Source organism: Artemia sp. Qi Xiang Cuo, chromosome 9 (genome assembly GCF_049724085.1).
Source record: "Artemia sp. Qi Xiang Cuo chromosome 9, ASM4972408v1, whole genome shotgun sequence".
In the NCBI taxonomy this organism is placed as follows: Eukaryota; Metazoa; Arthropoda; class Branchiopoda; order Anostraca; family Artemiidae; genus Artemia; species Artemia sp. Qi Xiang Cuo.
Genome location: NC_142802.1, coordinates 34,666,819 through 34,738,907, shown reverse-complemented (window position 1 = coordinate 34,738,907; position 72,089 = coordinate 34,666,819). Strand labels below are relative to the sequence as shown.

General features: G+C 35.1%; 1 protein-coding gene across 1 annotated transcript; it reads right to left on the bottom strand.

The window, feature by feature from the left end:
* Window positions 1-55,985: 55,985 nt before the first annotated feature.
* LOC148948593 (ejaculatory bulb-specific protein 3-like) lies at window positions 55,986-68,841 on the bottom strand. The gene is made up of 3 exons (XM_089094488.1): window positions 68,712-68,841; window positions 58,116-58,323; window positions 55,986-56,221 (listed from the first exon to the last, which is right to left on the bottom strand). Exons 2-3 carry the CDS (start codon window positions 58,315-58,317, stop codon window positions 56,079-56,081), a joined length of 345 nt encoding a protein of 114 aa, XP_088950614.1. The 5' UTR covers window positions 58,318-58,323; window positions 68,712-68,841; the 3' UTR covers window positions 55,986-56,078.
* Between the last annotated feature and the right edge of the window lie 3,248 nt (window positions 68,842-72,089).

Genomic DNA, 72,089 nt, shown 5'->3' with positions numbered 1-72,089 from the left:
ACTTTGAAAAATTAAGAGAATGTAACTCTGACAATGTAAACCATGACAAAACACTACTGAAATATTCCAACTCTTGCATTTCAACGAAGGAAATCGAAAATGAACTTTGAAAAATCAAGCGAATGTAACTGTGACATGGTATTCAAAATGAACTTTGAAAAATTAAGAGAATGTAACTGTGACAAGGTAAACCATGACAAAACACTACTCAAATATTCCAACTCTTGCATTTCAACGAGAAAAATTCAAAATGAACTTTGAAAAATCAAGAGAATATAGCTGTGACATGGTTAACCATGACAAAACACTAATGGTGGGAGGGGGAGCCAAAAGTTGGGGGATGGAGCCCTTTTGTGTCTCAAAATGCGCAAATTAAAAAGTATTAAAAAATGGGGGGTCAAAAAAGTTGGGGGGGACCTTGGGGGCTCTTTGAGGGCCCCGGGGGCCCGGGAGGCATTTGGGGGTGTGGGGCCTTTGGGGGCCCATTGGGGTTGGGGAGGGGGCAGAACCTTTGGGGTTGCGGTAGGAGGGCTCTTTGGGGCTGGGGTAGAGGACCTCACAACACTGTTCAAATAGAACTTGTGTATTATAACGACCACAGAGTTTCACCCCAAATCATCTTCTGAAGTGCCTCTAACTGTTTCGCCCAAATAATTCCCTAAAATGTCTAAAACAGTTTCGCCCAAATAATCCCTAAACGTAATTTCTGCGTGTTCCTTTTGTTTTGGCATCCCTGCGCTGTCACATTTGAAATTCCTAGGAAACACTTTCCCACGTTAATCTCTTCATCCCATAGATGTTCCTAGCTACACTATTATGGTTTCAATAGAATATTAATTTATCCCTCAGACTTAAAGATCAAAGAAGCCATATTTAAAAAATAGAATATCAATTTGTCTCTTTAGAGTCCCGTATAATTCCTAAGAAAAAAGTGATGTCATTTCTAATTCCCCTTTTGTGAATCAATAATTCCCCTTAGAAACAACAAATAAATTCCTCTTTCTTGAATCAATAATTCCCCTTAGAAACAACAAATAAATTCCCCTTTCATGGATCAATAATTCCCCTTAGAAACAACAAACTAATTTCCCTTTCTTGGATCAATAATTCCCTTAGAAACAAAAAATTAATTCCTCTTTGTGAATCAATAACTCCCCTCGATTATGTAAATCAATTTCTCGGAAATTCACTTCCCTCGATTATGTAAATCAAGTTCTCGGAAATTCACTTCCCCCCTCTTGTCCTAGATCAATACATTCCCCACCTACTATGCAAATCAAGTTCTCGGAAATTCACTTCCCCCCTCGAGTCCTAGATCAATACATTCCCCGTCGATTATGTAAATCACCCCCAGTGTCATTACACCTGGACGAACAACAAAAACAAATCAATTGACTTTGACACCATCCATTAAACTCGATCGATAATCCTTGAATAAATTATGTACTCGTCGGAGTTAGACTAAATTGTAGATGGCAGCAGTGGTGCCCCGTCCGGGCTGGTACTCCTTTTCTACTCATATGTCAAGCTATGAGGTTGTTGCTGCCTTGTGTCTGTTTTTTCTGCTTTTGCCCTAGAGCTTTTTCTCAGTTTTCAGCGAAATCGATTAAAGATAACTACCGGAGAGCGTCGCAAAGCAACGCGAGCTTCGAATTTTTAACCTACTCTTCAGATTGTACAAATTTATCTCTTGTGGTACAATTTTGGTTGTAAAAATGGTGCAATTTTTCTCAAAGTGTTGGCAACGCTGGACGCTACAGTTCTACAGTGGACTAGTACTACGGGTACTTTGAACTAAGTCAAACTAGTATATGTACATCTAGGTTGTCGAAATAACATAGGCAGGATCAGGGTTGGCAACTGTCGCACTTTTCTGTTTTTGTCACACTTTTTCAGTCATTGTCGTAATGTAGTACGTACGACACAGAAAACCGCACTTTTCCATGAAAAGCCAGAAAGTAGAAAGAAAAAAATTGCCAAGAGCGACGTTTCTGTGTTCGTGCTTTTGTAGTGTGACTAAAATATAGCGTCAGTAAGAGAGGTACTATTCAAGATGTGAGTGACGTCAGACCTATAGTTTCTAACTTAGACCTGCGTAATAGCCTTATGACGATAACATAACGGGATTTAGAATATGATAAGACAGAAATTCTTACATAACGGGCTTAGAATATATTATGATGGAAATTTTATTTTTGATAAGGTTTCCTTTAGAGTCAAGTGTATAAGTGATTTGTACATCTGTGATGGTGTAACAGTTCATTTTTAGCTACTGAACAATAACCACTATGGAGAATCTCGACAATGCTGTTAGCCAAATCTACAATTTAAGTTTTTTTATAAATAATTAATTAGGATATTCTTTATATCTACATACCTCTTGTTTCTACAGCTTATAAGATTTTTGAAGGTTGTATGATGGGTCTGTAGGCTACCTAGCTATCTAAATTTGACAATTTATCCCCCTTAATTCTGGGTTTTAGTCTAATCTTTTTTTCATTGGCCCTGGTTTTTTAGAAACATAATTTCAACGATATCAACAGGATTTAATGCTATATTATGACTTTGTTTTTTTTTGTCTCAGAAAACATGGTACTTATGCATTATATAACACACTAAAGAAGTCAAGTTTGCTTAACGATAATGAAATAAAATAAGATGAAAATATAATAGTTTAGAAACAAATTTAGGCTGTATTTTTGCACATTAGAGGTTGGAGTTATAGCATAGCATATTTAAAATACATAACCTGACTTAGGTACCTTCCCCTCCTTCCCCCAAAAAAGGGGTGAGTAATAGGGGGACGATTTTGGTTTTTCACTACACTTTGTATGTTTTTTATCTACATGAAAAGAAACAAAACTATAATATAATTCTTTTTAAGGAAAATGTTGAGCAATGCCCTCCTTCTCAAAAGAGGGTTAAGATTGAGAATGCTAACCGCTCAAGACCTTCAGTCATTGTTTATGCCACACCTTCTACGCCCTTTACACAAGGCGAGAATGTCATCACCCGCAATACAAGGCCCTCTGTCACCTCTTTGCAAGAACGTTAACTGACAATGAACTTAATGGCCCCGCAAAGTGTTGCTTCTTATCTTAATGTAAGTTTAAATCTATTAATATTTCTCAAAAAAGGTTAGTAACCGTTACCGATTAATTCTTTCAAAGGAAATATATCGTACTCTATGACACTAAGTCGCTAATGGCTGATTTGTTCAGCGCGGTAAAGAGGTTAAAATCTTAATTATTGAATCCTCTCATATGCGCATCCGGCCTGCTAAATCTTATAAACTTGCACTTAAGCATAGCAATGGTTTCACAAAGAAAATATACTTTTTCCGGTCAAATTAACGACACATTTTCTACAGGTAATCTTATGAATTGCAAGAGGGGTGAAGGTGTTGCTTTCACCCCCTTAAGTATGCTGCATGGTCAAGATGAAACTATGGTATGTTTTTCATTATTTTACGTATGGACAGCGCATTAGTAAAAGCGCTGCTATATTTGTCATTTTTTTTTTTAGTAGATAATTTACTAAGAAAACTAAGAAGGTATAATGAATACTGCAAAGTTATGAATATTATGGTTTAGTATGGACAACGCATTAGTAAAAGCGATGTTATATTTGTCATTTTTCTTTCTACTAGATAATTTGCTAAGAAAACTAAGAAGGTATAATGAATATTGCAAATTTATGAGTATTATCATTCAATTTCCGTTTGGGAGGGGGGGGGGGTAGGATTGAAAGTGAACTACTGGTATACAAATGTTTTAAACTGAATTGAAATCATCTAGGAATCATTATTTTGCTTATAGGATCTTGATGATATTTGGTAAGCCTTCTTCGCTTAATGGAAATTACTTAGCAAAACTACTTATAAAATGTTCTGATAAAATTGAAAAATGGAATATTTATGTGAATAATTGGGATCATGAGGCTCAAAGCATATACATTGATTTTAAAATGTGGATTTAATTCTAGATACTTTTTTATATAGGTTTAGTCTTTGTCAGAGTAAAACGGACTTATATATTTTTCGACTCTTGTAAAAACAGGATCAATTAGACATACTGGAAATAAGAATTATATTTTCCTTTTAGGTTAGAACGAATAACATATCGTCACTAACTCCTCCTCCTCTACTAGTACCAAATCAAGTATTGTATGAGCGCATTGAGGAGACAACTTTAATTACACCTCCGAGAGATTTTCGTAATAATCAATTTATTGAATCACCAGATGTCGATAATAAGCTTGAATGCTATAGTCAATTCTTAAGGAGTGTTTTGGTGGTAATGAGAATTTTGACGATAAACCTTCTGACAAAATCGAAGATAATGACCCCGAATGGAGTGGTAACCTTTTAAAACAATATTTTAGTGATAGTAATGCTAACTATTCATTTGATTTAGCACCTAGTGCAGTTGAACAAGGCATAGAAATTAGTTTTTTCCAACCAGATCAAGGTGTCTCAGAGGGCGATTTTGATTGGCTAGATCAGATAAATCCTAACAGTTTTAGAATTTTGGAAAATTTTTCCAGAGAGGTTAAATAGGAACCCCTCTCCCCACCGATTTAATGGACATAACCCATTTCGGCCGAATATATTGATGAACAAGAAACTAAATTTGCTTGGTCCGATTCTCGTGGTCCAACATACTCAAAGCTATGTTAAGCGAACTGGGAATTTCACTCCACGCACCAACCCTAATGTTGAGGTTGAACATACTGGGGGGGGGGGGGTGACAGGGATATGCAAATCTCACGAATTTTATTTAACAAATTCTATCTTGAATACAATAGATGTTTATACAGCCATATTTGGAGATCCATTTAATACACTAATGAAGGGGGATATTATAACTAACCCAATAAATATTATCCATATATATACAGAGAAGATTCGAGCACTTTTTCAACAACAAATTCGAGGTTGAGGAAGTCGAGACAGCATAAAGGTCTCAATAGCACTAAAAATATATTATTTAAATGGAAATCAAGGCGAAGTTTATTATCATTTTCTGCACACTGAAATGCTACCCATTCACCCTCATTTGGAAAATTATGAGTGTTCTTATGGAATGGATATAAAGCGTTGTCACTAAACTTGATAATTATACTTAGAAGGGTATTGGATCTGTGGTTCTATTTTTTTAAGTTTAAGTGTAAATATATGTACATTTAAAAAAGATTTTATTTTTAGAGGGGGCACAGGGGTGAGGGTATAGTTTAAAATATAATCCAGATTTAGAAGGGTTTCGGACCAGGGCAACAGTGTTTCATGTACGCGTTTCTTATAGTGGCATTAAAACCTCTACAAGTTAATACTTCTAAGAGAAAGTTGGACGATTAGGCAGTTAATGGGAGGGAGGAGTCAGATTTCCCCAGAGTAGATTTCAGTTGTTTAACAAGTAAATTTCCTGTAACACTCAGAGGAATAGAAATTTTTGAACGGGTTAACGAGCATTTAAAGATTAATGTTACAGTGCTACAATATGAAACGGAATTTGAGGAGGGATCGCATAGTAATAAAAGGAGGATAGTATTTCCAGTAAGAGCTCCGTCGACTGAATCAGTGAAGCACTGGGTTTGGCTTTTGTAAACACCACCTACAGAACCTTATTCAATTCCACATTTTAATCCAATTTCAGATCTTATTAGGGTTCTGGGAGAGGGAAAGAATCTTGGGGTACGCTACTATTGTCCAATTTGTTTGTCCAAATTTCATAGCGATTTGAACCTACATAATCACATGAAAAACTGTAAACGTCATGGTTATCAATCTGTGGAGCCGGTCACCGGTGATAGAGCAATTTTAAGATTTAGAAATCTTCTAAAATACACTTTTGCAATGTGATAAGATCAGTTTGAACTGTGAAGCTAAACTCACATATGTGAACGACCCACAGAATTCAAGTCGTATTAAAGAACATTAAGCTATTACAGCGTCTTTTGCCCACGCTCAAAGGGATTCTAGTAACCTTATGCGCCTGTTAGATGTATTTGAGACATTGTATGAGGGGGAAAATTTTATGGTCACAGAATTGACTAAACTAATCGTCACAGGGAATAAGGCAATCTCCCGCTTGCGGCACACATTATCCTGTGGTTTGTCGCCAGGGGGATCATTTATGGCAGTAAATATTATCAGGGGAGTAACTTTAGTGGAGTAGCACATCAATCGTGCAATGTAAACGTGAAAAATTACCTTATACCGGTTTTTATTCACAATTCTAATTATGATTTTAAATTTATTTTACCTGCATTTGCACGTATGCACAAAGGTGGAGATGTAGATGGCGCATGGATAGATAACTCTTAACCTATTATATTATACCCAAGTCATCTGATAAGTTGTTGCTTTTAGAATTCAAATAGAAAACATTGGATAATGGACATCCCTGCTGGAATAAAATTCGTTTTTAGACTCCTATAGTGTCTTTCCCAAATCCCTTAGCCAACTGATTCAAGTACCAAAAAGTGACAATTTTGATAGTTTCCCCCTGCTTAAACAATGCTTTCCAGATGATGAAATGCATGACTTATTAGCTTGTAAAGGCATATATGCGTATAATTACTACAACTCTTGCTCGAGGCTAAGTGAGGAGAAACTTCCACCCATTGAAGCATTTTATAATCTACTTACTGACAGTCAATGCACCACTGCTGACTATGAACTTGTCAAGAGGGTTTCGGCCAAGGGATGGTGTAAAAATGGTTGAAATTATTGCAAATTGTACTTGGCAAGTGATGTGTTAACTCTTTTGGACATTGTCTGCAAGAACACTGATAAAATCTATTTAGAATCTGGGTTGGATATAGGCTATTATTTATCAACTCCACACCCGGTGATGGATTTAATTCTAAAAGTCAGTAGAGAAGAAAAAGGTCTGATCACCAATATGGCTCAACACTTATTTATAGGAAAATCTATGAGGGGATATGTTTTTCACGGGAACCGTGTCATGAAAACTGATCCAACTGGGCAGAACTCTGTCGAAAGTGTAAAGTTCAATGCTGTCTTTCTATATATGAATTCACTATACCGCTCGGCAATGTCTCACTACAGTTTACCGACTGGCAATTAAAAATGGATTGAAAATCCTTGTGTCATAGATTTCCCCGACATTCACACTGTCGAGGAGAATGGCCCACAAGGACGGTTTTTTGAAATTGACCGACAAATACCAATGGAGTTCCACGACTCGGTAAAATATTTTGTTTTCTCTCGCGTAAATAGACCTGTGACCAAAGACTCTTTGAGTCCATGCAATTTGTCTTTGGTCGAGAATGTTGGCATGCATTGCACCCCTTCCAAACAAAAACTAATTGCCGATCTGAATCTGAAACAGAATATAGTTGTACATCATGTGCTATTGCGATGGATAGTAGCCAATGTTTTCATGGTCATAAAGATACACAGAGCCCTGCAATTCGATCAAAAACCCTATTTGAAAACGTTTATTGACACGTTTGTCAGTAGTCGTTTACTGGCAAAATGCAAAGTTGAAAAAGAAATTTATAAGCTTATTTTCAATTCAGCCTTCAGGATAATGTTTATAGCATAAGAAACAGGACTCGTTGTGACGTTGTAACCAGCCCCCGGGAAGGTGCTCGAATTGTTGCCGATCCAAGCTTCACAACATTCTGTCATAGACTCCAATATGGTTCTTCTACACAAAAAGAAAAGACATGTTGTTCTAAATAAAATTATTGCAGGCGGCGGTTCGATACTAGAAATCTCCATGAAACTGATGTTGCCATTCTTTTACATTGTGTGTAAGGTACAATGGCCAAGGGGGGGAGCTCAAGTGTTTTATGGAGACACTGATTCACTCCTATTAAAAGTTAAAACTGAAAATTTATTGGAAGATTTGGAAAATGGTAAACACATTAGCTCTCGGATGAACTTTACGAATTGGGATGAGTCCCTCTATTCCGAGTTGATGAAACGCAACGCCCCAAATCAGTTGATGATGTTAAAGTCGGAGGCAGGGAAATATTTAATATCCAATGGGGTGTTCCCCGGTCAGAAGGTATACTGTGTGGAAACACACAATAAAGATCTAAAGCAAGCGTGCAAAGTGGTGCCTGCAAACTGTGTAAGAAATAATTTCGACATGAGTGTCTATAGGAACTGTCTGGAAAGTAGTTTAGTACCAAGAGCAAAAGTAATGGCAATTCGTTCTCTACAGTTTAAGAACTATACAGTCAGAGTAGAGAAGAATGCCATGTCGGCCTTATCTGACAAGGTCTGTGTACGTAAAGATGGTTTGAAGAGACTCCCCATGGACACTACCGTATTTCAGATCGGTTGAATATATAGATTATAAAAAACAACTCGGTCTGGATAAATTAAGATAAATTCAAAAATACTGTTACTACTACTAGGTGGGTGGTTGTGGTGGGTGGGTGTGTGGGAGGACGATTTCCCTTAATAAATTCCATTAATGTTTAAGTGTATAAACGACAGAGTTATCTTCATTTTTTGTACCTTCCGGCCCGGCCCGCCATAGCGGGCTCCCAACTCTTTCTGAGCCAGCTTTCGGCCACCGCAGCAAACCTCCCCGGGGTGGGGGGATAAAACCTCTACACTAAACGATTGGGGCTCTGGCAAGGGTTTAAAAAAAAGTGTTTCGGAAAATCTTAGGTCCAGTACACAAAAAGTTTGTGAGACATTGAAACCTCAACAAAATGGAAAGGTTTTAAAGGTTGAGAAAAAGTGCATCACTCATCAGTCTGTACTCAGGTAAGAAACGAGAGACATCACTCCTGTCAAAGAAAGAAGAAAAACTACAATAAGAAGAAGAAGCTAAAGGAAGAAAATTGTTAGATCGAAACAGGATTTCTTTCCTAGACTGAACAATGGCATATCTACCGCATAAGGATTCCCATCCTTCAATCACTTCATCTTTAAATCTATTGAATGGAGAAAATGTTGATGTTAGTGTAAAAACATGGTTACTATGAACAATTCCATCCACGGCAACCTGCTGTCCTGATAATATCCACTTGTATAGAACATTTTTTCCGATGTTAACTCTCTCACAGCTAAAATGAAACTGACCTACGTTTGATAAATTCAGAGAGAGAGAGAGAGAGAGACAAAGAAGAGTAACTATAGGATGTTACAAAACCTGTTTTGAACAGGATCTTCTCTCTCTCATTTAGATGGAATCTAACGTAGTGTATTCAAAGGTAAATCTACGATATTATTTTGTTTTTTTTCAATTAATACATCAACAAATTGAGTGAGTGCATTTGAGTCGCATCGTAAAAGTTGCATACAATAGCCCAATGATAGAGAATCATTTCTCATTATATTGTCAAGTGTTCTTTGAGAAAATGTTTCCTTTGAAGAGATGACTCCAGAAAATCATCATCTAGAATCAAACGTTTTTCCATCATCACAAGATTCAACATAATTCTCTCCTTTCTGAAATTCATTCATTTTTCAATCCTAACACTCTCACTGCTGACTTTATACTAACTAAAATTCGTTATACTTCAAGAATATTCGCTAACCTACTTTAAAAAAATCTAACAAGAAGAAAGAGAACATTTTCGATTTCTAAACTATGTTATTGTGTGTGTATTATTACAACAATAATATATATTACACATACAATTACTGATATAACTTATTTTCCCCTCAATATGTTTCACTACTGCATTTAAAGCAGTTTGAAGTATATGTATATGCACTATATCAACTTTTGCAGCGAAGCATAATTGTTGTTCCAATTTAAGTTTACTCAAGGATTTCACGTATCTTGCATAAACATCATCATTCAAGACATAGTCGAGATCCTCTTGTAATTTCTACTGCAATGTTTGGTACTCCTGTCTTTGTATCATTGCTGCTGCTGCTACCAGCCTCCACTATCAACTTTTAATAATGTAAACATATCACTCATTATTGTAAATATATATATCATGGCAAATAAAAACAGTATAAACAAAATATTCTCTCTCTCTGAATTCTATTCTCTCACTAATATGAACTATACAGAAAATCCTTCCTTATATTAATTGTGGTTGCTATGAGCGGTCGTTAAGGCATCTTGGTTATTTTTAGTTCTCCATATTCGGACTCCCGTTATCATCATAAGGCTATTGCGCAGGTCTAGGTTAGAAACTACAGGTCTGACGTCACTCCCATCTGGAATAGTACCTCTCTTACTACTAGCGTCACCTCTAGTTTGTTAACGCTATGCCAGTTCAAGCAATTTGGTCAACTGATGAAGAATAAAGTACCCTTGCCACGAAGAAAAAATGCTGATCGTTTGAAATTCAGATTAGTTAGTGTGCAGTGAATTTGATCCAATTTAATCTTGTGTTTAATCACAGAACGAAGTAAGAACCAACAAAAAAAGGAGAAACAAGAAAGATTGGCGAAGTTTTTTAAGTCTCAAAATCAAAATTCTAGTAGGATGCAAGTGCAAGTTAGCTAGGTCAGCCATAGTAGTTAGGTGGCTGTAAACCTTAAGTATTACGCATTAATCACGATTGCGGGATTGATTTTCTTTTTATTAGACTAACATACCAACAGAGGGTGACCCTTTTGGTAAGTATGCCGTTTTCAACATAAATTATCTAGAATAAAATTGAATACATAACTTCATGCTGCTTTTTATGCTCTTTTTTACGTCAATAATGGTTTTTTGAGGGAAATTATAGTTTGAGCCCTTAAAGAGACTAAGAGAGTTCAAATAGCGCATGGTACCTACAATCTAAGAATGGGCAACTACTATTGCTTGTATCCCTTTGCCCTGAGGGCCTTGAGGGGTGTCATCACCAAAGACATAATTACCTTTACTTACTTACTTAAAGCTCTTGCTCGGCAGCGTCGCCAGCGTAGAGGGAACCAGTCGTCAGCGCCGTCAGTCTTCTCCAGAGTGGTCGGTTCAGGGCGAGGGTTGTCACTTCAAGCGCTTCACTTCACTTCAGAATTTCAAATACCTGGTCTTTTCAAATATTCTTAACAAAATGGCTATCTCAAAAGTTTGATTGGTTGTGTCTGAGGAAATAATGGGCGTCGAGGGGGAAGGGGCTGGGTTCCTCAATCTTTTTGACTATTAAAAGGGGCACTAGAGCTTCTGATTTCCTATCCTATGAGCCCCCTCTGAAGTTTATACGACCACCCTTTCCATAAAAACCTTCTATGCTCCTGGGGCATAACTTATAGCCCTTATCCTGAGGGCTGTGGGGGAAGGGTTGTCATATTTATAGGCATAATTACTGGACATTTCAAATAAGCTGAATAAAATGGCTATGCCTAAATTTTTGTTGGATGTATTTGGGGAAATGATTAGGATGGGAGGGGGGATAGATGCCCTCCAACCACTTTCGACTATCAAAAGACACAGAAACTTGCAATTTCAAATCGACCGAGTCCTATTCGAAGTACTCTACGACAGAATTTTTCTACGCAGTGCCCTGGTCTGAAGAAGAAAAAGTTCATTGTGCTCACATCGCTCTTTAGCTTAGGCAGCGCTATTACGCTGTCTATGGTCAAAATCAAAGAAGCTATTTTGAAGCCAGGAATGAAGTTGGAGAAGAAGAAAAAAGTAAATTTCCTCCGTTTTGTTTAGACTAGTGATTTTTTTTTTTATCTTCTTAACATATGATCTGCTTAGTGTATGGTGTAATAAATGATGTTTAAAATTTAATTGATTGATTTTAATCACTAGGTTCAAAAAACTCTGATCGCAGAGAGTCAGAACACAAAAATCAGGACTTGCACTTTATCGTACTTTTGCGCGACAAAAGTCCGGCTTGTCGCTCGTTTTAGGTAGAAAATTACATTTTTCGAAAGAAAATCATATATATTTTATGTGGTGATACGACAGGTCTATGAGGGAACAATAGAATAATGTCTTTTGAAAATTATTGCATAGTATTGGGATATGCAAAAACTCGAAATTAATAAAATCATATATATTTTAAGTTATAATATGACTGGCCTGTGAGGGAAATGATAGAATAATGTCTTTTAAAAAATATTGCTTAGTATTGGGGATATGCAAAAACTTGAAATTAATAAAATCATCATATTTTAAGTGATGATAAAGGGACATAAGAGGAAAATGGTAGAATAATGTCTTTTGAAAAGTATGGCTATAGTATATAGTATACATATACTAGATATATATATATATATATATATATATATATATATATATATATATATATATATATATATATATATATATATATATATATATATATATATATATATATATATATATATATATATATATATATATATATATATATATATATATTTTTTTTTTTTTTTTTTTTTTTTTTTTTTTTTCTAGTTTATATGTATACCCCATATACTATAGCCATACTTTTCAAAAGACATTATTCTACCATTTCCCTCATATGTCCCTTTATCATCACTTAAAATATGATGATTTTATTAATTTCAAGTTTTTGCATATCCCCAATACTAAGCAATATTTTTTAAAAGACATTATTCTATCATTTCCCTCACAGGCCAGTCATATTATAACTTAAAATATATATGATTTTATTAATTTCGAGTTTTTGCATATCCCAATACTAAGCAATACTTTCAGAAGACATTACTCTATCATTTCCCTCATAGACCTGTCGTATCATCACTTAAAATATATATGATTTTCTTTCGAAAATGTATTTTTCTACCTAAAACGAGCGACAAGCCGGACTTTTGTCGCACAAAAGTACGATAAAAAGTGCAAGTCTGATTTTTGTGTTCTGATTTCTGCGATCAGAGTTTTTTGAACCTAGTGATTAAAATCAATCAATTAAATTTTAAACATCATTTATTACACCATACATTAAACAGATCATATGTTAAGAAGATAAAAAAAAAATCACTAGTCTAAACAAAACGGAGGAAATTTACTTTTTCTTCTTCTCTAACTTCATTCCTGGCTTCAAAATAGCTTCTTGTTTTGATCATATACAGCGTAATAGCGCTGCCTAAGTAAAGAGCGATGTGAGCACAATGAACTTTTTTTCTTCTTCAGACCAGGGCACTTCGTATAGAAAAATTTGTCGTAGATACTTCGAATAGGACTCGTTCGATTTGAAATTGCAAGTTTCTGTGTCTTTTGATAGTCGAAAGTGGTTGGAGGGCATCTATCCCCCCTCCCATCCTAATCATTTCCCCAAATACATCCAACAAAAATTTAGGCATAGCCATTTTATTCAGCTTATTTGAAATGTCCAGTAATTATGCCTATAAATATGACAACCCTTCCCCCACAGCCCTCAGGATAAGGGCTATAAGTTATGCCCCAGGAGCATAGAAGGTTTTTATGGAAAGGGTGGTCGTATAAACTTCAGAGGGGGCTCATAGGATAGGAAATCAGAAGCTCTAGTGCCCTTTTTAATAGTCAAAAAGATTGGAGGGAACCCAGCCCCCTTCCCCCCTCGACGCCCATTATTTCCTCAGACACAACCAATCAAACTTTTGAGATAGCCATTTTGTTAAGAATATTTGAAAGACCAGGTATTTGAAATTCTGAAGTGAAGTGAAGGCTGAAGTGACAACCCTCGCCCTGAACCGACCACTCTGGAGAAGACTGACGGCGCTGACGACTGGTTCCCTCTACGCTGGCGACGCTGCCGAGCAAGAGCTTTAAGTAAGTAAGTAAAGGTAATTATGTCTTTGGTGATGACACCCCCCTCAAGGCCCTCAGGGCAAGGGATACAAGCAATAGTAGTTGCCCATTCTTAGATTGTAGGTACCATGCGCTATTTGAACTCTCTTAGTCTCTTTAAGGGCTCAAACTATAATTTCCTCAAAAAACCATTATTGACGTAAAAAAGAGCATAAAAAGCAGCATGAAGTTATGTATTCAATTTTATTCTAGATAATTTATGTTGAAAACGGCATACTTACCAAAAGGGTCACCCCTCTGTTGGTATGTTAGTCTAATAAAAAGAAAATCAATCCCCGCAATCTTGATTAATGCGTAATACTTAAGGTTTACAGCCACCTAACTACTATGGCTGACCTAGCTAACTTGCACTTGCATCCTACTAGAATTTTGATTTTGAGACTTAAAAAAAACTTCGCCAATCTTTCTTGTTTCTCTTTTTTTGTTGGTTCTTACTTCGTTCTGTGATTAAACACAAGATTAAATTGGATCAAATTCACTGCACACTAACTAATCTGAATTTCAAACGATCAGCATTTTTTCTTCGTGGCAAGGGTACTTTATTCTTCATCAGTTGACCAAATTGCTTGAACTGGCATAGCGTTAACAAACTAGAGGTGACGCTAGTAGTAAGAGAGGTACTATTCCAGATGGGAGTGACGTCAGACCTGTAGTTTCTAACCTAGACCTGCGCAATAGCCTTATGATGATAACGGGAGTCCGAATATGGAGAACTAAAAATAACCAAGATGCCTTAACGACCGCTCATAGCAACCACAATTAATATAAGGAAGGATTTTCTGTATAGTTCATATTAGTGAGAGAATAGAATTCAGAGAGAGAGAATATTTTGTTTATACTCGTTTTTATTTGCCATGATATATATATTTACAATAATGAGTGATATGTTTACATTATTAAAAGTTGATAGTGGAGCTGGTAGCAGCAGCAGCAATGATACAAAGACAGGAGTACCAAACATTGCAGTAGAAATTACAAGAGGATCTCGACTATGTCTTGAATGGGATGATGTTTATGCAAGATACGTGACATCCTTGAGTAAACTTAAATTGGAACAACAATTATGCTTCGCTGCAAAAGTTGATATAGTGCATATACATATACTTCAAACTGCTTTAAATGCAGTAGTGAAACATATTGAGGAAAATAAGTTATATCAGTAATTGTATGTGTAATATATATTATTGTTGTAATAATACACACACAATAATATAGTTTAGAAATCGAAAATGTTCTCTTTCTTCTTGTTAGATTTTTTTAAAGTAGGTTAGCGAATATTCTTGAAGTATAACGAATTTTAGTTAGTATAAAGTCAGCAGTGAGAGTGTTAGGATTGAAAAAATGAATGAATTTCAGAAAGAGAGAATTATGTTGAATCTTGTGATGATGGAAAAACGTTTGATTCTAGATGATGATTTTCTGGAGTCATCTCTTCAAAGGAAACATTTTCTCAAAGAACACTTGACAATATAAAGAGAAATGACTCTCCATCATTGGACTATTGTATGCAACTTTTACGACTTGACTCAAATGCATTTACTCAGTTTATTGATATATTAATGAAACAAAGCAAAATAACATCGTAGATTTACTTTTGAATACATTGCCTTAGATTCTATCTAGATGAGAGAGAGAGAGAAGATCCTGTTCAAACTGGTTTTGTAACGCCACATAATTACTCCTCTCTCTCTATCTATCTCTATCTCTCTGAATTTATCAAACGTAGGTCAGTTTCATTTTAGCTGTGAGAGAGTTAACATCGGAAAAAATGTTCTATACAAGTGGATATTATCAGAGAGCGGTTGTTGTAGATAGAATTGTTCATAGGAACCATTTTTTACACTGACATCAGCATTTTCTGCATTGAATAGATTTAAAGATGAAGTGATTGAAGGATGGGAATCCTTGTGAGGTCGATATGCCTTTGTTCAGTCTAGGAAAAGAAATCCTGTTTGGATCTAACAATTCTCTTCCTTTAGCTTCTTCTTATTGTAGTTTTTTTCTTTTCTTTGACAAGAGTGATGTCTTTCGTTTCTGACATGAGTAGAGACTGATGAGTGATGCACTTTTTCTCAACCTTTAAAAACCTTTCCATTTTGTTGAGATTTCAATGTCTCACAAACTTTTTGTGTACTGGACCTAAGATTTTCCGAAACACTTTTTTTTAAACCCTTGCCAGAGCCCCAATCGTTTAGTGTAGAGGTTTTATCCCCCCACCCCGGGGAGGTTTGCTGCGGTGGCCGAAAGCTGGCTCAGAAAGAGTTGGGAGCCCGCTATGGCGGGCCGGGCCGGAAGGTACAAAAAATGAAGATAACTCTGTCGTTTATACACTTAAACATTAATGGAATTTATTAAGGGAAATCGTCCTCCCACACACCCACCCACCACAACCACCCACCAAGTAGTAGTAACAGTATTTTTGAATTTATCTTAATTTATCCAGACCGAGTTGTTTTTTATAATCTATATATTCAACCGATCCGAAATACGGTAGTGTCCATGGGGAGTCTCTTCAAACCATCTTTACGTACACAGACCTTGTCAGATAAGGCTGACATGGCATTTTTCTCTACTCTAACTGTATAGTTCTTAAATTGTAGAGAACGAATCGCCATTACTTTTGCTCTTGGCACTAAACTACTTTCCACACAGTTTCTATAGACACTCATGTCGAAATTATCTTTTACATAGTGTGCAGGCACCACCTTGCACGCTTGTTTTATATCTTAATTGTGTGTTTCCAAACAGTATACCTTCTGATCGGGGAACACCCCATTGGATATTAAATATTTCCCCGCCTCCGACTTTAACATCATCAACTGATTTGGGGCGTTGCGTTTCATCAACTCGGAATAGAGGGACTCATCCCAGTTAGTAAAATCCATCCGAGAGCTAATGTGTTTACCATTTTCCAAATCTTCCAATAAATTTTAAGTTTTAACTTTTAATAGGAGTGAATCAGTGTCTCCATAAAACACTTGAGCTCCCCCCCCTTGGCCATTGTACCTTACACACAATGTAAAAGAATGGCAACATCAGTTTCATGGAGATTTCTAGTATCGAACCTCCCCCTGCAATATTTTTATTTGGAACAACATCTCTTTCTTTTTGTGTAGAAGAACCATATTGGAGTATATGACAGTAATTGTTGTGAAGCTTGGATCGGCAACAATTCGAGCACCTTCCCGGGGGCTGGTTACAACGTCACAACGAGTCCTGTTTCTTATGCTATAAACATTATCCTGAAGGCTGAATTTAAAATAAGCTTATAAATTTCTTTTTCAACATTGCTTTTTGCCTGTGAAAGATTACTGACAAACGTGTCAATAAACGTTTTCAAATAGGGTTTCTGACCGAATTGCAGGGCTCTGTGTATCTTTGTGACCCTGAAACCATTGGCTACCATCCATCACAATAGCAAATGATGAACAACAATATTCTGTTTCGGTTCCAGATCGGCAATTAGTTTTTGTTTGGAAGGGGTGCAATGCATGCCAACATTCTCGACCAAAGACAAATTGCATGGACTCAAAGAGTCTTTGGTCACAGGTCTATTTACGCGAGAGAAAACAAAATATTTTACCGAGTCGTGGAACTCCATTGGTATTTGTCGGTCAATTTCAAAAAACCGTCCTTGTGGGCCATTCTCCTCGACAGTGTGAATGTCGGGGAAATCTATGACACAAGGATTTTCAATCCATTTTTAATTGCCAGTCGGTAAACTGTAGTGAGACATTGCCGAGCGGTATAGAGAATCCATATCTAGAAAGACAGCATTGGACTTTACACCGTCGACAGAGTTCTGCCCATTTGGATCAGTTTTCATGACGCGGTCCCCGTGGAAAACATACCTCCCTCACAGATCTTACTACAAATAAGTGTTGATCCACATCGGTGATCAGACCTATTTCTTCTCTACTGATTTTTAGAATTAAATCCAACACCAGGTGTGGAGTTGAAAAATAACAACCTATATCCAACCCAAATTCCAAATAGATTTTATCAGTGTTCTTACAGACAATGTCCAAAAGAGTTAACACATCACTTGCCAAATACATTTTGCAATAATTTCAACCATTTTTACACCATCCCTTGGCCGAAACCCTCTTGACAAGTTCATAGTCAGCGGTGGTGCATTGACTTTCAGTAAGTAGATTACAAAATGCTTCAATGGGGGGAAGTTTCTCCTGACTTAGCCTTGAGCTAGAGTTTTAGTAATCATACGCATATATGCCTTTAAAAGTTAATAAATCATGCATTTCATCATCTGGAAAGCATTGTTTAAGCAGGGGGAAACTATCAAAAATGTCACTTTTTGGTACTTGAATCAGTTGGCTAAGGGATTTGGGAAAGACACTATAGGAGTCTAAAAAACGAATTTTATTCCAGCAGGGATGTCCATTATCCAATGTTTTCTATTTGAATTCTAAAAGCAACAACTTATCAGATGACTTGGGTATAATATAATAGGTTAAGAGTTATCTATCCATGCGCCATCTACATCTCCACCTTTGTGCATACGTGCAAATGCAGGTAAAATAAATTTAAAATCATAATTAGAATTGTGAATAAAAACCGGTATAAGGTAATTTTTCACGTTTACATTGCACGATTGATGTGCTACTCCACTAAAGTTACTCCCCTGATAATATTTACTGCCATAAATGATCCCCCTGGCGACAAACCACAGGATAATGTGTGTGCCGCAAGCGGGAGATTGCCTTATTCCCTGTGACGATTAGTTTAGTCAATTCTGTGACCATAAAATTTTCCCCCTCATACAATGTCTCAAATACATCTAACAGGCGCATAAGGTTACTAGAATCCCTTTGAGCGTGGGCAAAAGACGCTGTAATAGCTTAATGTTCTTTAATACGACTTGAATTCTGTGGGTCGTTCACATATGTGAGTTTAGCTTCACAGTTCAAACTGATCTTATCACATTGCAAAAGTGTATTTTGAAGATTTCTAAATCTTAAAATTGCTCTATCACCGGTGACCGGCTCCACAGATTGATAACCATGACGTTTACAGTTTTTCATGTGATTATGTAGGTTCAAATCGCTATGAAATTTGGACAAACAAATTGGACAATAGTAGCGTACCCCAAGATTCTTTCCCTCCCCCAGAACCCTACTAATATCTGTAATTGGATTAAAATGTGGAATTGAATCAGGTTCTGTAGGAGGTGTGTACAAAAGCCAAAACCGGTGCTTCACTGATTCAGTCGACGGAGCTCTTACTGGAAATACTATCCTCCTTTTATTACTATGCGATCCCTCCTCAAATTCAGTTTCATATTGTAGCACTGTAACATTAATCTTTAAATGCCCGTTAGCCCGTTCAAAATATCTATTCCTTTGAGTGTTACAGGAAATTTACCTGTTAAACAACTTAAATCTACTCTGGGGAAATTTGTCCCCTCCCTCCCATTTACTGTCCAATCGTCCAACTTTCTCTTAGAAGTATTAACTTGTAGAGGTTTTAATGCCACTATAAGAAACGCGTACATGAAACACTGTTGCCCTGGTCCGAAACCCTTCTAAATCTGGATTATATTTTAAACTATACCCTCACCCCTGTGCCCCCCTCTAAAAATAAAATCTTTTTTAAATGTACATATATTTACACTTAAACTTAAAAAAATAGAACCACAGATCCAATACCCTTCTAAGTATAATTATCAAGTTTAGTGACAACGCTTTATATCCATTCCATAAGAACACTCATAATTTTCCAAATGAGGGTGAATGGGTAGCATTTCAGTGTGCAGAAAATGATAATAAACTTCGCCTTGATTTCCATTTAAATAATATATTTTTAGTGCTATTGAGACCTTTATGCTGTCTCGACTTCCTCAACCTTGAATTTGTTGTTCAATAAGTGCTCGAATCTTGTCCGTATATTTATGGACAATATTTATTGGGTCAGTTATAATATTCCCCTTCATTAGCGTATTAAATGGATCCCCAAATATTGATGTATAAACATCTATTGTATTCAAGAAAGAGTCTGTTAAATAAATTTCGTGAGATTTGCATATCCCTGTCACCCCCCCCCCCAGTATGTTCAACCTCAACATTAGGGTTGGTGCGTGGAGTGAAATTCCCCAGTTCGCTTAACATAGCTTTGAGTATGTTGGACTACGAGAATCGGACCAAGCAAATTTAGTTTCTTGTTCATCAATATATTCGGCCGAAATGGGTTATGTCCATTAAATCGGTGGGGAGAGGGTTCCTATTTAACTCTCTGGAAAAATTTTCCAAAATTCTAAAACTGTTAGGATTTATCTGATCTAGCCAATCAAAATCGCCCTCTGAGACACCTTGATCTGGTTGGAAAAAACTAATTTCTATGCCTTGTTCAACTGCACTAGGTGCTAAATCAAATGAATAGTTAGCATTACTATCACTAAAATATTGTTTTAAAAGGTTACCACTCCATTCGGGGTCATTATCTTCGATTTTGTCAGAAGGTTTATCGTCAAAATTCTCATTACCACCAAAACACTCCCTTAAGAATTGACTATAGCATTCAAGCTTATTATCGACATCTGGTGATTCAATAAATTGATTATTACGAAAATCTCTCGGAGGTGTAATTAAAGTTGTCTCCTCAATGCGCTCATACAATACTTGATTTGGTACTAGTAGAGGAGGAGGAGTTAGTGACGATATGTTATTCGTTCTAACCTAAAAGGAAAATATAATTCTTATTTCCAGTATGTCTAATTGATCCTGTTTTTACAAGAGTCGAAAAATATATAAGTCTGTTTTACTCTGACAAAGACTAAACCTATATAAAAAAGTATCTAGAATTAAATCCACATTTTAAAATCAATGTATATGCTTTGAGCCTCATGATCCCAATTATTCACATAAATATTCCATTTTTCAATTTTATCAGAACATTTTATAAGTAGTTTTGCTAAGTAATTTCCATTAAGCGAAGAAGGCTTACCAAATATCATCAAGATCCTATAAGCAAAATAATGATTCCTAGATGATTTCAATTCAGTTTAAAACATTTGTATACCAGTAGTTCACTTTCAATCCTACCCCCCCCCCCCTCCCAAACGGAAATTGAATGATAATACTCATAAATTTGCAATATTCATTATACCTTCTTAGTTTTCTTAGCAAATTATCTAGTAGAAAGAAAAATGACAAATATAACATCGCTTTTACTAATGCGTTGTCCATACTAAACTATAATATTCATAACTTTGCAGTATTCATTATACCTTCTTAGTTTTCTTAGTAAATTATCTACTAAAAAAAAAAATGACAAATATAGCAGCGCTTTTACTAATGCGCTGTCCATACTAAAATAATGAAAAACATACCATAGTTTCATCTTGACCATGCAGCATACTTAAGGGGTGAAAGCAACACCTTTCACCCCTCTTGCAATTCATAAGATTACCTGTAGAAAATGTGTCGTTAATTTGACCGGAAAAAGTATATTTTCTTTGTGAAACCATTGCTATGCTTAAGTGCAAGTTTATAAGATTTAGCAGGCCGGATGCGCATATGAGAGGATTCAATAATTAAGATTTTAACCTCTTTACCGCGCTGAACAAATCAGCCATTAGCGACTTAGTGTCATAGAGTACGATATATTTCCTTTGAAAGAATTAATCGGTAACGGTTACTAACCTTTTTTGAGAAATATTAATAGATTTAAACTTACATTAAGATAAGAAGCAACACTTTGCGGGGCCATTAAGTTCATTGTCAGTTAACGTTCTTGCAAAGAGGTGACAGAGGGCCTTGTATTGCGGGTGATGACATTCTCGCCTTGTGTAAAGGGCGTAGAAGGTGTGGCATAAACAATGACTGAAGGTCTTGAGCGGTTAGCATTCTCAATCTTAACCCTCTTTTGAGAAGGAGGGCATTGCTCAACATTTTCCTTAAAAAGAATTATATTATAGTTTTGTTTCTTTTCATGTAGATAAAAAACATACAAAGTGTAGTGAAAAACCAAAATCGTCCCCCCTATTACTCACCCCTTTTTTGGGGGAAGGAGGGGAAGGTACCTAAGTCAGGTTATGTATTTTAAATATGCTATGCTATAACTCCAACCTCTAATGTGCAAAAATACAGCCTAAATTTGTTTCTAAACTATTATATTTTCATCTTATTTTATTTCATTATCGTTAAGCAAACTTGACTTCTTTAGTGTGTTATATAATGCATAAGTACCATGTTTTCTGAGACAAAAAAAAACAAAGTCATAATATAGCATTAAATCCTGTTGATATCGTTGAAATTATGTTTCTAAAAAACCAGGGCCAATGAAAAAAAGATTAGACTAAAACCCAGAATTAAGGGGGATAAATTGTCAAATTTAGATAGCTAGGTAGCCTACAGACCCATCATACAACCTTCAAAAATCTTATAAGCTGTAGAAACAAGAGGTATGTAGATATAAAGAATATCCTAATTAATTATTTATAAAAAAACTTAAATTGTAGATTTGGCTAACAGCATTGTCGAGATTCTCCATAGTGGTTATTGTTCAGTAGCTAAAAATGAACTGTTACACCATCACAGATGTACAAATCACTTATACACTTGACTCTAAAGGAAACCTTATCAAAAATAAAATTTCCATCATAATATATTCTAAGCCCGTTATGTAAGAATTTCTGTCTTATCATATTCTAAATCCCGTTATGTTATCGTCATAAGGCTATTACGCAGGTCTAAGTTAGAAACTATAGGTCTGACGTCACTCACATCTTGAATAGTACCTCTCTTACTGACGCTATATTTTAGTCACACTACAAAAGCACGAACACAGAAACGTCGCTCTTGGCAATTTTTTTCTTTCTACTTTCTGGCTTTTCATGGAAAAGTGCGGTTTTCTGTGTCGTACGTACTGCAGTACGACAATGACTGGAAAAGTGTGACAAAAACAGAAAAGTGCGACAGTTGCCAACCCTGATCCTGCCTATGTTATTTCGACAACCTAGATGTACATATACTAGTTTGACTTAGTTCAAAGTACCCGTAGTACTAGTCCACTGTAGAACTGTAGCGTCCAGCGTTGCCAACACTTTGAGAAAAATTGCACCATTTTTACAACCAAAATTGTACCACAAGAGATAAATTTGTACAATCTGAAGAGTAGGTTAAAAATTCGAAGCTCGCGTTGCTTTGCGACGCTCTCCGGTAGTTATCTTTAATCGATTTCGCTGAAAACTGAGAAAAAGCTCTAGGGCAAAAGCAGAAAAAACAGACACAAGGCAGCAACAACCTCATAGCTTGACATATGAGTAGAAAAGGGGGTACCAGCCCGGACGGGGCCCCACTGCTGCCATCTACAATTTAGTCTAACTCCGACGAGTACATAATTTATTCAAGGATTATCGATCGAGTTTAATGGATGGTGTCAAGGTCAATTGATTTGTTTTTGTTGTTCGTCTAGGTGTAATGACACTGGGGGTGATTTACATAATCGACGGGGAATGTATTGATCTAGGACTCGAGGGGGGAAGTGAATTTCCGAGAACTTGATTTACATAATCGGTGGGGAAGAGATGTATTGATCTAGGACTAGAGGGGGGAAGTGAATTTCCGAGAACTTGATTTACATAATCGAGGGAAGTGAATTTCCGAGAAATTGATTTACATAATCGAGGGGAGTTATTGATTCACAAAGAGGAATTAATTTTTTGTTTCTAAGGGGAATTATTGATCCAAGAAAGGGAAATTAGTTTGTTGTTTCTAAGGGGAATTATTGATCCATGAAAGGGGAATTTATTTGTTGTTTCTAAGGGGAATTATTGAATCAAGAAAGGGGAATTTATTTGTTGTTTATTAAGGGGAATTATTGATTCACGAAAGGGGAATTAGAAATGACATTACCTGTTTCTTAGGAATTATACAGGACTCTAAAGAGATAAATTGATATTCTATTTTTTAAATACGGCTTCTTTGATCTTTAAGTCTGAGGGATAAATTAATATTCTATCGAAACCATAATAGTGTAACCAGGAACACATATGAGATGAAGAGATTAACGTGGGAAAGGGTTTCCCAGGAATTTCAAATGTGACAGCGCAGGGATGCCAAAACAAAAGGAACACGCAGAAATTACTATAGGGGATTATTTGGGCGAAACTGTTTTAGACATTTTAGGGAATTATTTGGGCGAAACAGTTAGAGGCACTTCAGAAGATGATTTGGGGTGAAACTCTGTGGTCGTTATAATACACAAGTTCTATTTGAACAGTGTTGTGAGGTCCTCTACCCCAGCCCCAAAGAGCCCTCCTACCGCAACCCCAAAGGTTCTACCCCCTCCCCAACCCCAATGGGCCCCCAAAGGCCCCCACACCCCCAAATGCCTCCCGGGCCCCCGGGGCCCTCAAAGAGCCCCCAAGGTCCCCCCCAACTTTTTTGACCCCCCCATTTTTTAATACTTTTTAATTTGCGCATTTTGAGACACAAAAGGGCTCCATCCCCCAACTTTTGGCTCCCCCTCCCACCATTAGTGTTTTGTCATGGTTAACCATGTCACAGCTATATTCTCTTGATTTTTCAAAGTTCATTTTGAATTTTTCTCGTTGAAATGCAAGAGTTGGAATATTTGAGTAGTGTTTTGTCATGGTTTACCTTGTCACAGTTACATTCTCTTAATTTTTCAAAGTTCATTTTGAATACCATGTCACAGTTACATTCTCTTGATTTTTCAAAGTTCATTTTGGATTTCTTTCGTTGAAATGTAAGAGTTGGAATATTTCAGTAGTGTTTTGTCATGGTTTACCTTGTCACAGTTACATTCTCTTAATTTTTCAAAGTTCATTTTGAATTTTTTTCGTTGAAATGCAAGAGTTGGAATATTTCAGTAGTGTTGTGTTGTGGTTTTCCTTCTTACAGTTACATTTTCTTTATTTTTCAAAGTTCATTTTGAATTTCTTTCGTTGAAATGCAAGAGTTGAAATATTTCGGTAGGGTTTTGTTGTGGTTTACCTTGTCACAGTTACATTCTCTTGATTTTTCCAAGTTCATTTTGAATTTCTTTCATTGAAAGTTAAGAGTTGGAATATTTCAGTAGTGTTTTGTCATGGTTTACCTTGTCACAGTTACATTCTCTTAATTTTTCAAAGTTCATTTTAATTTCTTTCGTTGAAATGCAAGAGTTGGAATATTTCAGTAGTGTTTTGTTGTGGTTTACCTTGTCACAGTTACATTCTCTTGATTTTTCAAAGTTCATTTTGAATTTCTTTCATTGAAATGCAAGAGTTTGAATATTTCAGTAGTGTTTTGTCGTGGTTTACCTTGTCACAGTTACATTTTCTTGATTTTTCAAAGTTCATTTTGAATTTCTTTCGTTGAAATGCAAGAGTTGGAATATTTAAGTAGTGTTTTGTCGTGGCTTACCTTGTCAGAGTTACATTCTCTTGATTTTTAAAAGTTCATTTTGGATTTCTTTCCTTGAAATGCTAGAGTTTGAATATTTCAGTAGTGTTTTGTGATGGTTTACCTTGTCACAGTTACATTCTCTTATTTTTTCAAAGTTCATTTTGAATTTCTTTCGTTGAAATGCAAGAGTTGGAATATTTCAGTAGTGTTTTGCCGTGGTTTACCTTCTCACAGTTACATTCTCTTGATTTTTCAAAGTTCATATTGAATTTCGTTCGTTGAAATGCAAGAGTTGGATTATTTCAGTAGTGTCTTGTTGTGCTTTACCTTGTCACGGTTACATTCTCTTGATTTTTCAAAGTTCATTTTGGATTTCTTTCATTGAAATGCAAGAGTTGGAATATTTCAATAGTGTTTTGTCGTGGTTTACCTTGTCACAGTTACATTCTCTTGATTTTTCAAAGTTCATTTTGGATTTGTTTCGTAAAATGCAAGAGTTGGAATATTTCAGTAGTGTTTTGTCGTGGTTAACCTTGTCACAGTTACATTCTCTTAATTTTTCAAAGTTCATTTTGAATTCCTTTCGTTGAAATGCAAGAGTTAATATTTCAGTAGAGGTTTGTTGTAGTTTACCACCTCACAGTTACATTCTCTTGATTTTTCAAAGTTCATTTTGGATTTCTTTTGTTGAAATGCAAGTGTTGGAATATTTCAGTAGTGTTTTGTTGTGCTTTACCTTGTCACAGTTACATTCTCTTGATTTTTCAAAGTCCATTTTGGATTTGTTTCATTGAAATGCAAGAGTTGGAATATTTCAATAGTGTTTTGTCGTGGTTTACCTTGTCACAGTTAAATTCTCTTGAATTTCAAAGTTCATTTTGGATTTGTTTCGTAAAATGCAAGAGTTGGAATATTTCAGTAGTGTTTTGTCGTGGTTAACCTTGTCACAGTTACATTCTCTTGATTTTTCAAAGTTCATTTTGGATTTCTTTTGTTGAAATGCAAGTGTTGGAATATTTCAGTAGTGTTTTGTTGTGCTTTACCTTGTCACAGTTACATTCTCTTGATTTTTCAAAGTCCATTTTGGATTTGTTTCATTGAAATGCAAGAGTTGGAATATTTCAATAGTGTTTTGTCGTGGTTTACCTTGTCACAGTTAAAATCTCTTGAATTTCAAAGTTCATTTTGGATTTGTTTCGTAAAATGCAAGAGTTGGAATATTTCAGTAGTGTTTTGTCGTGGTTAACCTTGTCACAGTTACATTCTCTTAATTTTTCAAAGTTCATTTTGAATTTCCTTCGTTGAAATGCAAGATTTGGAATATTTCAGTAGAGGTTTGTTGTGGTTTACCACATCACAGTTACATTCTCTTGATTTTTCAAAGTTCATTTTGGATTTCTTTTGTTGAAATGCAAGAGTTGGAATATTTCAGTAGTGTTTTGTTGTGCTTTACCTTGTCTCAGTTACATTCTCTTGATTTTTCAAAGTTCATTTTCGATTTCTTTCATTGAAATGCAAGAGTTGGAATATTTCAGTAGTGTTTTTTTGTGCTTTACCTTGTCACAGTTACATTCTCTTGATTTTTCAAAGTTCATTTTGGATTTCTTTCATTGAAATCCAAGAGTTCGAACATTTCAGTAGTATTTTGATGTGGTTTACCTAGTCACAGTTACATTCTCTTGATTTTTCAAAGTTCATTTTGAATTTCTTTCGTTGAAATGCAAGAGTTGGATTATTTCAGTAGCGTTTTGTCGTGGTTTACCTTGTCACAGTTACATTCACTTGATATTTCAAAGTTTATTTTGGATTTCTGTCATTGAAATGAAAGAGTTGGAATATTTCAGTAGTGTTTTGTTGTGCTTTACCTTGTCATAGTTACATTCTCTTAATTTTTCAAAGTTCATTTTGAATTTCTTTCGTTGAAATGCAAGAGTTGGAATATTTCAGTAGAGGTTTGTTGTGGTTTACCATATCACAGTTACATTCTCTTGATTTTTCAAAGTTCATTTTGGATTTCTTTTGTTGAAATGCAAGACTTGGAATATTTCAGTAGTGTTTTGTTGTGCTTTACCTTGTCACAGTTACATTCTCTTAATTTTTCAAAGTTCATTTTGGATTTCTTTCATTGAAATGCAAGAGTTTGAATATTTCAGTAGTGTTTTGTTGTGGTTTACATTGTCACAGTTACATTCTCTTGATTTTTCAAAGTTCATTTTGGATTTTTTTCATTGAAATGGAAGAGTTGGAATATTCCAGTAGTGTTTTGTTGTGGTTTACCTTGTCACAGTTACATTCTCATGATTTTTCAAATTTCATTTTGAATTTCTTTCATTGAAATGCAAGAGTTGGATTATTTCAGTAGTGTTTTGTCGTGGTTTACCTTGTCACAGTTACATTATTTTGATTTTTCAAAGTAAAGTTTGGATTTCTTTCATTGAAATGCAAGAGTTGGAATATTTCAGTAGTGTTTTGTAGTGGTTTACCTTGTCAAACTCACACTTTCTGGGGTTTTCAAAGTTCATTTTGGATTTATGTCATTGAAGTGTTAGAGTTGAAATAATTCAGAGGCGTTTTTTTATTGCTTACTTAGTCACCCATAAATTCTCTTAATTTTTAAAAGTTCATTTTGAATTTCTTTAGTGACATGCGCGAATTGAATTATTTTGCTTGAGTTTTGTTATGGTTTACACTGTCAAACATACATTTTCTTGATTTTTAAGTGATAAGTTTGGATTTCTTTCGTTGAAATGCAAGAGTTAGAATATTTGAGTAGTGTATTGTTGTGGTTTACCTTGTCACAGTTACATTCTCTTGATTTTTAAAAGTTCATTTTGGATTTCTTTCGTTGAAATGCAAGAGTTGGAATATTTCAGTAGTGTTTTGACGTGGTTTACCTTGTCACAGTTACATTCTCTTGTTTTTTCAAAGTTCTTTTTGAATTTCTTTCGTGAAATGCAAGAGTTTGAATATTTCAGTAGTGTTTTGTCGTGGTTTAACTTGTCACAGTTACATTCTCTTGATTTTTCAAAGTTCATTTTGAGTTTCTTTTGTGAAATGCAAGAGTTGTAATTTTTGTAAAAATGAAGAGAATGTAACTGTGACAAGGTAAACCACAACAAAACACTAATGAAATATTCCAACTCTTGCATTTCAATGAAAGAAATTCAAAATTAACTTTGAAAAATCAAGAGAATGTAACTGTGACAAGGTAAACCACAACAAAACACTACTGAAATATTCCAACTCTTGCATTTCAACGAAAGAAATTCAAAATGAACTTTGAAAAATCAAGAAAATGTAACTGTGAAAAAGTAAACCACAACAAAACACTACTGAAATATTCCAACTCTTGCATTTCAACAAAAGAAATCCAAAATGAACTTTGAAAAATCAAGAGAATGTAACTGTGAAATGGTAAACCACAACAAACCTCTACTGAAATATTCCAACTTTTGCATTTCAACAAAAGAAATTCAAAATGAACTTTGAAAACTAAGAGAATGTAACTGTGATAAGGTAAACCACGACAAAACACTACTGAAATATTCCAACTCTTGCATTTCACGAAAGAATCAAAATGAACTATGAAAAATCAAGAGAATGTAACTGTGACAAGGTAAACCACGACAAAACACTACTGAAATATTCCAACTCCTGCATTAAATCCAAAATGAACTTTGAAAAATCAAGAGAATGTAACTGTGACAAGGTAAAGCACAACAAGACACTACTGAAATATTCCAACTCTTGCATTTCAGCGATTGAAATTCAAAATGAACTTTGAAAAATTAAGAGAATGTAACTATGACAAGGTAAACCACGACAAAACACTACTGAAATATTCCAACTCTTGCATTTCAACGAAAGAAATTCAAAATGAACTCTGAAAAAATTAAAAGAATGTAACTGTGACAAGGTAAACCATAATAAAACACTACTGAAGTATTTCAACTCTTCCATTTCAAGGAAAGAAATTCCAAAAAGAACTTTGAAAAATCAAGAGAATGTAACTGTGACAAGGTAAGCCACGACAAAACACTACTGAAATATTCCAACTCTTGCATTTCAACGAAAGAAATTCAAAAGGAACTTTGAAAAATCAAGAAAATGTAACTGTGACAAGGTAAACCACGACAAAACACTACTGAAAAATTCCAACTCTTGCATTTCAACGAAAGAAATTCAAAATGAACTTTGAAAAATTAAGAGAATGTAACTTTGGCAAGGTAAACCATGACAAAACACTACTGAAATATTCCAACTCTTGCATTTCAAGGAAACAAATTCAAAATGAACTTTGAAAAATCAAGAGAATATAACTGTGACAAGGTAAACCACGACAAAACACTACTGAAATATTCCATCTCATGCATTTCAATGAAAAAAAAATCAAAATGAACTTTGAAAAATCAAGAGAATGTAACTGTGACAAGGTAAACCACAAGAAAACACTACTGAAATGTTCCAACTCTTGCATTTCAACGGAAGAAATCCAAAATGAACTTTGAAAAATCAAGAGAATGTAACTGTGACAAGGTAAACCACGACAAAACACTACTGAAATATTCCAACTCTTGCATTTCAACGAAAAAATTCAAAATGAACTTTTAAAAATCAAGGGAATGTAACTTTGACATGGTAAACCAAGACAAAACACTAATGAAATATTCAAACTCGTGCATTTAAATATAATAAAAACTATATGAACTTTGAATAATCGAAATAATGTGTGCGTGATACTGTAGACCATGACAAAACACTAATGAAATATTCCAACTCATGCCTTTCAATTAAAGAAATTAAAAATGAATTTGAAAAACCAAGAGAATGTAACTGTGACAAAGTAAACCACGACAAAACACTAATGAAATATTCCAACTCTTGCATTTCAACGAAAGAAATTCAAAATGAACTTTGAAAAATCAAGAGAATGTAACTGTGGCAAGGTAAACCATGACAAAACACTACTGAAATATTCCAACTCTTGCATTTCAACGAAAAAAATCCAAAATGAACTTTGAAAAATCAAGAGAATATAACTGTGACAAGGTAAACCACGGCAAAACACTACTGAAATAATCCAACTCTTGCATTTAAATGAAAGAAACTCAAAATGAACTTTGAAAAATCAAGAGAATGTAACTGTGACAAGGTAAGCCATGACAAAACACTACTGAAATATTCCAACTCTTGCATTTCAATGACAGAAATTCAAAATGAACTTTGAAAAATCCAGAGAATGTAACTGTGACAAGGTAAAGCACAACAAAACATTACTGAAATATTCCAACTCTTGAATTTCAACGAAAGAAATCCAAAATGAACTTTGAAAAATCAAGAGAATGTAATTGTGACATGGTAAATCACAACAAACCTCTACTGAAATATTTCAACTCTTGAATTTCAACGAAAGAAATTCAAAATGAACTTTGAAAAATTATGAGAATGTAACTGTGACAAGGTAAATCACGACAAAACACTACTGAAATATTCCAACTCTTGCATTCCACGAAAGAAATCTAAAATGAACTTTGAAAAATCAAGAGAATGTAACTGTGACAAAGGTAAACAACGACAAAACACTACTGAAATAATTCAACTCTTGCATTTCAACGAGCGAAATTCAAAATGGACTTTGAAAAATCAAGAGAATGTAACTGTGACAAGGTAAACCACGACAAAACACTACTGAAATATTCCAACTCTTGCATTTCAAAGAAACAAATCCAAAATGAACTTTGAAAAATCACGAGAATGTAACTGTGTCAAGGTAAACCACGATAAAACACTACTTAAATATTCCAACTCTTGCATTTCAATGAAAGAAATTTAAAATGAACTTTGAAAAATCAAGAGAATGTAACTATGAAAAGGTAAACCACAAGAAAACACTACTGAAATGTTCCAACTCTTGCATTTCAACGGAAGAAATCCAAAATGAACCTTGAAAAATCAAGAGAATGTAACTGTGTAAAGGTAAACCACGACAAAACACTACTGAAATATTCCAACTCTTGCAATTCAACGAAAAAATTCAAAATGAACTTTGAAAAATCAAGAGAATGTAACTGTGACATGGTAAACCATGACAAAACACTACTGAAATATTCCAACTCTTGCATTTCAATAAGGGAATTCAAAATGAACTTTGAAAAATCAAGAGAATGTAACTGTGACAAGGTAAACCATAACAAAACACTACTGAAATATTCCAACTCTTGCATTTCAACGAAAGAAATTCAAAATGAACTTTGAAAAAGCAAGAAAATGTAACTGTCACAAAGTAAACCACGACAAAACACTAATGAAATATTCCAACTCTTGCATTTCAACGAAAGAAATTCAAAATGAACTTTGAAAAATTAAGAGAACGTAACTCTGGCAAGGTAAACCATGATAAAACACTACTGAAATATTCCAACTCTTGCATTTCAACGAAAAAAATCCAAAATGAACTTTGAAAAATCAAGAGAATATAACTGTGACAAGGTAAACCACGGCAAAACACTACTGAAATAATCCAACTCTTGCATTTCAATGAAAGAAACTCAAAATGAACTTTGAAAAATCAAGAGAATGTAACTGTGACAAGGTAAACCATGACAAAACACTACTGAAATAATCCAACTCTTGCATTTCAATGAAAGAAATTCAAAATGAACTTTGAAAAATCCAGAGAATGTAACTGTGACAAGGTAAAGCACAACAAAACATTACTGAAATATTCCAACTCTTGCATTTCAACAAAAGAAATCCAAAATGAACTTTGAAAAATCAAGAGAATGTAATTGTGACATGGTAAATCACAACAAACCTCTACTGAAATATTCCAACTCTTGCATTTCAACGAAAGAAATTCAAAATGAACTTTGAAAAATTATGAGAATGTAACTGTGACAAGGTAAATCACGACAAAACACTACTGAAATATTCCAACTCTTGCAGTCCACGAAAGAAATCTAAAATGAACTTTGAAAAATCAAGAGAATGTAACTGTGACAAGTTAAACAATGACAAAACACTACTGAAATATTCCAACTCTTGCATTAAATCCAAAATGAACTTTGATAAATCAAGAGAATGTAACTGTGACAAGGTAAAGCTCAACAAGACACTACTGAAATAATTCAACTCTTGCATTTCAACGAGCGAAATTCAAAATGGACTTTGAAAAATCAAGAGATTGTAACTGTGACAAGGTAAACCACGACAAAACACTACTGAAATATTCCAACTCTTGCATTTCAACGAAAGAAATTCAAAATGAACTTTGAAAAATTAAGAGAATGTTTGAAGAGAAATTGAAAAATTGCATTCCTGAAATATTCCAACTCTTGCATTTCAAGGAAAGAAATCCAAAAATAACTTTGAAAAATCAAGAGAATATAGCTGTGACAAGGTAAGCGACGACAAAACACTACTGAAATATTCCAACTCTTGCATTTCAACGAAAAAAATTCAAAAGGAACTTTGAAAAATCATGAGAATGTAAGTGTGACAATGTAAACCACGACAAAACACTACTGAAAAATTCCAACTCTTGAATTTTAATTAAAGAAATTCAAAATGAACTTTGAAAAATCAAGAGAATGTAACAGTGACAATGTAAACCACAACAAAACACAACAGAAATATTCCAACTCTTGCATTTCAATGAAAGAAATCCAAAATGAACTTTGAAAAAATCAAGAGAATGTAACTGTGACTAGGTAAACCACAACAAAACACTACTGAAATATTCCAGCTCTTGCATTTCAATGAAAGAAATCCAAAATGAACTTTGAAAAATCAAGAGAATGTAACTGTGACAAGGTAAACCACGACAAAACACTGCTGAAATAATCCAACTCTTGCATTTCAATGAAAGAAATTCAAAATGAACTTTGAAAAATTAAGAGAATGTAACTGTGACAAAGTAAACCACATCAAAACACTACTGAAACATTCCAACTCTTGCATTTCAATGAAAGAAATCCAAAATGAACTTTGAAAAATCAAGAGAATCTAACTGTGACAAGGTAAAGCACAACAAAACACTACTGAAATATTCCAACTCTTGCATTTCAACAAAAGAAATCCAAAATGAACTTTGAAAAATCAAGAGAATGTAACTGTGAAATGGTAAACCACAACAAACCTCTACTGAAATATTCCAACTCTTGCATTTCAACGAAAGAAATTCAAAATTAACTTTGAAAACTAAGAGAATGTAACTGTGACAAGGTAAACCACGACATAACACTACTGAAATATTCCAACTCTCGCATTTCACGAAAGAAATCCAAAATGAACTATGAAAGATCAAGAGAATGTAACTGTGACAAGGTAAACCACGACAAAACACTACTGAAATATTCCAACTCCTGCATTAAATCCAAAATGAACTTTGAAAAATCAAGAGAATGTAACTGTGACAAGGTAAAGCACAACAAGACACTACTGAAATATTCCAACTCTTGCATTTGAGCGAGCGAAATTCAAAATGAACTTTTAAAAATCAAAAGAATGTATCTTTGACTTGGTAAACCACAACAAACCACTAGTTAAATATTCCAACTCCAGCATTTCAACCAAAGAAATTAAAAATGAACTTTGAAAAATTAAGAAAATGTAACTGTGACAAGATAAACCAAGATAAAATACTGCTGAATTACTCAATCTCTTGCATTTCAACGAAAGAAATACAAAATGAACTTTGAAAAATCAAGAGAATGTAACTGTGACAAGGTAACCCACGACAAAACACTACTGAAATATTCCAACTCTTGCATTTCAACGAAAGAAATTCAAAAGGAACTTTGAAAAATCAAGAAAATGTAACTGTGACAATGTAAACCACAACAAAACACTACTGAAAAATTCCAACTCTTGCATTTCAACGAAAGAAATCCAAAATGAACTTTGAAAAATCAAGAGACTATAACTGTGACAAGGTAAAGCACAACAAAACACAACTGAAATATTCCAACTCTTGCATTTCAATGAAAGAAAAACCGAAATGAACTTTGAAAAATCCAGAGAATGTAACTGTGAAAAGGTAAACCACAACAAAACACTACTGAAATATTCCAGCTCTTGCATTTCAACGATAGAAATCCAAACTTAACTTTGAAAAATCAAGAGAATGTAACCGTGACAAGGTAAACCACGACAAAACACTGGTGAAATAATCCAAGTCTTACATTTCAATGAAAGAAATTCAAAATGAACTTTGAAAAATCCAAAGAATATAACTGTGACAATGTAAAACACAACAAAACATTACTGAAATATTCCAACTCTTGCATTTCAACAAAAGAAATCCAAAATGAACTTTGAAAAATCAAGAGAATGTAATTGTGACATGGTAAATCACAACAAACCTCTACTGAAATATTCCAACTCTTGCATTTCAACGAAAGAAATATAAAATGAACTTTGAAAAATCAAGAGAATGTAACTGTGACAAGGTAAACAACGACAAAACACTACTGAAATATTCCAACTCTTGCATTAAATCCAAAATGAACTTTGAAAAATCAAGAGAATGTAACTGTGACAAGTTAAAGCTCAACAAAACACTACTGAAATAATTCAACTCTTGCATTTCAACGAGCGAAATTCAAAATGGACTTTGAAAAATCAAGAGATTGTAACTGTGACAAGGTAAACCACGACAAAACACTACTGAAATATTCCAACTCTTGCATTTCAACGAAACAAATTCAAAATGAACTTTGAAAAATTAAGAGAATGTTTGAAGAGAAATTGAAAAATTGCATTCCTGAAATATTCCAACTCTTGCATTTCAAGGAAAGAAATCCAAAAATAACTTTGAAAAATCAAGAGAATATAGCTGTGACAAGGTAAGCCACGACAAAACACTACTGAAATATTCCAACTCTTGCATTTCAACGAAAGAAATTCAAAAGGAACTTTGAAAAATCAAGAAAATGTAACTGTGACAATGTAAACCACGACAAAACACTACTGAAAAATTCCAACTCTTGCATTTCAATGAAAGAAATCCAAAATGAACTTTGAAAAATCAAGAGAATGTAACTGTGACAATGTAAACCACAACAAAACACAACTGAAATATTCCAACTCTTGCATTTCAATGAAAGAAATCCAAAATGATCTTTGAAAAATCAAGATAATTTAACTTTAACAAGGTAGACCACAACAAAACACTACTGAAATATTCCAGCTGTTGCATTTCAACGAAAGAAATTGAAAATGAAGTTTGAAAAATCAAGAGAATGTAACTGTGACAAGGTAAACCACGACAAAACACTGCTGAAATAATCCAACTCTTGCATTTCAATGAAAGAAATTCAAAATGAACTTTGAAAAATTAAGAGAATGTAACTGTGACAAAGTAAACCACATCAAAACACTACTGAAACATTCCAACTCTTGCATTTCAATGAAAGAAATCCAAAATGAACTTTGAAAAATCAAGAGAATGTAACTGTGACAAGGTAAACCATAACAAAACACTACTGAAATATTCCAACTCTTGCATTTCAATGCAAGAAATCCAAAATGAACTTTGAAAAATCAAGCGAATGTAACTGTGACAATGTAAACCACAACAAAACACTACTGAAATATTCCAACTCTTGCATTTCAACAAAAGAAATCGAAAATGAACTTTTAAAAATCAAGAGAATGTAACTGTGAAATGGTAAACCACAACAAACCACTACTGAAATATTCCAACCCTTGCATTTCAATGAAAGAAATTCAAAATGAACTTTGAAAACTAAGAGAATGTAACTGTGATAAGGTAAACCACGACAAAACACTACTGAAATATTCCAACTCTTGCATTTCACGAAAGAAATCCAAAATGAACTATGAAAAATCAAGAGAATGTAAGTTTGACAAGGTAAACCACGACAAAACACTACTGAAATATTCCAACTCCTGCATTAAATCCAAAATGAACTTTGAAAAATCAAGAGAATGTAACTGTGACAAGGTAAAGCACAACAAGACACTACTGAAATATTCCAACTCTTGCATTTGAGCGAGCGAAATACAAAATGAACTTTTAAAAATCAAGAGAATGTATCTGTGACAAGTTAAACCATAACAAACCACTAGTTAAATATTCTAACTATAGCATCTCAACCAAAGAAATCCAAATTGAACTTTTAAAAATTAAGAGAATGTAACTGTGACAAGGTAACCCATGAGAAAATACTACTAAAATATTCAAATTCTAGCAGTTCAAGGAAAGAAATCCAAAAGGAAGTTTGAAAAATCAAGAGAGTGTACCTGTGACAAGGTAAACCACGACAAAACACTACTGAAAAATTCCAACTCTTGCATTTCAATGAAAGAAATTCAAAAATGAACTTTGAAAAATCAAGAGAATGTAACTTTGGCAAGGTAAACCATGACAAAACACTACTGAAATATTCCAACTCTTGCATTTCAACGAAACAAATTCACAATAAATTTTGAAATATCATTAGAAGGTAAGACCAAAATGTTAAAACACAACAAAACACTTCTGAAACATTCAATATAATGCAATTCAATGAACGAAATTCAAAATGAACAATGAAAAAAAATGAGACAGTAACTGTTACTAGATCAAGCACATAAAAACACAACAGAAATATTCAAATTCTTGCATTTCAATGAAAGAAATCCAAAATGAACTTTGAAAAATCAAGAGAATGTAACTGTCACAAGGTAAAGCACATCAAAACACTACTGTAATATTCCAACTCTTGCATTTAAACGAAACAAATACAAAATGAACTTTGAAAAATTAAGAGAAAGTAACTGTGACAAGGTAAACCATGACAAACCACTAATGAAATATTCCAACTCTTGCATTTCAATGAAAGAAATTCAAAATGAACCTTGAAAAATCAAGAGAATGTAACTGTGACAAAGAAACCATAACAAAACACTACTAAAATATTCCAACTCTTGCATTTCAATGAAAGAAATTCAAAATGAACATTGAAAAATTAAGAGAATGTAACTGTGACAAGGTAAACCACAACAAAACACTACTGAAATATTCCAACTCTTGCATTAAATCCAAAATGAACTTTGATAAATCAAGAGAATGTAACTGTGACAAGGTAAAGCTCAACAAGACACTACTGAAATAATTCAACTCTTGCATTTCAACGAGCGAAATTCAAAATGGACTTTGAAAAATCAAGAGATTGTAACTGTGACAAGGTAAACCATAACAAAACACTACTGAAATATTCCAACTCTTGCATTTCAATGATAGAAATTCAAAATGAAGTTTGAAAAATTAAGAGAATGTAACTGTGACAAAGTAAACAATGACAAAACACTACTGAAATATTCCAACTCTTGCATTTCAAGCAAAGAAATCCAAAATGAACTTTGAAAAATCATGAGAATGTAACTGTTACAAGGTAATCCACGACAAAACACTACTGAAATACTCCAACTCTTGCATTTCAACGAAAGAAATTCAAAAGGAACTTTGAAAAAATAAGAGAATGTAACTGTGACAAGGTAAACCACAACAAAACACTACTGAAATATTCCAACTCTTGCATTTCAACGAAAGAAATTCAAAATGAACTTTGAAAAATCAAGAAAATGTAACTGTGGCACGGTAAACCACGACAAACACTACTGAAATATTCCAACTCTTGCATTTCAACGAAAGAAATCCAAAATGAACTTTGAAAAATCAAGAGAATGTAACTTTGACAAAGTAAACCACGACAAAACACTACTGAAATATACCAACTCTTGCATTTCACAAAATAAATTCAAAATGAACTTTTAAAAATCAAAACAATTTAACTGTGACATCGTAAACCACGTCAAAACACTACTGAAATATTCCAACTCTTGCATTTCAACGAAAGTAATTCAAATTGGAATTTGAAAAAACAAGAAAATGTAACTGTGACAATGTAAACCACGTCCAAACACTACTGAAATATTCCAACTCTTGCATTTCAACGAAAGAAATCCAAAATGAACTTTGAAAAACCAAGAGAATGTAACTGTGACAAGGTAAACCACGACAAACACAACACTGAATCATTCCAACTCTTGCATTTCAGCGAAAGAAATTAGATATCAACTTTGAAAAATCAAGAGAATGTAACTGTGACAAAGAAACCATGACAAAACACTACTGAAATATTCAAACTCTTGCATTTCAATGAAAGAAATTCAAAATGAACTTTGAAAAATCAAGAGAATGTAACTGTGACAAGGTAAACCACGACAAAAAACTACTGAAATATTCCAACTCTTGCTTTTCAATGAAAGAAATCCAAAATGAACTTTGAAAAATCAAGAAAATATAACTGTGACAGGGTAAACCACGACAAAACACTACTGAAATATTCAAACTCTTGCATTTCAATGAAAGAAATCCAAAATGAACTTTGAAAAATGAAGAGAATGTAACTGTGACAAGGTAAACCACGACAAAACACTACTGAAATAATGCAACTCTTGCACTTCAATGAAAGAAATTCAAAATGAACTTTGAAAAATCAAGAGAATGTAACTGTGACTAGGTAAACCATAACAAAACACTGTTGAAATATTCCAACTCTTGCATTTCAATGAAAGAAATCCAAAATGAACTTTAAAAAATCAAGAGAATGTAACTGTGACAAGGTAAACCATAACAAAACACTGTTGAAATATTCCAACTCTTGCATTTTAATGAAAGAAATCCAAAATGAACTTTGAAAAATCAAGAGAATGTAACTGTGACAAGGTAAAGCACAACAAAACAGTACTGAAGTATTCCAACTCTTGCATTTCAACAATAGAAATCCAAAATGAACTTTGAAAGATAAGAGAATGTATCTTGATCTTTCAAAATGAACTTTGAAAGATCAAGAGAATGTAACTGTGAGATGGTAAACCACAACAAACCTCTACTGAAATATTCCAACTCTTGCATTTCAACGGAAGAAATTCAAAATGAACTTTGAAGAATTAAGAGAATGTAACTGTGACAAGGTAAACCACGACAAAACACTACTGAAATATTCTAAATCTTGTATTTCACGAAAGAAATCCAAAATGAACTTTGAAAAATTAAGAGAATGTAACTGTGACAAGGTAAACCACGACAAAACACTACTGAAATATTCCAACTCTTTGGAAAGAAATCCAAAATTAACTTTTAAAAATCAAGAGAATGTAACTGTGACAAGGTAAAGCACAACAAAACACTACTGAAATATTCCAACTCTTGCATTTCAATGAAAGAAATCCAAAATGAATTTTGAAATATCAAGAGAATGTAACTGTGACAAAGTAAACCACGACAAAATACTACTGAAATAATCCAACTCTTGCATTTCAATGAAAGAAATTCAAAATGAACTTTGAAAAATCAAGAGAATGTAACTGTGACAAGGTAAACCATAACAAAACGCTACTAAAATATTCCAACTCTTGCATTTCAATGAAAGAAATTCAAAATGAACTTTGAAAAATCAAGAACCTCTGCTGAAATATTCCAACTCTTGCATTTCAACGAAAGAAATTAAAAATGAACTTTGAAAAATCAAGAGAATGTAACTGTGACAAGGTAAACCACAAAAAACACTACTGAAATAATCCAACTCTTGAATTTCACGAAAGAAATCCAAAATGAACTTTGAAAAATCAAGAGAATGTAACTGTGACAAGGTAAACGATAACAAAACACTACTGAAATATTCCCACTCTTGCATTTCAATGAAAGAAATCCAAAATGAACTTTGAAAAATCAAGAGAATGTAACTGTGACATGGTAAACCACAACAAACCTCAACTGAAATATTCCAACTCTTGCATTTCAACGAAAGAAATTAAAAATGAACTTTGAAAAATTAAGAGAATGTAACTGTGACAAGGTAAACCATAACAAAACACTGTTGAAATATTCCAACTCTTGCATTTCAATGAAAGAAATCCAAAATGAATTTTGAAAAATCAAGAGAATGTAACTGTGACAAGGTAAACCATAACAAAACACTACTGAAATATTCCAAATCTTGCATTTCAATGAAAGAAATCCAAAATGAACTTTGAAAAATCAAGAGAATGTAACTGTAACATGGTAAAACACAACAAACCTCTACTGAAATATTCCAACTCTTGCATTTCAACGAAAGAAATCAAAAATGAACTTTGAAAAATTAAGAGAATGTAACTGTGACAAGGTAAACCATAACAAAACACTGTTGAAATATTCCAACTCTTGCATTTCAATGAAAGAAATCCAAAATGAATTTTGAAAAATCAAGAGAATGTAACTGTGACAAGGGAAAGCACAACAAAACACTACTGAAATATTCCAACTCTTGCATTTCAACAAAAGAAATCCAAAATGAACATTGAAAAATCAAGAGAATATAACTGTGAAATGGTAAACCACAACAAACCTCTACTGAAATATTCCAACTCTTGCATTTCAACGAAAGAAATTCAAAATGAACTTTGAAGAATTAAGAGAATGTAACTGTGACAAGGTAAACCACGATAAAACACTACTTAAATATTCCAACTCTTGCTTTTTACGAAAGAAATCCAAAATGAGCTTTGAAAAATCAAGAGAATGTAACTGCGACAAGGTAAGCCATGACAAAACACTACTGAAATAATCCAACTCTTGCATTTCAATGAAAGAAATTATAAATGAACTTTGAAAAATCAAGATAATGTAACTGTGACAAGGTAAACCACGGCAAAACACTACTGAAATCTTCTAACTCTTGCATTTCAACGAAAGAAATTCAAAATGAACTTTGAAAATTAAGAGAATGTAACTGTGACAAGGTAAACCATGACAAAACACTACTGAAATATTCCAACTCTAGCCTTTCAAGGAAAGAAATCCAAAATGAACTTTGAAAAATCAAGAAAATGTAACTGGGACAAGGTAAACCACGACAAAACACTACTTAAATATTCCAACTCTTGCATTTCAATGAAAGAAATTTAAAATGAACTTTGAAAAATCAAGAAAATGTAACTGTGACAAGGTAAACCACGACAAAAGACTACAGAAATAGTCCAACTCTTGCATTTCAAAGAAATATATTAAAAATTAACATTTAAAAATGAAGATAATGTAACTTTGACATGTTAAACCATGAAAAAACACTACTGAAATATTCCAACTCTTGCGTTTCAATGAAAGAAATCCAGAATGAACTTTTAAAAATCAAGAGAATGTAACTGTGGCAAGGTAATCAAAATGAACTTTGAAAAATTAAGAGAATGTAACTGTGACAAGGTAAACCACGAAAAACACTACTGAAATATTCCAACTCTTGAATTTCACGAAAGAAATCCAAAATGAACTTTGAAAAATCAAGAGAATGTAACTGTGACAAGGTAAACTATAACAAAACACTACTGAAATATTCCCACTCTTGCATTTCAATGAAAGAAATCCAAAATGAACTTTAAAAAATCAAGAGAATGTAACTGTGACATGGTAAACCACAACAAACCTCAACTGAAATATTCCAACTCTTGCATTTCAACGAAAGAAATTAAAAATGAACTTTGAAAAATTAAGAGAATGTAACTGTGACAAGGTAAACCATAACAAAACACTGTTGAAATATTCCAACTCTTGCATTTCAATGAAAGAAATCCAAAATGAATTTTGAAAAATCAAGAGAATGTAACTGTGACAAGGTAAACCATAACAAAACACTACTGAAATATTCCAAATCTTGCATTTCAATGAAAGAAATCCAAAATGAACTTCGAAAAATCAAGAGAATGTAACTGTAACATGGTAAAACACAACAAACCTCTACTGAAATATTCCAACTCTTGCATTTCAACGAAAGAAATTAAAAATGAACTTTGAAAAATTAAGAGAATGTAACTGTGACAAGGTAAACCATAACAAAACACTGTTGAAATATTCCAACTCTTGCATTTCAATGAAAGAAATCCAAAATGAATTTTGAAAAATCAAGAGAATGTAACTGTGACAAGGGAAAGCACAACAAAACACTACTGAAATATTCCAACTCTTGCATTTCAACAAAAGAAATCCAAAATGAACATTGAAAAATCAAGAGAATGTAACTGTGAAATGGTAAACCACAACAAACCTCTACTGAAATATTCCAACTCTTGCATTTCAACGAAAGAAATTCAAAATGAACATTGAAAAATCAAGAGAATGTAACTGTGACAAGGTAAACCACAACAAAATACTACTGAAATATTCCAACTCTTGCATTTCAACGAAAGAAATCCAAAATGAACTTTGAAAAATTTAGAGAATGTAACTTTGACAAGGTAAACCATGACAAAACACTACTGAAATATTCCAACTCTTGCATTTCAACGAAAGAAATCCAAAATGAACTTTGAAAAATCAAGAGAATGTAACTGTGACATGGTATTCAAAATGAACTTTGAAAAATTAAGAGAATGTAACTGTGACAAGGTAAACCACGAAAAACACTACTGAAATATTCCAACTCTTGAATTTCACGAAAGAAATCCAAAATGAACTTTGAAAAATCAAGAGAATGTAACTGTGACAAGGTAAACTATAACAAAACACTACTGAAATATTCCCACTCTTGCATTTCAATGAAAGAAATCCAAAATGAACTTTAAAAAATCAAGAGAATGTAACTGTGACATGGTAAACCACAACAAACCTCAACTGAAATATTCCAACTCTTGCATTTCAACGAAAGAAATTAAAAATGAACTTTGAAAAATTAAGAGAATGTAACTGTGACAAGGTAAACCATAACAAAACACTGTTGAAATATTCCAACTCTTGCATTTCAATGAAAGAAATCCAAAATGAATTTTGAAAAATCAAGAGAATGTAACTGTGACAAGGTAAACCATAACAAAACACTACTGAAATATTCCAAATCTTGCATTTCAATGAAAGAAATCCAAAATGAACTTCGAAAAATCAAGAGAATGTAACTGTAACATGGTAAAACACAACAAACCTCTACTGAAATATTCCAACTCTTGCATTTCAACGAAAGAAATTAAAAATGAACTTTGAAAAATTAAGAGAATGTAACTGTGACAAGGTAAACCATAACAAAACACTGTTGAAATATTCCAACTCTTGCATTTCAATGAAAGAAATCCAAAATGAATTTTGAAAAATCAAGAGAATGTAACTGTGACAAGGGAAAGCACAACAAAACACTACTGAAATATTCCAACTCTTGCATTTCAACAAAAGAAATCCAAAATGAACATTGAAAAATCAAGAGAATGTAACTGTGAAATGGTAAACCACAACAAACCTCTACTGAAATATTCCAACTCTTGCATTTCAACGAAAGAAATTCAAAATGAACTTTGAAGAATTAAGAGAATGTAACTGTGACAAGGTAAACCACGACAAAACACTACTGAAATCAAGAATCAACTTTGAAAAATCAAGATAATGTAACTGTGACAAGGTAAACCACGGCAAAACACTACTGAAATCTTCTAACTCTTGCATTTCAACGAAAGAAATTCAAAATGAACTTTGAAAATTAAGAGAATGTAACTGTGACAAGGTAAACCATGACAAAACACTACTGAAATATTCCAACTCTAGCCTTTCAAGGAAAGAAATCCAAAATGAACTTTGAAAAATCAAGAAAATGTAACTGTGACAAGGTAAACCACGACAAACCACTACTGAAATATTCGAAGTCTTGCATTTCAATGAAAGAAATTCAAAATGAACATTGAAAAATCAAGAGAATGTATCTGTGACAAGGTAAACCACAACAAAACACTACTGAAATATTCCAACTCTTGCATTTCAACGAAAGAAATTCAAAATGAATTTTGAAAAATTAAGAGAATGTAACTGACAAGGTAAACCATGACAAAACACTACTGAAATATTCCAACTCTTGCATTTCAATGAAAGAAATTCAAAATGAACTTGGAAAAATCAAGAGAATGTAACTGTGACAAGATAAACCACAACAAAACCCTACTGAAATATTCCAACTCTTGCATTTCAACGAAAGAAATCCAAAATGAACTTTGAAAAATTAAGAGAATGTAACTCTGACAAGGTAAACCATGACAAAACACTACTGAAATATTCCGACTCTTGCATTTCAACGAAAGAAATCCAAAATGAACTTTGAAAAATCAAGAGAATGTAACTGTGACATGGTATTCAAAATGAACTTTGAAAAATTAAGAGAATGTAACTGTGACAGGGTAAACCATGACAAAACACTACTCAAATATTCCAACTCTTGCATTTCAACGAAAAAAATCCAAAATGAACTTTGAACAATCAAGAGAATGTAACTGTTACATGGTAAACCAAGACAAAACACTAACGGTGGGAGGGGGAGCCAAAAGTTGGGGGAATGGAGCCCTTTTGTGTCTCAAAATGCGCAAATTAAAAAGTATTAAAAAATGGGGGTAAAAAAAGTTGGGGGGGGGGGGGCGGCCTGGGGGCTCTTTGGGGGCCCCGGGGCCCGGGGGCATTTGGGGGTCCGGGGGCCTTTGGGGGCCCATTGGGGTTGGGGAGAGGTTAGAACCTTTTGGGTTGCAGTAGGAGGGCCCTTTGGGGCTGGGGTAGAGGAGCTCACAACACTGTTCAAATAGAACTTGTGTATTATAACGACCACAGAGTTTCACCCCAAATCATCTTCTAAATCATCTTCTAAAATGTCTCTAACTGGTTTGCCCAAATAATTCCCTAAAATGTCTAAAACGGTTTCCCCCAAATAATTCCCTAAAATGTCTAAAACGGTTTCGCCCAAATAATCTTTAAACGTAATTTCTGCGTGTTCCTTTTGTTTTGGCATCCCTGCGCTGTCACATTTGAAATTCCTAAGAAACCCATTCCCGCGCTAATCTCTTCATCTCATAGGTGATGCTAGTTACACTATTATGGTTTCGATAGAATACTAATTTTATCCCTCAGACCTAAAGATCAGAGTAGCCGTATTTAAAAAATAGAATATTAATTTATCTCTTTAGAGTCCCGTATAATTCCTAGGAAACAAGTGATGTCATTTCTAATTCCCCTTTCGTGAATCAATAATTCCCCTTAGAAACAACAAATAAATTCCCTCGAGTCGATCAATAATTCCCCTCGATTATGCAAATCAATTTCTCAGAAATTCTCTCCCCTTCGTGGATCGATAGTCCTTGAATAAATTATAACCTGTCAGCGTTAAACTCAATTATAGATGGCAGCAGTGGTGTCGTACGGGAGTAATACCTGGCTCTCTACTCATATGAAGAATGCTTCTATAGACTTTCTCAGCTTAACAAAAGAGCAGACCCAAACCGATCAAAGTATTTTAGAAGGTTTCAGTAAAATTTTCTGGAAGCGTTCTCGAATCTGATTGTTGGGGTTAATCCTTTCTTTCGAAATTTTGGGCATTAAGGAGAATAATGGATAAATTAAGAAGGCCAATAGCGCAGTGCCAAAAACTTGTAATACGCCTATAGGATGAGTAACGAGCGCCGGAAGCTACAAAAAAACATATCAGCCATCACACCATGAAAGTGGCTAACACCACAGATTCCCATGGGTCCACGGACTACACTACTAACCGGCGAGTTACGCGTTGACCAAATAATTCATTGATCATCCTTCAAAAGTTCTTTGTCGATTCTACTAATCAGAACTAAATTAATTTAATAGAAGTGTTTCGACTATATTGCACAAGGAATCAGGTTAAACAATACAAAAGTAATAAAACTATAACACTCAAAAAAAAGAAGAAAAAAAGAGGAACATTTGTGCTAGTTGGTAATTTTTTTGCTGTTTCTTCTTGTGGCCCGACTTTTTCATATCCCCTTCCACTGTTTTTCCACTTTGGATGCCAAGGGCACCGACGAAAAATTTCCCAAGGAGAGGGGGGCAGACACCAAAATAGCAGTTGTGATTGGGTGACAGTTTAGGCGGTTTAGGGCACCAAACTACGAGTTTACCCCAAAGAGTACAAATTTGCAATCCATTTAAAATCCTGGGAAGTTATTTGGTTTAAAAGTATCAATAACTATATTTTATGCTTTCAAGTTGCAAAAGAAGTAATGCCATACGGTGGTAGCGCTGTGTTCAACCAAAATGAGTCGCTTTATTTGTATTGAAATTAGGCTATGTTGGGTGATCTGTAATTGCGTATCAGCTATACTGAGGGGGGAGTGTGTCATTGTTTAGGTAGGGGTAGGGTAGATTCCTAAATAAGTACATTTTAATGAACAAACTGCTTACTCTTCACGAGGCTTCAGATAAACGTTGAAAGAGGAAGGGGGAGTATGAATTAATTAGAATGGTTCTCTGTACAGCTAATATGTTAAATTCCCATATCTACTAGCACCGAGGTGGAAAAGGCAAGGCAGGTCATCATCAGCCCCGCTGTGAAATTTCCTTGGGGTGGCAAATACTACTAGGAACTTAGTTTTCAGCAATTTTAAACGGTAATATTTTTCTTTTTCTATTTATATGAAGTACTTCAATGTATTTAAAAAATATATGTCATGTATTTATCCATAAGAAAATCCATTGTAGAGGTTGTGATGGCTTTAGTTATGCGTAAGATCAAAAGTCTCACAGAATTTCCATCCATACAAATAATAATAGTCCTTTTCACCCAACCACAATTCTTTAGTAGTAATATTAACAAGGACTTTTCACCAAAATTACTATTCATCGCCAATTTTTAAAGTATATTCAAATTTTATTCAAAATTGAAATTTCAAATTTAAACGTAGGACGGTACTAATTTTTAAAAGCAATTGAAAAGGGATTTAAGGGACCGGTATCTCAAATTATATTTTGGTTAGGCTTGGGTAAGATTTGGAAAACAATCAGAAATTAAATAAAAAAATAGCTTTTCAACTGAAAGCAAGGAAAAGATTTGAAACCTATTTGAACAGATTATTCTTTGTATGAAGGGGGAAGTCTCCTCCTTAGGCCCTTACTCTTTACTGTGAAGTTTGGCTTTTTTCCAAGTTTTTAAAGGAAATTTGCACTTGAAAAAAAAATTCAAAGCACGAGAATGAGTGTAGAAGTCCCAAATTCCCAAAATTCCCAATTTGCCGGGGCCCATGTTGGATATAGAACCGTTTTCAACGGTGTTCTTAATTTTTTTGAGATGATCCGTTTTGCACTGAGAAGCCCGTTCATGGTGGTGAAACCGAGACGTTTCTAATGCTGGTTATGTTCATATTGACAGCTGAGAAAGATTGCTCAGTCGCATCGGAAGTGTGTGGGAGAAAAAGTAGCCTTGAAGTTAAACACTCAAGCAGAGGAAAACGCTTTGAACAATTAACAACTGTTTGCCAGTAAACCCAAGTCCAAAACACGGTTGGACATGAGTCTATCGAAGTACGAAGCTCAGAGCAAACGGGTAATCTCTTCTACTCTTGGACGATATCTTCCAGGTCATTGTCACTCAGCATGTTCGGAAACTGAGCCAGAAGCGGTGCCAGGCTTGGCTGGTTTTACTCTACTCCCATAGTATAGCGTGGATGAAGCCTATTGAAGTTTCTTACCGATGAATACCTGGAGTTGAAAAACGCTTTCTCATCTCGTCACAGAGCACGATCAAAAAATTTCTATGCTCTGTTTTAAACTCAACTGCAGTAGATAGAGATACCTTTTCTTGGCAAAAATCATTTCCCCTCGGCTCCCACATTCCACGTCCTTGACATCGACGTAGTAGTTTGTGTCATGTGGGTTTATGAGGCGGGAATCGCTCTTTTCGGTATAACTAGGCAAAAAAAGTGGGATGCTATTGTTTTCTACAGTTCAGGAAAACGATTATAGACAAGACGATTCTGGGTGTCCTCTGCCTGAAATTGCTTGTTTAGGTGTTCGATATACTTCAAAATATGCACCAGCAAGGCAAAGTCAGCCTTGAAAACTGCTGACAGCATGTTTTTTAGTATGACAGTGGCCTTCCCCGGCGTGTTGGCCTCTTTGAGACTTTCTGCACGGAAGAAAAAAGACAAGCACTCCCACTGCTCCAAACATCGAGATACAAACGGCTTGTTTAGACAACCATCAAGTTGTTATTCTTCTCAAAAGTCGATGTTCTTTCAACTCCATTTACTTTTGGAATTCCAGAATCTCTCTGGCCCGTTTTGGGCTCATACAAAAATAGCTGCGCACATCCTGAAAAAAATCTTCAATTGCTCTTTAAAATTGTTTGCCGGTAATTCTAGCACGTCTGTGAATGGAATGGCATGAACAACCAAGTACAAATAAACTGGAGCTGTATTCTGACAGTACCACCTTGCTCCCCGATCACAACTGACATATTGGCTGCAGCAAAATCTATTTGGTTTGTCTTTGGAGCTCCAATTTCTTAAAAAAGTAGTTTAGTTTTGGCCTGGTAAATATCTTCAGCTGCACATTGCTGAACTTCACAGGAAAACTGTCTTCTCGATCAACACCATTCAGATCAAGATGGTGAACAACTATATCCAGGCTCTGTTTGTTACTCAAGTCTGTGCTTTCATCAACTATTATCGAGAATGTCTGCTTCTTGATCATTTCGCATAGATCTTCGAAACCAAATACACCAAAAACGGTATTCACGAGATGTGAACGACGTTAAAATTTGGATTGTACCAAACAATTTTCAAATGCACCGCATTGTACCAGGACTTCTAAATTGTATCAAAAACGGTACAATTGCACCTCGTTGGCAACGCTGGTAGCGTCTTCTTTTCCCAAACATGATACATATTTGATACCGCGTCACAACGCCCTGAGCAGTGTCGTCACAGCCTAGTTCAGTTGCTACCCGCAGGGTTGCCACCGCTGGTGATTTATCACCAGATCTGGTGATTTTTCATCCTCCTGGTGATTTTTCTGGTGATTTTCTTGAATCTGGTGATTTCTGGTGATTTTCTTTTTTTAACTGGTGATTTTCATTTAATTTGTTGACTTTTTACAAAATTGGCTGACATTCGATGCATGATTGGTTTCGCTGTCTTACTGAGGTAAAATAATCAGTGAATTTCATATTTTATGTCTTGTTTTTATTCGTTATTCCTAAAGAGGGGCGTTATTTTGGGCTTCTGTGTATCCTTTTAGCTTGGCAATGGGCTTCCCCATAGTTACAAATTTTAATTAATAAATACATACATGTGTGATAAACAGAGATTGAGGCTCAGAAACGAAAAAAAAATTCTCAGGCAAAGAAAGCATAGTCCCACATGAACATAGGTTCAGCAGCCTAGGCTAGGTCTTTTTCAAGGAACTTAACAGTCTTAAGAAACCAGAGGGCCCAGTCTCAAGGGGCTCTCGTCTAAGGAACCAGGAAAATAAGATTTATCACCGCTTGTCTTATATTTCAGCTTAGACTTGATCCACGACAATTTTCCGAAAATAAAATAAATATATAAGAAATTGACACCATTTGAGGCGTCTTTTTCAGAGCTAAAGCTTACCACTAAGGATACCAACTATGGTAGGGGGATTAAAAACGCACATAAGCAAATGAAATTCGATTTGAGGACAAACGAGGATTATTGGGGTTATTCTTTTCAATGGAAACCTAGAAAAAAGAAATGATTTTGCAAAGTAAAACCAAAGAAAAGTTTAGTAGTAGTTAAATAAATAAAAAGGCTCTTCATGTCCAGTAACAGGAATTTAGGTAACAATTTCAGTCTTAGCCTGGAGAGCCGGTTTTAGGTATAAATTCTCTTCCTTCTTGAGCAGTTGACGACCTTTAAAAAACATAATGTCCTAGCTCAGGGTTCCCAATGCATCTTTTTGGTGTAAAGCTTATCATTATTGACCACGGATTTCTGGTATTTTTTTTGGGGGGGGGGGAAATCTGGTGATTTCTGGTGATTTTCTTGGTGAAAAACTGGCGATTTTTATTTGGTTGTGGTAACAACCCTGGCTACCCGGCATTCATAGGTTTAACCTGATGTGTACATCGGAATCGCGCGTGCGTGAAGCCGGAGTATGAATTTTGTGTAGTTTTATTTTAAATGTGTTTCACTTTTTTTTTTAACGGAGTAGAGCCTTTGTCGATACTGTATATTGTCTCTATTGTGTACTAGTAGGAGTAGTAGTATTTGTAATAGTAATATTAGTAGCCCTGACAGTTTTAGCTTAATATCCCAAGTCATAGCTGGGATGTTGCTGATAGACCTCTTTGGTAATCGACAGGTACATTGCGCGCTTTAGTTTAGCTTTGCATTCCCCTCAGAGCGCCCTGAAAGTTTCAACTTGCTGCCGTTCCTAAATTTCACCATTGCCTGTGAATTTTAGCCTGATATGATTTGTCAATGAATTTTAAATCATTCTTTGTTTTGTTGTCTAGAAGATAAGAATCTCTATATGGTAGTATCTCTTAATTCAGATTTAAACTATATTTAAACAATATGCATTTGTTTCGTGTATTTGTTACTTTCATGTATTTTCGGGCTACTGTTAACATATTTGCACAAAGATGCCTAAAAAGGTTCGTTCATTTTGTTTCTTTGTATTATTTTTTTTTTTAAAGTTATTGCTTAGCAGAACTTGGTTGATAATGCCACATAACATGAGCCAGTCTATTTATTGGAAAAACTATAGGGTTCTTAGCCCTATGAAGTAAGTTTCCTGAATTTAATTAAGTAATAATTTTGATGTTACAGTGTTTAGTTCAGAAAAAAAACTCATGATTCCCTAATAATACCAATATTTTTTTTTGTTCTTCGATGTTTTTTTAAACTATGGCTATTTTCAGCTGTCTTAAGAAAAATACCATCCCCCTCCAACCTTAGGTGTATGTGCTTCATGAAGCTCTTATCTCAAAGCTTTTGATGAATGTATGTATATCATGGTTGCAGCAACTGCTGCAATCTAGTAAAGAGTGATTCACGGCTTATAATAATCATTCACAGTTTATGCCACATATATTTGGAAAAATATTTCAACTGGCCCGTGATACTTCCCTATTATTGATGGCGTATAGATAAGTTTTATCTCTTCTTTGGAGAAATTAAATAAAAAAAACAAGGTTTTTAAACTGAAAGTAAGGAGCGACATTAAAACTTAAAACGAACAGAAATTATTCCGTATATGAAAGGGACGGTCCCCTCCCCAACGCCTCGCTCTTTAGGCTACAGTTTTTTATTGTTTTAAAAAATAGGGTTGTGAGAGAGTCAAACTTTAGCCTAAAGAGGGAGGCATTAAGGAGGGGATAGCCCCTTTGATATACGGAATAGTTTCTGTTCGTTTTAAGTTTTAATGTCGTTCCTTACTTTCAGTTTAAAAAAATTATTTTTTTATTTAATTTCTGATCGTTTTGTTAGTTAATGCAGCTTTAATTTGCATAAAAATTTTACTTTTCTTTTGCTAAATGGATGTCTTTACAAATTAACTTACGTAACTAACTTCTATATTCGTATATTTTTCTTCTGGAAAAAAATACAAAGTAATAGATTTTTGCAGCTATGAGCTTGAAAAATAGGTAATAGTGATTTTTGATATACTGAATTCTGATGGTGTGCTTTTTATTAAAATTCTTTCACTTGTAGGTGATTTTATACCCCTCTTTAAAAAATCAAGTACAGTTTCTCATGTCTGGGACCTTTGATGAATAATACTAAACTGAATAAAATTTATATATTTAGGATCAGCATTATAAACCCATTCTTTTGATACATTTATTGACATCAAAATTCCGTTTTTAAAAGTTTCGATTATTATTGAGCCGTATCGCTTGTTTTTTTATTGTTTTTTTATTACGTATATGAAGGGGTTCTCCCCTTAGTCAATACTACGCTCTTTACGTTAAAAGTTAAAAACAATTTTGATTCACAAACCCCTTAGTCACAAAGGCCCTTTAATTAGAATAGATAGCTCTTTTGAAAGCACTAAAAAAAAGTGTAGCGTAAAGAGCGAGGTATTGACTTGGGGGAGAACCCCCTCACATACGTTATAATTTCTGTTTGTTTTAAGTTCTAATATTCCTTCTTACATTTCAGTTGAAAAAACTTGTTTTTTTTATTTAATTTCTGATCGTCTAATGATCGATTTAATTTCTAATGCTTGGAAATCCGGCGCCCCCTGCATGGAACTGTTTCTTACCCCAAAGAAACATCCTCCACGGAACTATTCTCCAGAGTAACCCCCTCCACTCGCCCCCCCCCCAGAAAAAATTCTTCCTGAAAATGGTTGTATACTTCACAGTAACCAATAAATAATGCTGGCAAGTCCGACGCTCCCTTCATGGCAATTTCCCTTCCCCCATTAACAGATCCTCCAACATAACCACCGACCCACCCGTCCCGCCCACTACCAGAAAAAAAACTCCGGAAAACTTCTGTATACTTCCCAATAACCAATTCTATATGTTAACATTGGGTAAAGTTCATAACTTTTAGCCCTCCCTCTGGGAACTTTGGGGGATTAAGTCATCCTAAGAGACATATTTATTATATTTTCGACTATGCTGAACAAAATGGCTATCTCAAAATTTTGATTGGGTGACTTTGGGAAAAAAATAAGCGTGGGAGGGGGCCTAGTTGCCCTCCATTTTTTTTGGTCACTTAAAAAGGGAGCTAGAACTTTTAATTTCCGTTCCAATGCGCCCTCCCACTATATTCTAGGACAACTGGGTCGATACGATCACCCCTGGGGAAAAAAAAACGAAAAAAAAACAAATAAACACGCATCCGTGATCTTTCTTCTGGCAAAAAATGTAAAATTCCACATTTTTGGAGATAGGAGCTTGAAAACTCTATAGTAGAGTTTTCTGATACGCTGAATCTGATGATGTAATTTTCATTAAGATTCTATGACTTTTAGAGTTTTTTCCCCCTTTTTTTGAAAATCAGTCAAATTTTCTCAGGCACGTAACTTTTGATGGGTAGCACTAAACTTGATGAAAATTATATATTTAAAATCAGCATTGAAATCTGATTCTTTTGATATATCTATTGGTACCAAAAACCCGTTTTCTAGAATTTCGGTTACCATTGAGCCGGGTCACTCCTTACTTACAGTTCGTTACCACGAACTGTTTGATTTCACCTTCCAGCTCACGACTTAAGCTATAGCTTGCAATTATCAACTCTTAATTTTTTGCTAACTTATGATTTCCGTTTCTTTTACACTTTTATTGCCAATGATTTGAGTTCACTTCAAATGCTGAAGCCCAAGAAGCAAAAATAACACAAGTATACTTTCTTTTTGGGAAACTCAACCATGGCTCATAGCAACAAAAAGCTTGTAGATACGTTTATGAAAAAAACTGCCCTGTGAGAAAAATTACCATTTGTAGCTGATTCAGGAATGATAACTATAATTTCGTTAATCTTAATAGTAAAATACTATTCTGAAAACAAATATACAAGAATTTTCACTAAGAGCCTGAAATCCCTCGCAAAGATGTTGGATCGAAATGAAAAGTACACAATTGGAATCGCCATTACACGAATACCCATTATACGAAAACTGCCCCCCCCCCCACCTTGAACAACAAGTTCACCAAAAAGAATACTGAGGTGTTCTCTTTTTCATTCTTTTATTTTTGTCGCCAATAATTGGGCCCTGGAACACCGTGGAGAGCTCTAAAGGGTACATTTGAAAGCTAATTTTTGTATCTATATATACTATTTAAAATTCGATTTGATAATGCCATCGTAAAGTGCCATATGTCACCCAAATTGTAACTTGGGTACCATTTCTAAAGGGGAAAGGATGGACATAATAAAATGAGCACTATCATAATTTCCATGTCGTAAACCCTAAGCCCGAGGCATGCATTTCTAGCACTTGTAGACCCCCTTCCCCACCAGAGTTTTTAAAAATTCTCATAAATGGTCTGTTGACTAATAGAACAAGACTGGTTATAGTGGGTAGGTGGCTAATTTTGGTTAGGGGTGTCAATTCCCAAAAACTGTAGTGAGGTAGAGTTAATATGTGTTTTTATACTCTAGAGGGGGGCAAATTTATTGCTGGGTATTTTGAATGAAAATACTTCAGAAAAGATTTTTATTTTAAGATCTAGACGGGGACAAAAAATAGGAGGGCACATAGACCTCTGTCCTCAACTTCTTAATTGACGCCAATAGGATTAGCAGGCAGCTGCAACATCATAGAGACACGGTTAAAAGCTTAATTCAAAGCTATTGATACTTTCAGCGTACTTTTTGTAGATTTCTCGTTGAAGAGCATTAAAAAGCCACACCGACCGGTGATAAAACCTTGAGGTTTAAGTTATTTTATTGCCTTAAGAGAAATTGCTTAAGGATTGTTCTGGGTACCCGGCTGACTGACCGTATGTCAAACAATAGGCTGTGCCAAAAATGCGGTTCAATACCGCTATATAGGGCTATAATGAAAGAAAGGTTTAGATGGCTAGGGCAACGTTGTGCGGATGACAGATTGCAGAAGATTGTTCTTTTTGGCCAACTGTCTAGGGCTAAACGGAAAACAGGTCGTTCTCGTCTGGGGCGGGAGGACGTCATAAAGAAAAATTTAAAGGAAATGGGAACTTCGTGGGGATGTGTGTGTGTAAAAAGGGAGGCTTTGAATAGATTAGGATGGAGGAGGAGCTTGCGTAGCTGCGTTGGCCTCAGACGGCTTGATGCTGCAGTGAGTTGTTAGTAGTAGTAGGAGTAGTAAATATTTAGTATGTAATAAAGGGGCGATTGGAAACGGAAATACGACAAACTTTTCTTCACAAGGCTGTGTAGCCTAGATATACAAGCTTTCTGTCGCATCAGTGGTAAACTATTTTCGAATCTTGGATAATGTTTTTGGAAACACGTATTCCATTTTAAGTGCCCACCAATTTCTACTGATCAATTCTCCTAAAATATTAGCGTCAAAGAAGAAAAAATAATGAAAGTATACTTTCTGACGAGAGGATCCAATTCTTTGCAGGATAGCGGTAGAAAATTGCATAAATAACACTACAAACTTCCGTAAAGTATATTTACTAAATTCTCAAATTCTTTTAGTTTCCTACATGTTTCTAAAAGCTGTATGTATTTCAGAGAGTATAATGTTTCACAGATAATTAATTTTTTTTATTATTTGCGACGCCTTAAACATGTCAAGGATAATATACGCCATGGACTCTTCATATGACAAATTTCAGATTTTTCAAAGGGAAAATTTAAGAGAGATGTGAAGTTAAACGTAAAATTAAAGCCCCCTCCCCCCCCCCTTTTTTTTTTTTTTTTTTTTAGCAAAATCTCATGTTGACTCCTTTAGTTTCTTTGCCTAAGTTGGAAAAGATCTTTTTATAAGGTTTAGTGTCTTTATACTGAAACCTAAAAAAAACACACAGAAATTACTTAAAAAAAAAAAAAAAAAAAACAGTTGTTCTTAGGAAAGTGAAGAGCGAAGTTGGAATTTAAAACGAACAACAATTACTACTTTGCAGTTTTGGAACATATTTTTGAAAAACTGTCTCAAATTAACTGGCGCGTGGAATTTCCCTGTATTTGAACTATTCAGAAAAAACTGGCACTTTGCTGAAAACAAAAAACAGACGCAACAAAACAGGATTAGAAACAGGAGAATCCTCAACTGGCTTACAGAAAATAAAAGAGTAGCTCATAAAGCTCTCAATAGCCTTTTACCGGCAATGAAATCAATAAATGTTGCGACACGATTTGAACTCTCTAAAAACACGATTTTAGCTCTCAACAGTTATAGGATAATATCACGAGCCAGTTTATTTGAAACGATTTTTCGATAATATCTTGTAGAAATTGCGATGCCATAATTTTTGTTTATTTTTAGTTTCAACTTTGCTCTTTACTTTCCGTCAGAATTTTAAATTAATCGCTCTCATGTTAGTATTAACCACTTTTTCCAGCCTTTTGGATTATTAAAAATAGAACATATGGCGATCTGTTTTTTTTAAACTAAATTATTCGACAAAACACCATCTAAAATGTTGTTACGCATAAAAGTTTGCTTCTGCTATCGAAGAAGACATTTTTGTCAATAAATAATAATCAAAAATAGTCTAAAAGACGTCGGTATAATTATCGAAAGTAATAAAAATAATTGAAAAAATGCACTATTCGTTATTTGAACATCTGAAATATCAATAGCTTAAATTTTGCTGTAAATGTTGAAAATTCTGGTCCACTCGCTAGGATGGTTTTGTTTCATGTAGTTAATGATTTTGTCGGCATTGACTTTTTGAACCTCGGAGCATTTTCTGCAGTTTCTTTGGAGTACTTCTGGCAAGAGATCTGAAAATATCGGAAGGCTTATATTACGGTTTTAAACAGACGCAAAGATTAAGGGCGGATATACGGACTTTCAGCCTTTGCTACTCAGGGCTTGTTAAAGAAGTTTGATAAACGTAACTAAAAGATTTTTACGAATAAAAATTACCCCATGCACAAGGTTGATAATTATCCTTAAGATCTCGCTGTTAGCGTGGCAGAATTTTTTCCCAACTCAAACGTTAAAGTATATATTTAAAATTTTTTGCTATCACACTAAAATCTAGGGCCTTTAGGAAGGTTAACATCGTATGTGAGGTAGTTTTCGCTCATTTAAAGAGCATTAGTTTTTTTAAACTAAGTTTCTGATCGTTCTTTTTTTTTCTTTTTTTTTGCGCCCAAAGGTTTCACATCGAATGGTGCTGTTGGATGACGACAAGTCTAGGGAACTGAGGGATAAGATCGTGTAGTCATTATGGTTTTAACAAAATGTTGCACGAACCTGCGGTTGATGGCACTTTTAGCTGCAAATTATCATTAACCGATGGCATATTTGGTCTCATTTACCAAATGATACCATGAGGATTCACCATGAGACATGATGCACTTGTTCAAAGAGCACAGCTGACGACATAATTTTAAATCGAAAAAGGACTTCTGGAACTTTTATGACCAACAATTCATTACGCTCAGCCGCGGGGAAGAAAGAAGACATTGTTCAACAAAACGGACATACAATATGCTTATTAGGCAAGAAAAATCGTTAGAAAGCCGAATAGGCAGTTCTATACCGTGAAATAACCCACAATAACATAGAATCTGTTTTAAATACATTCTTAGACCATTTTGGCTATACATGACAAATGAAAGTCAGAGAGGAAAGAAAATAACAAAATGAAAAATAAAATAAAAAAAGGTGAAAAAACGAGCATTTTGTCAGCCAGTGGCGAACCACGAAGAAGAAGAAATAAGCAAATATTTCGACGAGGACCTCCGCCGAGTCCTTGTCGAAATATTTGCTTATTTCTTCTTCTTCATGGTTCGCCACTGGCTGACAAAATCCTCGTTTTTTCACCTTTTTTAAATTTTATTTTTCATTTTGTTATTTTCTTTCCTCTCTGAGTTTCATTTGTCAGAATCATTTGTTTTGATAGTTGATTTTCTCCTCGGAGGGAGAAGATCACCCTTTTTTCAAAGACATCATCATTTTCTCAGATAGCATAATATCCACAAGTAACTCGAAATCTATTCAAAGTTTATTTTCTTCTGTATTTTCTTCTCCAGTTCGTGACTTTTAAACTGCGCTCAATTTGAGCGCGTACCACTGTATACTAGCTGTTCGTTATTGCGAGCACCATAGCTTTTAATGTAAAATATGTAAACCTATTTTTTTCATGTTTATATAAGTTAACATTTGTAGTAAAAACAAAGCAAATACCAAATGCGATAATGCCTACCAAGGGTGTTTCTCCTGCAGTTAGAGTAGGGCCGATGATATCCTCCCATGCAAAGGCCCTGCTAAGTATCTATCCCCAATAGATAGGTGTGCATAAAAGCATGCTGGTTGATTTCCAAAATAAATATATAAATTTTTATGTTTCAGATAAATTTCAAAACTTTGCAAAATCTCCTATTTTAGTAAACGTTCAAAAAGCGATCAATTCTTGATTATACCTAATATGACATAATTCGTTCGTCGGGGCGTCGTACTTGCAATCAACTATTCTATCCTTCTAAAATGAACCAGTAATTGCGTCAGTCAGCATACCGGTTTGCTTACGTTAAATAAGTATTCTTCGCAGCATATGGCCAGTAGCATCTACAGCTGTTTTTTTTCTTTAACCTTCATAACAAGGAATGTAAATGGAAATGAAGGACAGCCTTTAAGAAAAAGATGAATAACGAAATTAAAACTAACCTTTCATGTCTCGACCAGTCTTGTCACACTTTCCTTCATTTAAAATGCATTTTATTTGAGTTTGAACATACTTCTTGTTCTTCAACAGGGAATCAACGTCGATGTTTTCAAGTTGTCCAGGTTTTTGACGACGGACGCGGTTATGGGCGCTTAAAACAGCGACAGAGCAGCTTATAACAAGCAAAAGAATAACCGTCTTCATTTTATCCTGGAATACAAACCTTATATACAATTGCATGTAATTTGCAGGATACTAGTGCAACTCTGATTCCGCATGATACACAATAAAAAGAAAACTGAATAGACAATTGTAAATTCAATTTTTTTTTAGAAGATCCCAGAATTGGGGAATAGTAAAAATTAGAGTACTCGTTAACCGGTTCTAAAAAATTCAAAGAAACGGGTATGCGGTCTAGTTGTGGCACTCAATTAGCTATTAATATATTAAAAAAAGTGAATTCACAGCCATTTGAACAAGTAGGTGCCTTAATCAGGCCACTAGACATCCAACTAGAATGAACAGCGGTCAGTCAAATAAACTACGTTTCGACAGAAATGTCGGACTTCCATAAAACTTAGCAAATACACAAATATGTATAGGAAAAGGGGGAGAATTGCAGAGACAAAGACTTTTTATCGAGGGCAATAGAGCCCCTTCTACACGAGCATCCTGTATTTCAGAATGTTATATTTTTTTTTATCCATACTCCGTATCGGCGGCATATACAAATTGATACACTTCTAATTTTCTTAGAATGAACATACTTTGATCTTTTTTATTTGAAGCTCTTTCACTTTTTTTCATCAAAAGCTGCTGATGCTATTATTTGCACAAATAGATGCTACTAGGCTATTTGCAATTTATTCAATGGCTAAAACTGCGTCAATCGAACACAACTGATTAATTGCAGGTGATATTGCGGGTTGCGCATTGTCATTCCCGCTTGTTGACTAATCATATGCTTTGACCTGTCTCTGGCCGTGCATCGTATATTACTTTTAATCCGGTCACCCGACGTAACTGTGAATAACAGACATTCCCCACAGTTCCTGTCCACAGGATTTTCCCAAAAACTTAAATCCGGAAGAATGTTCTCTTTAGAAGAAATTAGAAGGAAACAGTCTTGGAAAGAACTAATAAATTAAACTGAATATTTGACGTAAAATGATATTAATTGCTGAAAGCTCATCAGTTCAAAATTTTACTGTAATTTTAATGTTTATTTTCTATATTAAGTACAAAAGAAAACATTTGTAATATAATTCGTTTTCAGTAAAGCGCCAATGACGCAGTAGGTTTTAGTAACCTTATTTTAAGTATGGCAGTAATTTTAATTATTTTAGCTTTTTTCAATTTGACAGAATTTCTGGGAGTATTTGTATAGCCAATTCCTTATCTAGTTCTAATTAGTGTATTTTGATGTGTCTTAACGTCCCCTCGAAATTTCTATATACAGTTATACAGAATAGTTACAGTTATTGAACTACAACTGAGATAGCTGGCTGTCTCAAAATCTGTTGCGGATGGGTTTGGGGAAAAAAAAGTGAGGGGGGGCTAGTTGCCCTTAACCCTCTTGACCCTTAAAGTGAACTAGAGCTTTCAATTTCCAATCAAATGAGCGCCCTATGGAGTTTATACAAGCATTTCTTTCATAAGAACCATACATGCCCTTAGGGTATAACTTTGAACGCCTTCCCTTGGGCCCTGGAGGGTTATATTGACACCGGAGATTTTCTTATGAGACCTTTGAACTATTTTTAACAAAATTTCTATCTCAAAATTTTCATCAAATGGGTTTGGAAAAAGAAGGCGTGAGGGGGGGGGGGTAGCTACCCTCAGATCTCTTTTGAATATTAAAAGTGAGCTCGAAGTTTCAATTTCCTATAAAATGACCTCTATCTGAAGTTTAGATGAGCATCCCTTTCATAACAACCATATATGCCCCAGGGCATAACTTACAAAGCCTGCCCCTGGGCCCTGGAGGGGGGGGGGGGGGTTGTAACGACATCTGAGTTTTTGTTATCTGACTTTTGAGCAATTTTTAAATTAATGGCTATGTCTAAGTTTTTATTGGATGCATTTGGAGAAAAAGGGGCGTGAGGGCTAGTTGTCCTCCAATCTCCTTTGACTCTAAAACAGTAAACTAGAACTTTCAATTTCCAATCAGATGAGCCCTCTCTGAAGTTTTTACGAGCATCCCTTCAATAAGAACCATATATTCCCCCAGGGTATAACTTACAACACCTTCCCTCGGGCCCAGGGGGAGCAGTGTCAACCCCGGAGTTTTCGTTATATGGTCTATGAGCTATTTACAAAAAAGGCTATCTCAATAAAATAAAAGTTCAAAATAGGGATAAAATCCTTTTTAATAGAGAGTGTACTGACGGTCACTGTATATGTGACCGAAATATCTGGTATTTTTTGTGAAATTTTATCCGTATTTTGAACTTTTATTTTATCGTCATGGAAAGGCAGTGTGGTCTCCAAAATTATCTAGGCTATCTCTCCAATCTCTTTTTAATCTTAAAAAGTGAGCTAGAACTTTCAATTTCCAATCAAATTAGCCCTCTTTGAAGTTAATACGAGCATCCCGTCCATAAGATCCATATATGCACCCAGGGCATAACTTGTAAAGCCTGCCCCCGGGCCCTGGGGGGTCATGTCGACACCGGATCTTTAGTTATATGATCTTTGAACTATTTTTAACAAAATAGCTATCTTAATATTTTTATCGGATGCATTTGGGAATAAAGGGTTGGGGGGGGGGGGAAGCTGGTAACCCTCCAATATCTTTTGACATTTAAAAAGGGAACAAGAACTTTCGATTTCTAATCAAATTATACCTCTGTGAAGTTTATGGGAGCATTCCTTCCATAGGAACCATATATGCTCCCACGGCATAACTTATAACCCTTGCCCTGAAGACTATGGGGGGAGTGTCCTGCTCAAACATATAATTTCCAGAACTTTCAACTACGTTGAACAAAACGGCTATATCAAAATTTTGATTAGATGTGTTTGGGGAAATGGTGGGCGTGGAAGGGGTGTAAGTTGCCTTCCAATCACTTTCGACTATTGAAAAAGAAATAGCAATTTAAATTTCCAATCGAATGAGCCCTTTCTAAAGTTTCTACGACAACGCTTTCTATAAAAGCCTTTTATACCCCCAGGGCACAACCTACAACCCTTGCCCTAAGGGCTGTAGGAGGGTGTCATCCTCAAAGACCTAATTTGCCAAAATTTCAACTACGTTGAACAAAATGGCCATTTCAAAATTTTTAGTGGATGTGTTTGGGGAAATGGTGGGCGTGAGAGGGAGGTTAGTTGCCCTCCAATCACTTTCGACTATTAAAAAGGGCACTAGCCCTTTAAATTTCCATTCTAATGAGTCCTTTTTGAAGTTTCTACAACAAAGCTTTCAATAAAAACCTTATATGCACCCAGGGCATAACTTACAACCCTTGCCCTGAGGGCTGTGGGGGAGTCTCCTCCCCAGAAACATAATTTCTATCTGAAAATCAACTACGCTGAATAAAATGGCTATCTCAAAATTTTCATTGGATGTGTTTGAGGGACTGGCGGGCGTGGAAAGGGTGTTAGCTGCCTACCATTCACTTTTGACCCTTAAAAAGGGCAATAGAACTCTCAATTTCCAATCGAATGAGCCCCCTTGAAGTTTCTACAACGACCCCTTCCATCTGAAGTGCCTCTGGGAGGAAAAAAAATTATAAAAAAACATTGAAGCCGTATGGCCTTTACTACAGGCACCGCTATAGCGTTGCCTCTGATTGGCTTTGACATGTATGGATAAATGCTGACCGAGCAACGAAATACAAATCGTAAAGCAAACGAAAAAGTAAAAGCTTTACATTTAAGGTGTGGGCCTGTAGCACAAAGGGGCGTTAATTCATGAAAGTTTTGAAAAAGGAGGCAACATTTATTTTTCAAAATGCAGGAGGAGGGGGATGTGCGTATGGGAATTTTGCTGTTTTTTCAAATTTCCGAAGAAAATAGAAAAAAAGGCATTTTTAAATAAAAATAGCAAATGAGTATTTTTTTTAATCTATGGGGGGGCAAGATCATTAAAAAATATAAGGGGTAGGTCCCCCCAATTGACGCCACTGAGAGTGTATATTTTTTGTTTCTTAGTCAAGTTGCAAAAAAAGCAGAATAGCTTCATGTATGAAGTTTCTAGCACGCTTCTGGGAATTTTTTATGTTTGTGACTACATAATCTATGCATAAGAGGTTGAATTCTAAGTGTAATATTGTAATGAGAAAAAATTATCGTTTGAGATGGATTCTAAGAAAACGTCTTGTGTCACAGCCATGATGCGGTACTGAACAGCAGAAAAAAATGCCATTAATAATCCATCCTATTTACGCAAAAATTTTCCTGACGAAAGATTTAAATACATTTTTAAATAGCATAAATATATAGAGGCCTACTATACTTAAATGCAAAAGTATCATGCACTGGACATTTCACACTCACGCTTATGAATTAAATCAAAAATACGCTCGAAACAGCACCAATTATGCATCCTGTTCGTAACCTGCCGAGTTGAACATTCTTCAACCTTCAAGCATAAAATTTCTGTCTGGCCATTTACAGTAAGGATTTAAGTATTATTGTTTTTTTTTTGTTTAATTAAACTCTTCAAACTAATTTTTTGTCATTTCAGTCTTTGTTCCGCACAGAATTACCTTGTGGAGCTCCAGGAAGAATGGATATCATTCATTAGTCTTGGCTTTTTTTTTATCTGCAAGAGCAACTATGGTGTGGCTTGGGTTTTATACTCGAATGTTATTTGATGATAGCGTTATATGGTTATAAGAATTGCACGAAATCTTCGAATATTACGCCAGAATCAGCCAAAGCAGTCGTTAAAGCGGGCGAGATGGAGGAGGTATAGTTGCCAATGAGTTGGCTTGAAGTTGCTCAATGTCGCAAAAAGCTTATGATAGCGCTAGAATCTGGAATTTAACTATATGTAAACAAGAAAGGCTTGTGTGTTTTAAATGTTTGGTATGTTTCTGCTTGACGCGGTCCATTGTGAATGATTTGAAAAATAATAATAAATAGTTTTCTGAAATCAGAGTGATGAACAGTAAGTTTCGTAAGGAGTAAAAAAAAAAAAAATATAATATAAATTTCCAATCTTAGAGGCAAATACATGGTTTCTGATTGTAATTAAATAAAAAAAACAAGTTTTTTAAACTGAAAGTAAGGAACGACATTAAAACTTAAAACGAACAGAAATTATTCCGTATATGAAAGGGGCTGTCCCCTCCTCAACGCCTCGCTCTTTACGCTAGGGTTTTTTATTGTTTAAAAAAATAAAGTTGTGAGACAGAGTCAAACTTTAGCGTCAAGAGCGAGGCGTGGAGGAGGGGACAGCCCCTTTCACATACGGAATAATTTCTGTTCGTTTTAAGTTTTAATGTCGTTCCTTACTTTCAGTTTAAAAAACTTGTTTTTTTTTAATTTCTGATCGTTTTTTAGTTAATGCAGCTTTTATTTTGGCTAACCGTCATTGAATAAGTAAATAAAATTTGGATAAAAATTTTACTTTTCTTTTGCTAAATGGATGTCTTTACAAATTAACTTACGTAACTAACTTCTATATTCGTATATTTTTCTTCTGGCAAAAAATACAAAGTTGCAGATTTTTGCAGATATGAGCTTGAAACGTATGTAATAGGGTTTTTTGATACGCTGAATCTGGCGGTGTGATTTTTATTAAAATTCTTTCACTCGCAGGGGATGTTTCCCCCCTCTTTAAAAAATCAGGTGAGTTTTCTGTGGCTCGTAGCCTTTGATGAGTAATACTAAACTTAATAAAATTTATATATTTAGAATCAGCATTATAAACACATTCTTTTGATACATTTATTAACATCAAAATTCCGTTTTTAAAAGTTTCGCTTACTATTGAGCCGTATCGCTTGTTTTTTTATTGTTTTATTTATTACGTACGTTATTACGTATATGAGGGGGTTCTCCCCTCCGTCAAAACCACGCTCTTTACGTTGAAAGTTAAAACAATTTTTATTAACAAAACTCAGAATCACAAAGGCCGTTTAATTAGAATAGATAGCTCTTTTGAAAGCACTAAAAAAAACTGTAGCGTAAAGAGCGAGGTATTGACTTGGGGAGAACCCCTCACATACGTTATAATTTCTGTTCGTTTTAAGTTCTAATGTTACTTTTTACTTTCAGTTGAAAAAACTTGTTTTTTTTATTTAATTTCTGATCGTTTTTTAAATAATGTTTGGAATTCCGGCGCCCCCGTCCGCGAACTTTCCCTTCCCCCAAAGAACCATCCTCCACGGACATCTTCTCCAGAGTAACCCCCTCCTCTAGCCCCCCCCCTCCAGAAAAAAATCCTTCCTGAAAATGTCTGTATACTTCCCAATAACCAATAAATAATGCTGGCAAGTCCGGCGCCCCCTTCATGGCAATTTCCCTTCCCCCATACAAACTTCCTTCATGGACAGATCCTCCCACAGAACCCCCGACCCACCCTTCCCTCCCACTACCAGAAAAAAACCTCCTGAAAACTTCTGTAGACTTCCCAATAACCAATACTATATGTTATCTATCTATCTATCTATCTATCTATCTATATGTTATCATATTTATCTCCCTCATCAACTTCCTCCTTCAGAATTTCGAAGAGCGACTCAAATTCGTCGACGATTTATCATTTGTCCTCAAATACCTCGTGAGAGAAGGTGTAATCGAACGTCAGTTCAGCGAGACCCTTCTGGCATCCTTCTCTGAGGACTGTGAACGTTACAAGTTGACACTGAATGCAGATAAATCAATGATCCTCAGGTTTTGCCCCTTAAAACGTGATCTGGAATTCCCGCAAGTCCCTTTCCCTGTTGTTCCATCTGCAAAATCCTCGGAGTCACATTATCGATGGACTGCACATTCACTGAACAAGTGGAGAAGGTTATTAAGGCTGGCAATGCATAACTTCAGACCCTTGTCCTGATGCGCAGGTTTGGCTTCGACACTCAAAGCCTAAAAAATACCTATATTATGTATGTGAGACCTCTACTCAAATACGCCGTTGCTGTATGGGGACTTTTGTCCAGAGCACCCACTACCTTTGCAATGACCTTGAATCTTTGCAGAAACGAGCAGTTAACATAATCGTTGGTAAAAGAAGTGATGACTACAACAAACGCTTGCAAGAACTGAACCTTGAATCTCTCAGCGACAGACGATTATCACTGATCATGTCCCTCGGCAAGTCACTGCTATCTTCACCCCATCACAGACTGATCCTCCCACCTGATGCTCCTGTTAACCAAAGAACCAGATCCCAGTCGAAGCTAAAACCCCCTGTCTGCAGGACCAACCGCTACAAAAACACGTTTGTCCCCTTTTTCGTTGAAGCATACAACAAGACTTAGTGTTATTTAAATTCACGTGTTAGTGTTTTTATAGTGTTATTTGTATTTTTTTTCTTCTCATATTGTTGTAAAGACGACATAAATTAGCCATGGCTACGCTGTTCGATCTTAATAAACCTATGTCTATGTCTATGTTAACATTGGGTAATGTTCATAAATTTTAGCCCTCTGTCTGGGGACTTCGGGGGATTACGTAATCCTAAAAGACATAGTTATCATATTTTTGACCATGATGAGCAAAATCGCTATCTGAAAATTTTGATCGTGTGACTGTGGGAAAAAAATGAGCGTTGGAGGGGGCCTAGTTGCCCTCCAATTTTTTTGGTCACTTAAAAAGGGCACTATGACTTTTAATTTCCGTTTCAATGAGCCCTCCCACAATATTCAAGAATCACTGGGTTGATACTATCACCCCTGGGAAAAAAAAACAAAAAAAAAACAAATAAACACGCATCTGTGATCTTTCTTCTTGCAATAGAGACAAAATTCTACATTTTTGCATATAGGAGCTTGAAACTTCTATAATAGGGTTCTCTGATACGCTGAATATGATGGTGTGATTTCCATTAAGGTTCTATAGCTTTTAGGGGGTCATTCCGCCTTTTTCTGAAAATTAGCCAAATTTTCTCAGGCGCGTGACTTTTGATGGGTAGCACTAAACTTGATGACAATTATATATTTGAAGTCAGCATTGAAATTTGATTCTTTTGATGTATCTATTGGTACCAAAAACCCGTTTTCTAGAGTTTCGGTTACCATTGAGCCGGGTCGCTCCTTACTTACAGTTCATTACCACGAACTGTTTGATTTCACCTTCCAGCTCACGACTTAAGCTATAGCTTGCAATTATCAACTCTTAATTTTTTGCTAACTTATGATTTCCGTTTCTTTTACACTTTTATTGCCAATGATTTGAGTTCACTTCAAATGCTGAAGCCCAAGAAGCAAAAATAACACAAGTATACTTTCTTTTTGGGAAACTCAACCATGGCTCATAGCAACAAAAATGGCTCATAGCAACCGGTTTTCTAGAGTTTCGGTTACCATTGAGCCGGGTCGCTCCTTACTTACAGTTCGTTACCACGAACTGTTTGAAAGAATTAAAAAAAAGTTTCCAAAATGAGAATAAAGAGCAATAGTTTTGTCAGCAGTAAAGACAATAATCACAGGTATAAATTTCCAATCCTCACAAAATATTATAATCATTTCCAAATTACACATATTTCTGTAAGATCGTAAGATGTGATTTCTGATTAGATTAGGAAAAAGATTAGCTTTATATTATTCTGTAAAAAAAGAGATCTCTCCTGCCCCTTCACCAGTTTTTTTTTTTTTATAGATAAATTTATCAAGTGCTTTCCTAAAGGCATTCTATAATTTTAAAAAAAATATTAAAAGTTGGTAATGGCAAGCTTTTCACCCTCTGTCAATTCTCTGCAGGCAAGCATATGAGTGCACTTTTCTAGTTAACTCTAAAAACTTTTCCACAATATGAAAATGAGCTAACACACGCGGTCGCCACGCTTCGTACAAATACTTCCAAACCAAGAGAGGCTAAGCGACAAATACCCCCTCCACATTGAACATGGAAGATATCTCAGAAACAATTGCGAGAGGCCTAAAAATGCTGTTTTGAGGCTCTCTTCTCCCAACATGACCTCCTTTAGTCCTATACATATACCATCAATAATCCTCCCACGGGGGAAAATCAGTGGCAGTTTTAGGCCTCACAATCTGGGAGGGAGAGGTATGCCCCCAGGAGTGTAAAGGTGTGAAATAAAAGGAAGTTTAATGTCAGAAAAAATGTGGGGGTCTGCTGCCCTCCCCCCTGTCCAGGCCTAGAAACGCTACTGGGGAAAATCCTACTTATATGTCTGGGTCGAGGTTTTTGGGAAACGTCTTGCTTATAGGGGATGCCGTCTTACGTACCACCGAGAGGTACTGTTCTATTAGCTGGAAACACGCGAGATATTGTATAGCGAACATGACAAAAGAAATTAGTCAACCAGGTTCTTTCAAAGGAGAAATCCTATGCCGAGCATTGCAAACAGTGGTTTCTCATTCCGTTTACAATGTTTAAACTTTAGTTGTTTGGGATTGAAGGGGCATAAAAAGGTACCTAGGTTAGGTTACGTATTTAATATATGCTATGCTTTAACCCCACCCCTAATGTGCAAACATGTAGCTGAAATTTGGGTAAAATTCTACTTTAGCTACTTTCAGGGATGGGTCTACAGGCTAAAGTATGGGTAAATATATACCAAATCATATTATTGAGTAACAACTAAAGTGAATATACCATTTGATGCCTTTTTTATGTTGATTACAAATATAATAATCATTTCTATCGGAAATGAATTTTAGCCCCCCCCCCTATATATGCCAATACAGGGTATATATTTCTACATTAGGGGTGGGGAGGGGGTGTTTTGGTAAAGTTTAAACTTACCTCCCATTTACATCAGAAATAAACTTTACCCCCCCCCCCTAATGTAGAAATATATACCCTGAATTGGCATATATAGGGGGGGGCTAAAATTATTTCCGATGGAGTTGATTATTATTTTCGTAATCATTCGTAATCAAAAAAAGGCATCGAATGGTATATTCACTTTAGTTGTTACTCAATAATATGATTTGGTATATATTTACCAAAGTATGTCCCGGGAAGGCATTTGAAGTACCTACCTCCACTCCTTTTCCTTCAATTGGGTCCTGAAATTTGTCTACTTAACAGGTCTATAACCTATTGAAATTTTGACAAAACAACATTTTACTTTAATTTTCAGTTATCTGTTTCTTTTTCGATGGCTTTAGTTCTGAAAATGCAATACAGACAGAGTATCACAACAAATAATTGCCAGATTCTGCCGTCGAAAAACTGTTTCTTGGCTGTCGCTAATCAATAGGACCAGCTTCACGGGTGATAAGAGTATCCGCTCAATGTTACAAGATTAGAAAAAAAAATTACATATATTTGTTTTAGACCCGACACAAATGGAATAGGAGATACCCTTCAGTTCCTTAGAGGTAACCAGTCTATAAAAAAAGGCCAATCTCTTAGGGCACCGAACTCAATGAAATACACATTATGTGTTGGACGACCTCGATTTTTGTTGGAGATAAGTTTAATGTATCTTACTGCAATTGTCTAGAAAATTCACTTACAGTTCCTATAGGCTAATATAATTATATAATACAACGCTCCAAGGATTCACTTCGCTAACTGTCTCTTTGATCGGGTTGTTCACCAATTTATACAGTTTTCCAAACGCCAAAAACCCCGATAAGAGGATGCCGTTGACTTCTGGTTTAGATACAAATTTCCGGACTGATATCATACCGCAGATTTTCTAATTGTTCCTTACGATCAAATTAAAATATACAAAAGAACTGGGAATCCCAAAAATACAAAACGTACTTGCAGTTTCTTTGTAATAAATAAATAAAAAAAACAGTTTTTTGTAACTGAAAGTAAGGAGCGACGTTAAAGCTTAAAACGAACAGAAATTATTCCGTATATGAAAGGGGCTGTCCCCTCCTCAACGCCTTGCTCTTTACGCTAAATTTTTTTTTTATTAAAAAAAAATAAAGTTGCCAGACAGACTCAAATTTTAGCGTAAAGAGCGAGGGGTTGAGGAAGGGCAGCCCCTTTCATATACGGAATAATTTCTGTTCGTTTTAAGCTTTAATATCGCTCCTTACTCTCAGTTGAAAAAACTTTTTTTTTAATTTTAATTTCTGAACGTTTTTGAATTAATACAGGTTTTGATTTTGGCTGACCGTACATGAATAATTAAAACGAAATTTGCATATTAATTTTACTGTATTTTGGTTTAATGGCTTTCTCGAAAGTTGTTTAATTTTATTTACGAACCTTTTTAAGTATACATAACTTACGAATTAACTTACTTAGCGAACTTCTATATTCGTACATTTTTACGTATATAAGGGAGGTCGCCCTCTCGTTAATACCTAGCTCTTTACGCTAAAGTTCAAAGAGTTTGAAAGGCCCCGAATTAAATGAAATACACGTATCAAGAGGTTCTCTAAGTAGACCTAGGGATAGTTACGTTCGATTCCTAGGCATCTTGCTTGACGAAAATTTTTCCTTCAAGCATCATATTGACCTGATTAAAATGAAAGTCTCCAGGAGTCTTGGAATCCTTAGAAAGCTTAAACACACATTTCCAGGGTCGAATCTTAGAATCTTGTTCTACAGCCTGGTTCAGTCTTATGTTTCATATTGTTCTATTATTTGAATGTCAACTTTTCCCTCGTCTCTGACACCACTTTCAAAACTTTATGATAAAGCAAGGAATCTTACTAAGAAAACTGACTGATCTTCACTTAAACCCTTGCTTAATTTGAAATCTCTCTATTTTCTTTCTTGGTCTTCTTTCATCTTTTTATAGTTATACGGCCATCTCCCTGCTGCTCTATGTAAAAATATATATTTTGTTTCTGATCAATCGACTTATCATCTCCGCACTTCCAGCAATTTACAGATTCTTCATACTCCATCAGTGAGGTCTGATTTCAACCCTCTGACAACTTGCAACAGGATTTGGCACACACTCCCTGTGTCTGCACGAAGCTGCCAGTAGAACCCTATCATGAGCTCGTGACCCCACACCAAATATGGGCATAGCCTCCCTAGGGAGAAAGATTACGTAATGGGGTCAATGACCTAAATTTCACAACAACAACAACGACCTTGACATTCGCTGAGAGCGTGCACTTACAACAACATCGACCTTGGAACACCTGTGCTGTCGACCTCAATTCACCTATCGTGAATCAATAATTCCCCTTAGAAACAACAAATTAATTTCCCTTTCTTGACAGATCAATCAATCAATGACATCATCTGTCAGACTTTAAAAATTTTCGCCTAGAAACGATTCTCCAGGAATAGATCCAAGTCATTAATGTCTTTGCCTCGGAAACAACTCTTTTGGTCGAACTCCAAAGGATATTAATAACCAAAGGCCATGGAAACAATTAGGCAAGAAGCATCTTAGCGATGAATTGTTTTAGCGCGCGAGAAGGTTTCCTATTAATTTGAAATGCGTTAGCACAGAGATGCCAATAACAAAGGAACACGCTGAATTTGCGTTTAGGGATTATTTGGGCGAAACCGTTTTATACAGGTTATGGAACTATTTCGGCGAAGCAGATAGAGACATTTTAAAAGAATATTTTTGAAGAGATTTTAGAAGAGAATTTAATGGTGAAACTCTGTGGTCGTTATAATACACAAGTTTCATTTGAACAGTGTTGTGAGGTCCTCTAACCCAACCCCAAAGGGTTCCAATCCTCATACCCCACCCCCGAAGGAAGCCCCCGGTCCTCAAAGGTCCACCGGGCTCCCAAAGGCCCTCCACCGGTCCCCAAATGTCCCCCAGGCCCCCAACTGCCCCCCGGACACTCAAAGGTCCCCCAAGCTCCCAAAGGGCCACCGGCGCCCCCAAAGGCCCACCCCAGACCCTCAACGGCCATCCCCGGGCCTCCCCCCTCCAAAGGCCCATCGAGCTCCCAAAGGACCAACGGGGTCCCAAAGGCCATCCACCGGTCCCCAAATGTCACCCAGACACCCAAAGGCCCTCCCTGTGCACCAAAGGCCCTCCCTGTGCCCCAAAGGCCCTCCAACGGCCCCCTCCTCCTCCTCCCACCTCCTCCTCCTCCTCCCACCTACTCCTCCTCCCTCCCTCCTCCTCCTCCTCCGACCTCCTCCTCCTCCTCCTCCCACCTCCTCCCTCCTCCTCCTCCTCCTCCCCTCCCCCTCCCATTCCCTCCCCATTTTTTATACTTTTTTTGTGCATTGAGACACAGAACGACCCCCTCCCCCGGCCCCTCCCCCCTCCAAAGGTCTGATTTTTTCAAAGTTCATTTTGAATTTCTTTCATTGAAATGCAAGAGTTGGAATATTTCAGTAGTGTTTGGTTGTGGTTTACCTTGTCGCAGTTACATTTTCTTGATTTTTCAAAGTTCATTTTGAATTTCTTTCGTTGAAATGCAAGAGTTGGAATATTTCAGTAGTGTGATGTTGTAGTTTACCCTGTCACAGTTACATTCCATTAATTTTTCAAAGTTCATTTTGAATTTCTTTCGTTGAAATGCAAGAGTTGGAATATTTCAGTAGTGTTTGGTTGTTGTTTACCATGTCACAGTTACATTCACTTAATTTTTGATAGTTCATTTTGTATTTCTTTCGTTGAAATGCAAGAGTTGGAATATTTCAGTAGTGTTTGGTTGTGGTTTACCTTGTCACAGTTACATTATCTTGATTTTTCAAGGTTCATTTAGAATTTCTCTTATTGAAATGCAAGAGTTTGAATATTTCAATAGTGTTTTGTTGCGGTTTACCTTGTCACAGTTAAATTTTCTTGATTTTTCAAAGTTCATTTTTAATTTATTTCATTGAAATGCAAGAGATGGAATATTTCAGTAGTGTTTGGTCGTGGTTTACCTTGTCACAGTTACATTTTCTTGATTTTTAAAAGTTCATTTTGAATTTCTTTCTTTGAAATGCAAGAGTTGGAA

Bases quoted from the DNA above. Each gene is read 5' to 3' on its own strand.
- LOC148948593 (XM_089094488.1), bottom strand. From the start codon at position 58,317: ATGAAGACGGTTATTCTTTTGCTTGTTATAAGCTGCTCTGTCGCTGTT. The intron at 56,222-58,115 runs GTTAGTTTTAAT...CGATATTTTCAG, and splicing joins GACTGGTCGAGACATGAAAG to ATCTCTTGCCAGAAGTACTC.